This window comes from Pleurodeles waltl, chromosome 3_1, assembly GCF_031143425.1.
Source record: "Pleurodeles waltl isolate 20211129_DDA chromosome 3_1, aPleWal1.hap1.20221129, whole genome shotgun sequence".
NCBI lineage: Eukaryota > Metazoa > Chordata > Amphibia > Caudata > Salamandridae > Pleurodeles > Pleurodeles waltl.
The window spans coordinates 861,975,004-862,047,092 of NC_090440.1; the positions used below are offsets into that span (position 1 = coordinate 861,975,004).

General features: G+C 43.9%; 1 protein-coding gene across 1 annotated transcript; it reads left to right on the plus strand.

Annotated features, from left to right (window-relative positions):
• Positions 1-37,106: 37,106 nt before the first annotated feature.
• Positions 37,107-56,576, plus strand: LOC138284705 (gap junction alpha-4 protein-like). Its single transcript, XM_069223786.1, has 2 exons — positions 37,107-37,268; positions 52,149-56,576. The coding sequence occupies exon 2, from the start codon at positions 52,167-52,169 to the stop codon at positions 53,199-53,201; it is 1,035 nt and encodes a 344-aa protein (XP_069079887.1). The 5' UTR covers positions 37,107-37,268; positions 52,149-52,166; the 3' UTR covers positions 53,202-56,576.
• The last annotated feature ends 15,513 nt before the right edge of the window (positions 56,577-72,089 follow it).

Genomic DNA, 72,089 nt, shown 5'->3' on the forward strand with positions numbered 1-72,089 from the left:
GACCTTCGCAGGAACCTGCGTCTGACTAAGAAGGGCTCTTTCTAGACCTTGGCCGTTTATCAGTCTCACACTTTCACACTTCACATATCTTGCTTAGTTCATTCATGGATAATTTACTGCGCATGTGCACAGTTGCTTAGCTGGGATCAATGGCACATTTTGCGATGCCTCAGACAGGAATACCTAGAAATGGAGGCTTCCAGGTAGAAGGAATTCTTTATTGTGGAGAATCAGAGAAATGCTAACATGATAACTTCTTTGTCGGGTAGGTATAGTATTTAGCTGCCACAAGTGGACATTTATACTTGCACCGTTTCTTTTTAGCCTTCAGTTCTTCTGTGGCATTGCTTTTAATTCAGCTGTGAACCAAGATGTTTAATAAGAATGGGTAAAAGATTTGTCTGTGACGCTTGCTGACACATAAGTGCTTTTATAATAGAAGCATAGAGCGTAAAGGCTATTTTGCAATCTAGATTCTAGATTGCGCAGCCTGTAGTTTAAAATACTGCCTTATGCAAGGCCATGTTATGCTAAACTACGTTATGCTGTTTTGATATGCTTTTTTAAATGTTTTGTTTTAGTATTCTATATAATGCTGTACTAATAGCCACTGACATTATGTCGCTGTGCAAGACAAACGTTTGCAGCAGCGTTGCCTTTGAAATATGCAACAATCTTGGTAAATTATGGGATGTTGTGTGGCACATTCTGTGGCAGAACTGTCTATGTTGTCTTTTCAACAAAGGTTGCCAATGTTATGTAAAATGTAAAGGTTTCTTGAGAGAGAAAGTATGTACATGCACCAGAACCTATTCAAAATTATATTCATCAACAAATGACGATTTTATCTTACAATGAACCTCAGCAACAGCATTTCGTTAATATTGCTCCTTTAATTTCCAGACTGAAATATTTCCGGTCACACATGCAATGGAGACCTTGGTTAAAAACGAGACATGTGTGCTTTATGTAATACACGTTGGGTGTCTTGTATTCTGTTTATCTTAGTTATGCTTTAGAACTGTTTTCAGATGTGATTGTACTCTGTCTGTGAGCGCCTATTTCCATTAAGTCTTTCAAAACAGTTTTTACATGCAATAAGTATAATGGAAGCGTCTCAATATAAGTCACTGTAAAATTGAAGACACCATACCTTAACAAGAGAAATTAGATACGTTTTTGTAGTCTTAGTGTCTCTCGAGGTAACTGCTGTTTTGAGAACAGTGTCTGTGGTAGAACTTAGGTTTGCATGAATAATGGAGCAAAATATTTTGAGACAAAGAATTAATTAATATTTCCACCCTGGTTGAGTGACTATTGTTAGAAATGAGGTCTCTGGTTGGCAGTTAGTTTGCACTCTGTCCAAGCAGGGACCTCACTCTAGTCGGCGCAATGGAGATACACACTTAGATAACCCATGCTCACCCCCTTGGTAGTTTGGCACAAGCAGTCAGGCTTATCTCAAAGGCAATGTGTAAAGTATTTGTACCAACACACACAGTAATACAAAATGGACACCACACCAGTTTAGAAAATAGGTAATATTTAACTAAATCAAACAAGACCAAAACGACAAAAAGCCAGCATACACAAGTCAAGATATGAACTTTCAAAGTAAAAAGAGTCTTACTCCATAGAAAACAATGGAAACTTTGATTTTACATGAAATACCTGGTTTGCATCAAAAATAAAGCTGCACTGGTGAGCGTGCATCGAAAAGGTCCGTGATGCATCAATTCCTTGCTTACAAGTGAGGCTGTGCGTCGTTCCTTCTTCAGTTGGGTAGGCGATGCTTTGTTTTTCTTCTCCTGCAAGAGAGTGCTGCATCGATTTCCAGGCAGGGCACCTCGGATCCACGCAGGGTCACGATGACTTTGATGTCCAGTGATGATGCATGAGCAACACGGTCACACGGTGTTGGAAAACTGCGCTGAATGGGGTTTGCGCTGTTATCAGCACCCGCAAGCAGGTGTTGCGTTGTTTCTCCAGCAGCGATGCATCGATTTCAGCAGCAAGTGGGTGGTGCATTGCTTTTCAGCCACGTTGCAAGTGGTGTGTCAAAATGTTCCCCGAACGGCTTCCTGTGCGTGGATTTCCGTTCTTTTTCTACCAACTTCACCTTTCAAGCGCCCAGGGACTGGATAGGGCACCACTTGCAGGGTAGGAGTCTCAGCAGAGAGTCCAGGTGCTGGCAGAGGAAGTCTTTGATAGCCCTGAGACTTCAAGACAGGAAGCAAGCTCAATCCAAGCCCTTGCAGACTTTTCTCAAACAGGACTATACCACAACGTCCAGTCTTTGTCCCCTTTCACAGGCAGAAGAAGCAACTGCAGGACAGCCCAACTAAGCACAGTCGCAGGCAGGGGCAGCACTTCTCCTCAGCTCTTCAGCTATTCTCCTTGGCAAAGGTTCCTCTTGGTTCCAGAAGTGATCTAAAGTCTGGGGTTTTGGGTCCACTACTTATTCCCCTTTCTGCCTTTGAAGTAGGCAAACTTCAAAGAAAAGTCTCTGTGTTGACAAGATCCTGCTTTGCCCAGACCTGGCCCCAGACACACCCCAGCTCCCTTTGTGTCACTGTCTAAAGGGGATTCAAGGACAGCAAAACTGTCAGTCTGACCCAAACAGGGAATACACAAGCAGACAGAGTCACAGAATGGCTTAAGCAAGAAAATGCCCACTTTGTAAAAGTGGCATTTTCAAACTGACAATTCAAAAACAACTTTACAAAGAGATGTATTTTTAAATTGTGAATTCAGAGACACCAAGCTCCACATTTCTATCTGCTCTCAAAGGGAAACTACACTTTAATGATATTTAAAGGCAGCCCCATATTAACATATAAGAGAGGTAGGCCTTGCAACAGTGAAAACCTAATTTGCAGTATTTCACTGTTAGGACATGTAAAACACATCAGTACATGTCCCACCTTTAGCACACACTGCACCCTGCCCAAGGAGCTACCTACTGCCTACCATAGGGGTGCCTCACATGTATAAAAGGGAGAGTTTGGGCCTGGCAAGTGAGTACACTTGCCAGGTGGAATTGGCAGGTTAAAACTGCACACACAGACACTGCAGTGGCAGGTCTGGGCCATGTTTACAACGCTACTCATGTGAGTGGCACAACCAGTGCTGCAGGCCTACTAGTAGCATTTGATTTACAGGCCCTAGGTACCTCAAGCACACTTTACTAGGGACTTACTACTCAATCAAATATGCCAATCATGGAAAAGCCAATTCCACATACAATTTACACAGGGAGTACTTGTGCTTTAGCGCTGGTCAGCAGTGGAAAAGTGCCCAGAGTACCAAAAACAGTAAAAACAGATTTCAGCACACAGTCAAAACATGGGAAGCAGAGGCAAAAAAGACAGGGAAGACCATGCCAAGGATGCTAGGTCTAACAACTATTGTGGGGGCAAATGTTTTACTTCAGTAGAACTAGTTGTATACACAGTACGGCAATTGTCCAGTTAACTTTTGCAAAGTGTCTATTGATTTGCAAAATCACAGGTGAGACTTTTTTTTAATAACATTTTATCTTTTTGAGCTATCTACACAATATGCATCAGGGGCACAATATTTGTCAGCTAAGGTAAATCCCTAATCATGCAGAAAATGCATCAGGCTCAGCCACACAGTTTTGCTGTTGGAATGTCCCTGGTTATGTTGTATTACACTATGCGATGTTATGCCAAGCTTTGCTAACCTAGATTGCTATATATAATTTTACATTATTGGGTCAAACTCACAAAGCCAATTATGCACTTAAGTTAAACTTAGATTAATAAATTGCATGATTTAGGAGTGTAAATTCCTATTGTCTATTACAAAACAAGAATGTAATCAAGTAAAGGGGCTGACTCAACATGTGATAATACATATATATTCTAACAACACGTTTGTGAATCCCACAGCAGCAGGCAGTGGGCATTTCTGAGTGGATATACCTTCTATTGTAGGTGAGCAACCACAACATATTGCCTCTGCAGACTCCATGACTTCCCGTTTGACGCATTGGCCCCACTTTGTGCAAAAGAGAGTCAGCACTCCTGTGGAGGTGGGATCGTTGGTCACTCTTAGCTCGCTGCCTTGTAGAGAGGCCAGTGCTACACCTGCAAAGACATACAAGAGCTGCAAAATCATCATCTTTCCTTGGACGTTATGTGTACCGTCTGGTTCAGCATGGCGCATAAATACGGGCTTGCTTCGCTCAACCATGACAGTATGCTGTGATCACATTGCCACATGTGAAGAAGATTGATGGTTGCATGTGCACATGACTGTTTGTGAGCTGGTGGACCAGGCTCAACCTCAGCTAAATTTTAACATTGTATCACATTCTTTCCATGAGAGTCTAAAAGGGGAGAAGAGAAAAGTATGGAACTGTTTTTACGTTGATTAGAGCCTGAGAGATTTTAGCACACATTACTCTCAATGGATGGGCTAGAGAGGTGTGTATTTCATCCGGTGCTTAGGGGCATATTTATAAGCCTCTAACGCCACCTTGTGCCACATTAACGTAATTATTATTTACGTTAATGTAGCCCAACAAGGTCGAAATCCCCACGCCGTATTTACAGAGTGGTGCAATGCATGCATTGCACACCTCTCTAATCCTTTCTGCTACATTATGCCTGTGCCAGGCATAATTTTTGCAAAGGAGGCGTTCCCCCATCAGAAGAGCAGGAAAAATGGCGTGAGGAAATCTATGAGATTTCCTTCTTTCCTTGTGCCATTTTTTACGGCATTTTTAATACCTGCTCAAGAGCAGGGTTTAAAATGGGGCTTCCATTCTCTAGAATGGGGCCCTATGTACTCTGCATGAGTAGCACCAATATTTTGACACTACTTCTGCAGAGTACATCAATAGTGTCATGAGAAATTACGCTATTGCCCCCTACCCTGCGTCAAGGTGCACCATATTTTAAATACGGACACACATGGTGGTGGTAGGGAGGTGCTTAGGGGCGCAGGGAAAGTGGTGCTGCACTTGGTGCAGCGCCACATTCCATAAATCTGCCCCTTAATTTGTACATAAAAATGTGCCAGTGCCCAAAGCTCTCCTCTGAAACACAAGGCTGCTGCAATTAAATGTGCGAGCATGGAATACTGAGGGAGCGTAAACATGAAGCCATCTCAGGCCTCTTTAATCCATTTACAGCCACTCCCTGCTCCTTCAGCTCACTCTCATAGCTTTTTGCTATCTCCCTTTGTGACGTCTACTCATTTTTCTCTTCCTCCATCTTTCCCATATGTGTCTTTTGCTCACTGTAAATGCTTGAGGCAAAAAAATAAGTGGCATATTTATACTCCGTCTGCGCCAACTGTGCGTCAAAAATGTTGACGCACAATCAGCGCAAACGTTGCCCCGTATTTAAACTTTGACGCCCGCGGACGACAAAATTCCGCCATGTGCGTAATTTTTTGATGCGCCAACCCGCCTTGCGTTAATTATATGCAAGGTAGGCGTTCCCGTCCAAAAAATGGCTTAAACGGCTGTGCGTCATATTTATACTTTCGTGCAAAAATGACGCACGGCCGAGAGGCGGAGCCAGAAAATGACGCACAGCCCGATTTGCGTCAAAAATTAACGCCTCGGTCAGGGCAGACGTTAAAATGGGGCAAACCCACCTGTATTTAATCAGAACACACAGAACAAACAACAGAGCAGCAGAGCAGCAACAGGGAGCCATGGAGGTGATTCTAATCCAGCGTGCACACAGACGCAGAGCCCAGCAGCAACAACACCAGCTACAACAACACCAGTAGGGACCCCAAAGGCAGCGCAGAAGGCAGGAGAGGATATTCCGCCCCAGAACCACCCTTCAGGGCCTCAGGGAACACAACATCATCCAGAGGTACCGGTTGAACTGGCAGGCCATTCAGCAGCTGCTGCGCAACATTGAACTGCAGTTGGCCCCCACTTTGGTGACACCCCACACCATCCCAACAGAAACCAAGCTGCTTGCCATACTTCATATGCTGGCAAGTGGCTCTTTTCAAACAACTGGTGCCCTGGTTGGCGGAATATCACAACCATCATTCTCCGCCTTTTTGCCCAAAGTACTGGATGCCATCATTCGACTGACACCCCGCCACATCTGCTTTCCTAACACACTGCAGAAGAAGCATGAAACAAAACAGGGGTTCTACCTCATCAGTGGCTTCCCACACATCCTTGGTGCAATCGACTGCACACATGTACGCCTTGTGCCACCTGCTGCAACTGAACACCTCTACCGCAACAGGAAGCACACACATTCCATCAACGTGCAGGCCATAGTCGATCACCAGGGATTGATCACCAACATCGTGGCTAAATATACTGGGAGTGTACATGACTCATTCATCTTCCGTCACTGCACCATCAATGAACACTTCCAGGATGGACGGTATGGCAATGGACTACTTGTTGGTAAGTACAAAAACCTACTTATTTACACACTGCACAGCAACCCTCTAGGACACACAACACATACACCACAACAGCAACATGTGAACAGGAACATACTGAGGTTGTGACATCGCTAGCCATGTTTCTTAGCTCACCATTGAACCTGTCACACATCTGAAATTACTGTACAGCCTAATGTTAAGACATCAAAGATCACAACATGTGGAATGGGTGCACAAATGTCACCTTGCAAAATGTAAGTGTCCCAATGACCTTTACACTAATCCATTGCCTAAGTCTAAAGGTATGGGATGTCCAGGGTACATTGATATTAACGTGTTAACAACACTGTCAATTTTAACTGTGCATGGAACTATCATCTCACCCCCAGTGAAGACACACGGACACCTGTATCACAAGTCACAATGCTAGGGAGGGCACACTGTACTGCAAATCCCAAAACATACTGCTGACAAACGGTTAGCAGACAAACACTCGTTCAACCAAGGAAACAACACAATGCAGATGGTACATCCTACAAGCATAGGATGCCACATTATTACACAAAAGAGTCACAGACAACACAAGACAACTACTGCCATGAAAGGTCATTTCAATAGTGCCAGCTACATCAACATGATCCCAATCATTTTCTCTTGCAGCTGATCAAGGGTATGGCATCCAGCCATGGATTATGGATTTGGCAACCCAAGTACTGCTGCAGAGCGTGCCTACAACGACGCCCATAGGAGGACACGCAGCATTGTCGAGAGGACCTTCGGCATCCTCAAGTCAAGATTCCGGTGCCTCAACATCACTGGTGGTAGCCTCCTATATTTCCCGGAGATGGTCTGTAGGATCATCCTAACATGTGCAATATTGCACAACATTTGCATCAAAAGAAACATTCCCCTCCTGGAACCAGAGCCACACATGCCTGAAGAGGAGGAAGAGGATGCTGGCCTGCAACAGGAGGGGTAACTACAGAACACGGCCGCTGGTATACGCAGGCGGCAACAAATCGTCAACAATTTCTTTTGAATATGATCACCTTCACCACTTTAGTTAACAAATTTAAATAAACACCTATTCTAATCACCACATCATGGTCTGGCTATTCCTTTTTGCACACCTTCATCTCTACTTATCAGAATAAGAGTGTTGCCTCATGGAGCATTGCTGAGATACTGAGTAGGACACAGAACATCCCAGAGCTAATGTGATGCCTAACATACAAAGGTCACATACACACACACAGTAAATGACATATATCCTGTACATTTCACCTTTAAAGGTCAATAGCAGAGGACCACAACTATTTCACACATACATGTTGAAATCAAGGTCCAACGCAGCATATGGCACACAACTAAGACACCATCACTCAATAAGGGGAAAACAAGCCTCATACATGAGGCAGTCAATGTGCTTTGGCATCAGTAACAGGAATGCCTGACCAGACCCTTGACAGCAGTAAGTCCAACTGCATCCAATATTTGCAAGGAATATCTGTGACCAGAGTCCCATAGAAGCAAAACAGAGACAGCACAAGTGCCACACATATGAGCAGCATTGCACACATGACATTCCATGTACATGTCAGCCCATTTCCTAACTCCTGACACACCCATGCACCTGGTCACAACCCACCTGTCGGAAGAGGTCCCTGGAATACTAAGATGTGTACCCTGATATTCCCTCCTCTACACACTCAGACCAACATTAGCAAACCAGTGTGCTACACCCTTTCCTATGGTATGCCATTGTCATAGAACATCTGACTGCAAGGACGTCAGGTCAATTTATACACTGTCTTATAGTTTCAAAGCCCTGTTAGCACATGTAGATTGCTTCCCCTGTGAAAATGTCTGTTGGCCCTTAGAATGCAAGTCTCACCTACAGGACTGGTGAGAAACAGATGCAGCCCACACCTGTGATCACCTCCATGCACACCACCCATTTCAAAAAGCACTGCCCCTGCTGATGCCTGGAACAGCATAGGAGTTGCCATTATGTAAAATACACCGTTAAGCATTGATACTAATTAAGCCGTGTAACACAGCCACTGGGTTCATTTGTCACCTTCAAAAACACAGAACATACACAGTTTTACATGTCAACTGTCTAGTTTGTCCTCCAAACAGTCTTAGTCAGACCACTGATTATGTAACTTGTCAAGTAGCTGGATCCTGAATCACCTTGCATTCTGTCAGCCTGACTGGCAACTGTCTGTGCGTCACACTAAAGTATCCCTGTGTCTACATATGTACCACACTTGCGTTAGCAAACCTCTCATTCATCAGGGGGTATTGGGCATGGTCTTCTTCAATGCATACACAAATACATTGTATAGCATCATCTGCCTTTTAACTGTACCATTTAAGTTACATCCTTTTTGAAAAGCAAAATTCATGGCCCAGCCCTTGTATGGGTTGCATTTATGCATGAATGACAAAGTGTGACAATGTTCCAGGGCTGTAGGCAGGGATTGGGTACAGGGCTTTCAGCACAACCAGCAACCTCTGATAATGTCCATGAATAATACACAAATGTCAGGACCATGACAGTTCACACACACAATCACAGTGCGCACAACATAGTGATGGGCCGGGTGTGGTGAATAGCTGCGAGAATAATCAGCACAGAGGCTATGATGTTCCCAAATGCAGTGGGAAGTGCAAAGGCCAACCTGTGTTCAAATGTTGTAATGACACCTGCCGGAACATGACACCTGAGACATTATCTCACTCAGCACACCAAGGTTGCCCTGTTGACTGTCTCATTACACGTCTTTACTGACAGGGTGGGACCATCCACATGTTGGTTCACATGTCCACATTCACTTTACTCACATTGATCAACCAAGGATACTCAGTAGATACAGGAATAGCTGCCACTGACTCATGATGAGTCCTGGACCAAACTGTGACAAATTACACCCCCAAAAATATACAGGATCATCATTGGACCACACACATGAGCAAGACACCTATGTGCAATAGATCACTGGAAATAAGTGGACATGTGCTGTCTTGTATGCTGGTCCACCACAGCCACTTGATAGTTGGGGCTCACTTCTATGGCCTCAACTGTGGTGTTATCATACATTTGAGATTCTGTCTGTGCAAACAACATGGTACCCACTTCCTCAATGCATGTGCATGCCTCACTGTGGGATTCACCAAGTAGTGCCTAGGAAGCACTTACCAATACTGTAGGACATAGGATGTAGAAAATGTGGACCATTGACATGAACAAGCGTCTGCCATCCATCTGGTGCATGCTATGTCACATGTGCTGTCTACGTGACCCTAAAACTTGGAAGTCCACTTTACGGGTGTTGTTACATGTGTGACTAACACATGCCCTCGCTCATTTCCAATATGACTTGCATCTAAGGATTGGACACATGGACGTCACATTCATACAAGCATATGTACAAATATGCTTCATGTGATACACACACACTTGGTGAACAAATACATTATTTGCCAAAGCACACAATTTGAGCCAAAGGCATTTAGGTATTGTACATATGTGCGTCACATTGCTATCCTCTCCTTATGCCAAACATGCACAATTTGTGCAACACATATATGTAGGCCACACTTATGACCAACTATTGCGTCAGCCAACCGTAAAAAAATTGAGAAGGGAGTAGCCGATCATGGTCCACTGCAGTATGATGTTACACATGTGAACATACACCATCAACACCATACTGTCTTCAATCAGCCTATCTCTGATGTGTCCCAAATGTAACATAACCAAAAAACAAGTACAAATGGCCAAAACCAGTTAATGCACTGTAATTTTGACGTCCCTAGCGTTATGCGTCATTTTTTGACTACCAAAACTGTATTTGCGTCATTTTTTTGACATTTAGCCCGCATCCAGATATTTGTGCAGTCCATGTACTATTATGTGGATGCGGGTTAATTTTCACTTCTGTGCGTCAAAAAAAATGACGCAAATACAGTTTTGGTTAAACAAAAATTACGCATAACGCAAAAAGGCGGGACTTTTCATACAGGAAGTGATGTAATAGGATATCCTGTTTACAGATCATGTACAGTGGTTGTACTTTCACTTTCACTTTGCAGTCTATGATCCTTCTACACTGTGTGGCTGTGTAGAGAGTGTTGTCCTGAGATTGTGTGCTGTTTTTGTCCTGTGTGCTATCTGTATTGTCAATTTTTAAAATAAATATTGTTGCTGTATACTGTACTACTGTGTTTTGTCTACATTTGTCCATTTATCTTGAGTTTTTGTTGTTTGTGGGAGTTTGTTGTGGGGAGTGTTAGTTTGGGGATAGTTGGGTTCTTTTATTGTTTATGTTGACTTTTTATCTGTCTTTGTACCCCTACTTTCCCCCTTTTCCCCTTTCTATTTCTTTTACCCCTATTCCCTTTCACTTCCAAGTATGTCTGGTAGGCCACGTCTTGGCAGGATGGGGGAAGAGGAGTTGGGGAGGTTCATCTGGCTTGTGACGCATTTCTTGCCACTCATGATCCAGGCAGGGTGATACAGGGGTATCCAACAGAGGCGCGCAGAATCCGGTGGGGAAAGGTGCTGCATCACCTGCAGCGTGTGTATGCCAGCCAGAGGAGTGACCACCAGCTGAAGCACCGGTGGGCTGACCTCATCACCAGGAAGCAGGATCTCTTGGACCACCTGGGAATCATGATTGGTGGCACTGTTGGTGAGTACGAATCATGTTAATGTGCACGATTAAATGCTCTGTAGTGACATAAGGGGATTAGTACAATGTCTGCCAGCTAACTTGCTGACTGTGTGTAATGCTGGGGAAATTTAAAGGGATCATTGATGCACTATGGCAAGGATCACAATTGCTAGCTGTCAGGTAGCACGTGCTCAGCAAACTTACAGGTTACTTTTCCATTAAGGAAATTGGTGCGGCCTTTTTGTCAGAAAAGAAAACAAAATAGGAGCCAATCATGTCTATATAGGGTACTATTGACAGAGAAGTACAGATGTACCAACATTTAGGCCAACTTTGTTGACGCAATTGCTAGACTGACTTTAGAATCACTACATGATGCAGAAAATGAGTGCTGCTTTCACGTCAATTGATAATAGCAAAGTGGCTCAGACATATGTCTCATGTGAGTCTGGTGAGTGTGGAATAAAGCTTTCACGGAAGTACTATGAATGTGTGGGATTATTGTGTTCCTTGATCTTTTTGGATACATGTCAGTTTTGGATTTGAAAACATCGTGAAAAGGGGTAAGGTGCCCTCAGCTAACATCTTAGAGTGTTTGTTGGAGTTAGTTGTGCCACAATCCAAATATGTATGGCAGTCCAAGTGTATGCACATGGCTTCACATCTCCATGGTTGGTGCAAATCACCATAGCTGGGCCAGATCAATTGAATAAACTGTAACAACAGGATGGCTTACAAAAGTCCCTGCCCCTCCCTCTGTACATTGGACCTATGTGTAATAAATGTGTCATGGCCACAAGGCATGTTTGACTGGTAATGCAGTCTTCAAGTAACCAGGCTTTGGATGTCTCTCTTGGATGCACATGATGAGACGATTACACTCCATATTTTTGACTGCTGATAAATTACGGGGCATATTTGCAACCACATGATAGTTAGGGCCAATGTATGTGTGCAGATATGTGTGTAACTGTCACAGGAGACCCATGCTATGTACAAGTTGGCCGTGATTATCAGATGCAGTACCATCATGTCTGAATGGCTGCCATTTCATTATTCAGCCTACACATTGTATATGTTTATGAATTTGTTGCGCTGTGCACTGATTTTGAGCACATTTCTTCCTTCCATACCTTACAGGTGGACCGGCACCCTACACTGTGGGAGAGGTGGCGACATTTGAGGACCCCGACCACTCCAGTAAGTGTTGATATGTCTGTTATGTATTGTGTTTGCTGGTTCTGGACTCGTGTGAGTTGGACGAATAGCAAGGTATGATGCGTTGGGCAAGCTTTTCTCTTGTTCCATGAGTGGGAATTCAGTTTCTCACATGTTTTGAGTTGGCCAATGCATATCCAATGGTATCATGTAGGGATTGAAGGCCATTCCTGTAGGCCCCACTGTGAGTACAGGGGTTAGTCATGTGTATGACACTTGTATCACCAAGAGTCGCACTAGAAGTCAGCCCCGATTTAGTCAGCCTGTCAGACCCACATTCTCTAAGACTGGTACAGCAAATTGCTTTCCAATAGACATCTGCTTCCATATTTACCTACGTAATTTTGAAACAGTAGGTAGAACCTCCTAGCAGCATGTACGTCCACATGTAGTGCTACAAGTATGTGGAACTTGAGTGCAATGGCCTAGGTGTGCATGCAATTCATGATCATGGGTGTTCTAGCAACTTTGTGTCTGATGAAAGTCAGGCCACACTGGAAGTATATGTTGTGTACGAAGTTCTGCATTTCCTGACATGTCTGACCCTATGAATGCTCTAGGGTTTGCTGACTCCTAATTGTAGATAGACCTTACCTGTGGTGTGTCTGTAGAGACAAACATGTGTGGAGTTTTCTATACACTCCTTGGTGTACATGCTGTTGGCAAATTATAGTTGTTTATCCACCCCCCGCCCCCAAACACGGGCATGGGTTTGTGAATGGGGTACCTAGTATTGATGCTACCAGTATGTTACACATACATGTGAATAAGTGACGGTTTGGTTGCAAACTTGTATACACACTTTTGTTTGGCACTTGGTACTATACTGTCAAGTCCAGTTACAACTTGCAGACCATGTGGCTTTAGTTTTGCTTTCTGTACACTGACATTTTGTAGCCCAGGTCTTGGCGGAGGATATGCAGCATGATTCTTAGCTGATAACTGCCAGAACTCATATTGCAAGTCAAAGCCAGTTGTTACCCATCTTGTATGTTATGGATGTGCTATGTGTGATGTGACCTTTGTAGTCTGGCCTGCCATGTACTTCCTCAGGGACATTCAATGATCTGTATTGTGATATGAGCTGTTACAAGTACAGTAGATGTAATGTCTGATAAACTTGCTGTGCCATTTCACACAATGCAGTTACTAATGTAGAATATCTGCATTTGTCTTCACAGCTGCTAACATGACTCCAGACCAGGTTTGTGAATTTCAGCGCCGGGCCATGCGATATCAGCACATCCTGCTGGTGGAGTCGGGGTTCCGGAGGATGGCCCGGCGATATTGCCATGAACGGGCCTCCGGGGCATGGAGAGCCTTCCCACAGGGTGGGCCTACTTTGCCCACCACAGCCACCACCAGCACAACCACCAATCCGAGCCAGGTGGCCCCACCCACAGCTGCCACTGTTGGTCCAACATCTGCTGGACTTCCAGGCCCCAGCATTGCCACTGGTGCAGGACAGCCCACTAGGCCTGGCACCACACCCACACAGACTTCCTCCACCGGTACCCAGACTGCCACTGCTCCATCTGTTGACCCTGCAGCCTTCAACCAAATGGATCGTAAGATGGACAAAGTGCTGCACAAGTTGAGCCACCTGAGCCGGGATGTGCGGCACATTAACCGGCGTGTTAAGTCCATTAAGAGGACCCTCCGGAGGGCCAACCTCTAGACTTTTTGCTATGGAGATGATTCCCTCCCCTCCCTCCTCTTTCCTTGTTCTTATAGTTAGTGGGCTTAGGGGGCTTAGTGTTAGGTTAGTATAGGCTGTTAGTTTAGTTAGTGTTAGTGGGTGGGGGTTAGGGGTCCTGCTTGTTTCTATTTTTACTTATTACATGTGTGGGTGGGTGGGTGGGCGTCTATGTAAAAAAAACAAAATCCCCAAAAACTAAAAAAAAAATCAAAAAAAATCCCCAAAAATATATATTTGTATAGGGTAGTATAATATGTGTTTAGGTTAGTATGTGTTGTCCTCCATGTGTCCCGTCTCATAAGGGGGGTGGGAGGTAGATGTTTAGAACGTTTCGTTACATGTGATAAGTAAGTGTAGCTTAGGTTAGTTAGGGACAGTTGTGGGTAATGAGTAGTCAGGGTAGATTAGGGTAGGTAAGATTTTTCCCTCAGTTTCCTCATCTGTGATTAGCATTTAATAAATATTTGGTTAACCCTTAATTGTATGTGTTGAATGGTACTTGATCGTGGGTTTGGATTCAGTGTACATCAATTTTGTACTATAATATCTGTGTCCTATGCTACAAACAAATCCCAACGATTGGCAGCTAGCCCAGAGCTACCTTGCAAAGTGTCGACCCTTCGTTGCAACCACCAATCACAGTTAATATGGATCCCAAAGTGTTTCTGTTGATAAGTGTGTTTTAAAAGTCACAAACAGTGCTTCCAGACTTGGTATTGGGGAAACAGTTTTAGGTCTGACTGCAGTGTGATGATCATGCAAACCCTTATAAGATGGGTTCTCATTGGCAATCTTGTATTCTTGTCTTCATGACCCTCATACATCATTTGTGACACAGTTCGGCATGATTACCTATTTGTATGTTAACTCAGACACCTTCATTTATGCAGTTTTTTTTGTGTTTACTTCGATTAGTGTGGCATGTTTATTGTGTTATTTTTGCATGTTGACAACATTTTGCGGCCACTATTTGATGACTTAGTTATCCCCTGAGGAAGCATTCTTCTGTCCAACACAGCATGGTGGTGTATGGTTTCTCACTTCATCAGAGTTGTCCCTCAGGATAGGCAGAGTATGATGCAATCATGGGCACTGTGCAGAATTCTCTGACTACATATTATCAGGACGGTTGTATTGACAAGCTATGTAATTTGACAGTAGGCACATTTCAGTTATCTACTTCACAGTTGATATGTCACATTACCCAGAGACAGATTTGTTGTGTAAGTGCTATTTATTGGAACATGCTGTAGTGCTATCTGTACATTGTCCTTGATTGTGAGTCCATTATAGTGACATTTTAAATTGGGATCGAACACAAGGGGTTGCGGAAATGCTTTTGACATGCTGGGGTTGATGTTTCAGACAGTGCAGAGGGACATGATTTGGCAATGAGTAGGAGAGAGACAATCACTGGGCTGGGTGACAAGATATACAGTGGTTTGCAGAACAGTGCTCGAGTAAAGTTTTTGCAAGACTGGCAAGTTACAAAGCACAGGACCTTGGTAAATGTGGGCCATGTGAAAGGGACTACTGCTTCTGGGTCATTTTCCTTGTGAATGTGATCTGTTCCATGTCTTCTTCTTCTGATGTGTGTGTTGCCTGCTCTGTCCTTGTTGTTGTTGGTTGTGAAGGGGCAACACACACCTCATTGTTAGAAGACGTGGAGTCAGACATCCCGGTCGCTGCTTCCTGTGAAGGTCTTAAGGGCAGTACGGCAGCAAGGAGGGTCTGCTGGTTCTGGAGAATAGCAACCACATCACGATGGTAGGCAGCCAGGTCGGCCCTGAGGGAGTCATGATTGCATTTGTGCATGCAGTGGAAGGTTTGGGGTGCGAGGTGTTGGGGCAACTTCCTTACTGCAGTGGTGAATTCCTTGACAGTTTCTTGTAGTCCTTGCAGTATGGATGTTAGGGCTTGCATAGCTGCTGCCTGATCTGCAGATGACATCATGCATGAACGCATCCCCTCAAGGCTGGCTGCCAAAGTTTGCATCCCCACCCGCACCTCCTTGGCCAGCTCCCGCTGTACTCCAACTACAGTTCTCTCAAAGCTGGTGCCAGTGTCGTCTGAGTCCTCAGCTGTATTGGAGCTGGCAGGTCTTACAATTGGGGTGGTGGGTGGATCCTCTGAGATGGCTGCTTGTTCTGTGCTCCTCCTTGTGACTGAAGGTGGGGTCTGGAGGGTGTCAAGGACCTTTTGGATAGTCTCCTGGGGAATGTTTATCGGCTCGTCATCCATGTCATCAGGGAAATCTGGGACAGGCATATCGGCAATAGATCCATCTTCCTCTGCAATGAAACAGGGTACAATTAATGTGTCTGTGTTGTGGCAATTTTGATGTGACATGCCTGCCTTTTGATGAATTCACTTTGTGATCTTGTTTTGTGTTAATTTCTCCAGTCCTTCAGATGGGCCTTCTTCCAGGCCTATGGCCCACCTGTGTGTCACATGTATGTTCTTGAGTTATCAGACTTGTCAGCCTCATTGCCTCTAGGTGTTGGTTTATGCCAAATAGAGAATTACCACCTTCTTTTCCTACTCAAGCCTCCGTCTACATCCATTCTCATGGTGAGACCTTTTACTGGCTGTGGGTGTACTTATGGCCCTGGCAGCACACTTAACAATCTGGACCTGCCCCAATCTCTGATCTTTCACATCCACTTAAATGTAATTGACATGTGGCATATCCTATGCATGGCAATGTTATGATCCGATATGGATGTTGACATTGGTAATGTGTCCTGCTGATGTTGGGGAATGTGTGTTACATTGGATTGCCCTGATAATCGTATCAGTGTCCTATTTCCTCCTCTGACTGTGCAGGTGTATTTCAGTGACCAGTTACATGTGTCCCCCCCTCAATGCTGTTGTCTGAGCAGTATGACATTTGGGATGTTGCATTGTTACCCAGGCACAGGATGGACCCAGACATATGCAGCATGGGTGTGTCCTTAGTGCTGTGTAGCTTCTATTGTTGTTTACATTGGCTGATGTTTGTGACAACTATGGGCATTGACATTTGACAGTACTGGGGCCTTTGTCTTGTTTCTGGGGATTGTTGAAGTTGTCATCCTCACCCCCTAATTTAGGTGTGTATGATCCATGGGGAGCTTACTGCCATTGGCTACTTGAGCTGCACACAGAGCAGAGGTGGTAGTGGCAACTGTTGTCGCAGTTACATTCCAGTTGTCGGTATGGCTAGAGGTTGTTAATAGGGCCCTAGTTAATGTAGGGGGTATGGTGGCTGACGTGTGCCGGGATGTCAGTTTGACGTTGTGGCCTTCCCTCCTGGCGTGGCTTTCCCTTTGCTCCATTGTTGGCATGACAGCATGCCCCCATGGGACGGTTGTTGGTGTTGTGTAAAGGTGTGCCCCAGGTCTTCTCAGAATGGGCCATGCCCCCATGCCGGGCCCCTTTACGCATGCCACTCCATGTCTTAGATGACTTCCATGCATTTAGTGGTCGGTATCTCCCCCCTGCTCACAGTTGACATTAGTGCATTTTAGTTTCCCATGCGACTTACCCTGCATGTGCGTTGTCTCCTGGTAGTCTGTGCTGTCCTGTCCTTGAATCCCTGTGACGATCTCCTCAGGGATGACGGCTGCGACCATCTCCTCCATGTGGTCCAGGGCTTCCTGGTGTGCTGGACTCCCCCCTCCAGCCTGCAGTGCTGCCTTCCTGTTCCTGGCCATCTTTTCCTTGGTCCTGCGCTTGCAGCCATGCCAGCGTTTCTTGCTCTCGATGACTGTTCTGCGTACTTCAGCCACACTGTTAATCTTGTCGACAATTTGTTGCCATATAGCCTCTCTCCTACTGATTGGCAACTTTGATAAGTCAAACAGTTAGTGCTAGTGTTCCGTCACCTCTTTCACCAGAATTTCCTGCTCCTCTGCACTAAAGCGACACTTTCTTTTCTTCTTAAAAGTGTCCTGGTTCTTGTGTGGGTCCTCCTGGCTGGTTCCTGGTCTGCTGTCATCTTCCAGGGGTCTGTAGTGGCATCTGGGATCCATTTTGGCTCTCCTCTGGTGTAATGGCGGTGTTCGTGTTTTTTTTTTACGCTATTGCGTAAAAAAACGGTGCATATCCGGTTTGCGGGGTCGTAAATTGACCCACAGTCGTTTTGCTTTACGACTTGACGCTGCGGTGTGCGTAAAAAATAATGACTCCCACCTGTGGTTTGCGCCGACGTGCGTTAAAGTATAAATATGACGCCCGCACGGTGCACCAAAATGGCGTTAGCCGGCGGTAAAATTTTTGACGCAAAACTGCACCAGCGCAATTTTGCGTCAAATATTATAAATATGGGCCTAAGTGCCAGCCCTCAAACATTAGTGCTGGTGCCCCGCTCCAGAAACCACTGGCTCAAATTAAGCACTGATTTTACTGCATCTGTGTTTTACACTTAGGTCTGTGTGCGCTAATGTCAGCAGTTAATGAGCATAAAAAAGCATGGGAACTGTGACCCTCCGTGCAACAATAGCGGGGTCAGTGAGTATAGGGGCCTGGGTCAGAGACATTAAAAAAACAAAATATTCTGTAGCTAATCTGTTGTACTTTAACCTACAATGAAGTGCATATGCAATATAATGCACACCCCCAAATGAAAAATAAATGTTCTTGGGAAAATTTATTGATCTCGTAGGAAAGCTCAGTTGGTTACTCCAATTACTTTGGATGGCTATGTTTGTAACTGGAAGATTAGTGATTACAGTCTTCTGGGTTACTGCATTGGGGGATAGTGATTTGTTTTTTTATAGAGCTATGATGTCTCAGCCCAAGGCAGAAAGCAAAGTGAATATCTACCTCAATAGTTTTAAAACATATTACACACAGCTTAAGAAAAGTTAGAAATAATAAAAACTAGGCTTTACAGAGTACAAGACATCCTACTGCAAAATATAAAAAATTGATTCAGTGTGTAAGTGCATTCAGTGCTTTTAAAATGTACGATTGTATTAATACACAATCAAATTGTATCTAATGCACACTTTTTGCATAGGACACATTCCAGTTTTATATTCTGTTTTCTTTCATAAGGGGGAAGACTAATATTAAAAAATTTATAAAAAAGGACACATTCCAGAACTGGCAGCCCCCTTCCCTCTACCCTTCTCTAAAAGAATAACTGTCATCATGAAGCTTTAAATGATTATGTTAATTAGAGCCTACGCATAGATCTCAAGCAGTCTTTAGATTTTCTGATTAATCAGTTGCACACATTTACATTTCTTTCATGTAACAGGCTCTCTGCAAAAAATAACTGTTTCTTCTTCTGTCCTTTTTTTACTTCCTAGCACAGGAGAGCCCTTCCTTCCCTTTCAGCACCAGGCAACTCAAGATTGGCATTAACTGTTCAGTGACAGTTGCTTTTAAACAAAAAGTATGGGAACTGTTTTGGTAAAATTAAAAAAGCAGGGGAAAATAATTCCCAGTGGATTTCACCAACTTCCGCCTCCGATTCGCGTAAACTACAAACATAATGGGGAACATTTTTATATGATATTACTGTGTCTTCTGAGTTTACAGTACGCACCTCCTTCCAGTGTAAGTCTTGGATGGCTCTACCAAACTAATCTGGGATTTAAGTGCTAACGGTAGGGTGACCAGATTTTGAAAATCAAGCAAAGGGGCATTCCACAAACTCAGGAATAGGACAACTATTTCGCTTCGACCGAAATGCACAGAATTACTTAACTAACAGTGCTCACCAGCAAAGCAAACACAGACAATAAGGAACCAAGGGAAACTAAATGCAGCATTTACACATGGTATGATCTGTGTTAATTTGCTTTCTGCTGGAGCTAATAATCGTCCAGCAGAAAACATGAAAACGTGCCTTTCTCTGTGCTTAGTCAACCTTTTCTAAAAGTGTTACCTATGCTAAATTTGCTTAAATTAGCCGGGAAAGATAGTGAAAAACCGGGACTGTCTCGGTAAATCTGTGACACCCAGTGGCGTAGCGTGGGTTGTCAGCACCCGGGGCAAGGCAAGTAATTTGCGCCCCCTAACCCGTGGATTTTAGCACTCGAGTCTCTTCAAGATGTTGCGCCCGGCCCCCCTGCACCCCCCACGCTACGCCACTGGTGACACCTGGTCACCCTAGGCAAAGAGACTTCATAAAACATTAGTAAAGCATTCCTAAATATTACAGTTGGGACCTAGTCACCCTCAATTGTCCTGCACAGCTCACCCCCTTGAACAAGACGGCACACCTGTGATGTAGATGGGTGTTATAGTAGCCACACACTCCCCCTCTCCCTTCCCTCAACAATTGTATTTTTTCAGCCATTGGTGTAAAGAGACTTGAGGGCCCCCACCCCTGCAAGGTACATGGAGGGGGCCCTCTCCCTTCACACACTTAGGGCCTCATTACGAGTCTGGCATTCTACTGACTTCCAGACTCGCGGTGGCAGTTAGACCGCCATCAATTGGGCAGTCTGAGCGACACATTATGACCACAGCGGTCATGTCGCGGTTGGACCACCAGCACCGCCAGGATTAGTTGTCCCGGTGGTCTGGCGGTTGTGGCAGTCCTAATCTGCCAGGGCAGTGCTGCAAGCAGTGCTACCCTCAGGATTCTGACTTTGTTCTCCGCCAGCGATTTCATGGTGGTGTTACCGCCTTGAAAAACTTGGTGGAGAATGGGTGCAGGGGACCCTAGGTGGCCCCCTACACTGCCATGCATTTGGCATGGGCAGTGAAGGGGCCCCACAGGCCTGCTGGTGCACCTGGTAGCCTACAGCATTGTCCCCGGCTCGATTATGAGCAGGAGACAATGCTGTAGGGTGTTTCCCACTAGGCTGGTGGCCGGAAACTCAGGTGTCCTCCTGCCGACCTAGCGGTAAACCCAGAATGGGCCCTGTGGGGAGGCGGCGACCTCCCCGTCGGAAGTTCAGCGGATGGGTAAAACCATCCGCTGAACTAATAATCCTTAGTCTGGAGCTCTAAAACCAGGGACCACTTCATCCTGTGCTCAGTAGCAGCCAGTTCATAGGTGCATGATTGTGAACTGCTGAAGGGACCCCCTCAAGCACCGGGGCCCCTTGCACCTCAGGAGCTGTGAGGGCTATTGTTATGCCACTGCTTTCAGTGCTGCAGACTTGAAACAGAAAGTAGGAGTAATTCATTGTGGGAAGGTGTAGTTTCTCGTGGTCAGCATGAGAACAATGCCTCACGGACAGCGCAAGGATTATGTCATTAATCGGCAAAGGTACAGTGAGCCGGTCCCAGCGTTTTAGGGATGATAGTTGGTCGGTGGTGAGAAGAACACCAGGGAGTGAGAGTGTGAGCTGTCTTTGGGTTATTGCTTGTGATCTTGAAGTAATTAATCTTTGTGAGAACCGTTCCTGTCTTTGTGGATGTTATTCTCAACAGAGAAATTGTGGCGATGAGCCTACAAACCCACACAGAACCTACACATTCAACAAAGTTTGACATGCCAGTTTCTCTCAGGAGCAGCTCCTAGATGTTGCATGGGACCTGCAGTAGAGCTACTATCGTCACTGACGTATTTCCGTTCCAAGTGGGAAAAAAATTTGACAGGTTTGATCTGAAGGCATATTTAGCAAAGTGATGAGTGTCACTCTTCAGTCACTCTGTGAAACACCCAGACGGAATACAAGTCAGTGTATGAAGGTCATTCATGTTTCTAGATGGTTGGTGAAACACAGTCAGTCAACATGAACAAAACTCATACACAGCAACAGTAAGTGCATTACTGATTTGCATGACATACTACTATAATTCTTCTCCAAAACCAACTGCAAGCAGTGAAGTAAACAACCTTTCTGTTTGCAACACAAAGCCACCTTCAAAAACTCTATGGAAAAAACAATTTAGCGCCAATGTGCAGTAAAAAAATAATAATACAATTATGCAGAATGTGGGCAGTCATTTGAGGATTATTCTACACACTAATGTGCACAGCCAAGAACACATATCTTTCACACGCTGATGCTCACAGCTATTCAACAGTATTTAACACGCTGATGCACACAGCCAAGAAGTCCACAATAATTTTATTCAGCAACTGTCAAGGAAATTGGCTCTTCATTACTCTTTGTCAATCAGAACCCTGTTGGAACCCTATACTATAAGACACAGGACTAACAGTAATTGTGTACAGAAGTGGGGGCCAATTTTGGTAATACAGTTGCATTGAATATATCAGTTAATGAAACTAATTAGCTACTCCTAGTTTGTGTTCGATTAGCGCAGCATAAAATATTTTATACCACTAACTTATTGGGTCTATTGCACTTTTAGTCTTGGCTGTGGTTCTACAGGAAATACTGTTTTAAGTAACTAATAAATAAACATGCAAGCAGTTAACCCACCACCACTTTTTTAGACACACCAGGGGACCCACCAATCCCATGGAGGCAGTGGTTCGATGCGTTTGAAACCTATTTAGGGGCCATAGGTGCACATAAATTCAGAACTGAAAGGAAATAATTTATATTACTACACTCCCTAGGTTTTGAAGGCAGATCCACATTCAAACATCTTCCTGGTGTAGAAGTAGAACCAGAAGAAGAACTGGATGAATTTCAAGAAATTATTTAAAAATTTGCACACAGGTTTGACGTCCAACCAAGCTTAGTGGTTTTGCATCATAAATTCTTCAAAAGAGTTCAATGGTCTGGAGAAGATGTTGACACATACATAACAGCATTGAGAAAACTAGTATCTGAGTGTGATTTTCAGAATTACAGTGACCAATTAGTTAGGGATCAATTTATAAGTCATTGTTCTGACAGGAGTATCTAACAGAAATGATTATCCCTCAGAAATCCTACATTAGAAGAAAGCATCAGAATAGCTAAGAGTATAGAAACATCACAAAAATCCTTCAAAGAGTTAGGTGGTAAGAATGCTGAATCAGTCACTCCTGTATAATTGCCAGCGCAAAACAATAAGAAAAATAAAAAATTTCCCCAGAAAAGTTTTTTTAAGCATATTGATAGGTGTGGCTATCCTAGTCACGAAAAAAGGGGAAAACTGTTTTGTGCTAAAAACGTTGCATGCAGGTCTTGCGGAAAACTAGGGCATTTCGCTAAGGTATGTAAAGGGATCAAAAGATCTGAATCAAAAGTTAACGTAGTTTCTGACAACAACAGTAGTGACAATGAAGACCTGTTGACTGACATGCAAGACATGGTGTTGGTAGTTAGTGTAGGCAACATAAAGTCTGGTGGCCCATCCAATTGTGTGGATCCTGTGGTTGACATAATGGTAGGGTAGAAGAATTTGCAGCTTTTGATAGATTCTGGAGCATGCATAACCATGAATGCAGAAGAAATATTCACAAGTAACTGGAAGAATAGGCAGTCATTACCACCCGATCTCTTTAGAAAGACGTAAAATAGATGTGGTTGGGTACCTCAAAGACACACTGGAATTTAAAAGTAGACGCATGCACAGGAAAGTGTATGTTGCTGGGAAGGGAGTAAACATCCTAGGGTGGTTCCATCAAGAGTTGTTTGACATGATACTTTGTCCAGGTACAAAAGACCAGGTACTGGCTATTATAGATTCCAATTTCATAAAAGAAATTTTGAACTAATCCTCGAAAGTGTTTTCAAGAGAATTAGGTAAAATAAAGGGTTTTAGACATAAGATTAAAATTAAAGAAGGACACCTCTCACACATGAGTTGATGGATGTCCCTTTCAGTGTTAGAGAAGATCTGGACATAGAACTCATATGATTCTGTCAACTGAGGGTGATTTAACCCATTGAATCATCCATTTGGCTTTCACCCTTGGTGGTAGCCAGAAAGAAAAATGGTGAACTAAGAGTTTATATTGATCTCCACAGCCTGAATGGAGAGCTTTGGGTTGACTCCTATCGCCTTCCCAACAACACTGAAATATTAGCCACTGTAGCAGGAGCAGAATACTTCACGAAACTTGACCTAGCTGCTGCGTATCATCAAGTTGAATTAGACCCTGAATCCAGGCACCTTACTGCATTTGTTGCGCCATCAGGGACGTTTTTATACTGTTGTATGCCGTTTAGCCTAGCCTCTGTGGTGTCAGTATTTCAACGTCTTATGGTAAATATTTCTAAAGGTGCAAGAAATGTGACAGCATTCCAGGACTATGTGTTAATATATGCTGATGACAGAAAATCCCATGATGATACATAAAAAAAAAGTCTTGAACATTTTCCAAATTCATGGTATAGTACTGAAATGTGAAAAATGTGAATTTCTCACATAATCCGTAGAATATTTAGGGCATATAATTTACAGTGCAAGTGTTCAACCCAGACCAGGACTAGTGAATGCATTATTACAGGCACCCTCGCCTGAGGACAAGGTAGGCGAAAAAACCTTTCTCAGGTTGAGTGAATTTTATTCACACTTTATACCTGACTATGTGTATAGAATCAGGCCTATACTGAATTTATTAAAAAAAGATGTAGAAATAATTTGGGACAACAGTAGCAGGTGTGCTTTCGAATGGATAATAAAACAACTAGTTGAAGTTATAAGACCCATATAATCTTACTGTAGATTCAAGCAAGCATGGCTCGGTGCAATACTGACGCAGAAAAAGTGATGACCGTAAGCGAACCATTGGATTTTCATCTAGGGTTCATAGAAATGTGGAACTACAGTATTCCATTATAGTTAAAATAACTTTTGACATGCTGGTGGGCCAATGAAAAGTTCAGGTGCTACTTGTGGGGAAAAGAAATTACACTTCAAACAGACCATAAACCACTCATATACATATATATATATATATATATATATATATATATATATATATATATATATATATATATATATATATATATATATATATATATATATGTATATATATATATATATATATATATATGTGTATATATATATATATATATATATATATATATATATATATATATTCCAAACTTTCTCCAACAATTATTATTTTGAAGAATGCTCAAACACAAAATGAAGTCCAAAAAGATTATATATTTAAATACAAAATGTCTCCTCACATACAACGCGTTTCAGCCGTAGCCTTGTTCACGTACAGACTGGTGCTTCACTACACATATTGAATGACCTTACCAAACGATTGACATAAACAAAGGACTACACAACACAATACCTGGCAATCCACAGATACCATGGGCACCATATTTGAACGTCCAAGTATATATCTTGTAGTATGTGTCGCTCGTATGTAAACAATATCTAAACAATATCATAATACTATTTCTCTTAGTATTTGACAATGCAATTAGTTGAATTTATAACACTCTACCCATGATATAAAACAGGGTAAAATGATTTCAAGCAAATCTTCACACTATAACTACTGACTTAATCGCCAAATAACAACACCTACATTTATGAATCTTTGATGCCTATACAAATATTACTAAACAGACACAACCTTATACTGTGCTACCCATATTCCATGTTAACATGTGTGCTGCCCCAGACCCCCAAATAAACATAAATAAATACCCAATGTATAAAATCTTGAACAAATACTAAGTACAAAATACAAAATATTACCAGCGCCTCATTTTTATCCCAAATGTACATTCATTTCCTCACTGGAATTGAGGCCCACAGGGCTCAGGGTGTTGAGCCTGATTATCATCCTGGATTCCAAGATCCTCATTTTTCTTTCTCTAGCTCCACCCCGTGCAGTAAGCTTAATCTGGTCAATGACCGCGAAACTTAGCAGCCGCTCATCCCCATTGTGTTTCTCATGGAAATGTCTTGCTACCAGTTAATTGCGATCGTGATTCAGAATGGCTCTAATGTGCTCCAGAACCCTTTTCCTTGCTCTATGTATTGTACTACCCACATACAATTTCTTGCACGGGCATCTCAAACAATATATGCAAAAGTCTGTATTGCAATTGTAATGACCTCTAATTTGATACGTCAAATGTCCATTGTCACCAATTACTTGAAAACAATTATCACTGTATCTGCAAGCTTTGCATTGTTTACAACAAAAGAACCCTACAGGATTTTTTGTTGTCGGTGCACTCTCAAGACCACTTGTGACCATATTTTGACTTATATCAGCCCGTAATGATCTATTCTTCCGAAAGGTAACCAAAGGCATGTCAGTTATGGTATTACTTAAAATGGAATCTGTATGTAATATATGCCAACTCTTACTCAAAATGTGTCTGATAGTCTGCGATTGATTAGAAAATGTTGTGATAAATCTAACATTTTGCTTGACACTATCTGGTTTTGACTTGGGGTACAGCAAGACATTCCTCTCTATATTATCTGCCTTTCGTTTAGCTTGTAGGATGACCTTACTGTTATATCCTCTCTCATAAAATCTCCTGCACATCCTTTCGCTTTCTTCCTGGTAATCTACCCATGTACTGCAATCCTACGGGCTCTCAAAAATTCGCCAAAAGGAATACTAGCAATGAGCTTTGGTGGATGTGCACTATATGCATTTAACAAGCTGTTCCCAGCTGTAGTTTTTCTGTGTAATTTGGTCCTCACCGATTCCCCATGGACCAACACTTCTACATCCAAGAATTGAATTTGTTTCTCACTATGCTGTTCACTCAAGTGCAAATTATCCTATTCAAAGTAGCCACAAAGTTCATTGCTGACTTCTCATCTCCTTTCCATAGCACAAAAATGTCGTCAATGTATCGACATCATAAAACAACATTTTCATCATACTCTGGTATATTGGTGGATATCTGTTCTTCCCACCACCCCATAACCAAGTTCACATAGCTGGGTGCGAAACATGTCCCCATCGCTGTACCCTGGATCTGTCTGTACAGCTTGTCATCAAATAGAAAAAAGTTGTTATTGAGACAATAACTAATCATATCACAGATCATCTCTGTATGCATCAAATAAGAAAGTGATCTTGCTCTTAAAAAATGTCTAATGGACATCAATCCTAGATCCTGTTGGATGCACGTATATAAACTAGTGACATCCATAGTCAAGAGAAGATAATCATCTTCCCATTAGATGCCATTAATCATGTTCAAAAACTGGGTTGTATCCTTTATATATGATGAGAGGCTCTCTACAAACGGTCTAAAAAAGTAATCTATATATCTGGAAGTGTTTCCTAACAGTGAACCTATGGCAGATACGATAGGTCTGCCTGGAGGATTAACACTGTTCTTATGTAACTTTGGTAGGAGATATAGTATGGGTATCACAGGAGAGTCACATTTAAAAAAATTGGAATTCCTCCCAATTTAACAGGCCTCTATCCCACCAGTCATTCAACATATCAGAATACCTGCTGTTGGATGCTTTCACATCAGTTAATTTCACTGGTGTATAGCATGTACAATCATTCACTTGCCTCCATCCTTCTCCTAAATAAGCCTCTTTATCTAAGACAACAACGTTGCCTCCTTTATCTGATTGTCTGATTACAATACTCTGATCATCCTTTAACCCTTGTAATGTTTTCCTCTGCAAATCCGTCAAATTATATTGTTTACTATTGTTAAATTGGTATCTGATCTTCTTCAGTTGTTTAATGACATCCCTTTCAAATACATCAATAGCTTCACACTGAATAGCAGGTAAAAAGACTAGTTTGGGTTTGAAAGTGGTAGGGCAGGGACTATCCAATTCAGTACCTACATCTACCAAATTCAATATTGGATCATCATGAGCTGTAACTCTATCATGCAGCAAGGATAGTGTATGCAATACTTCTACATCAGAGATGTTCAATGTACTGACAGGTTGTTCACCTACCTCATGTACTTCTTGCGTAACCCTCGTATGATACAATTTTCTTAACTTAAATTTCCTTCCAAATGAAAAAGATAAATTCTGGTCTTTACATAGTCAAAATCATTCCTAGGGCAGAATGACAAACCCAACGCTAAAAGGCTCAATTCTTGTTCAGTTAATATTCTTGAAGACAAATTGACCACCATCTTCATGTCCCTTTGCGAGCTCTTGTTGTAACCCCTGTTTGTCTGAACTCTTCTTTTCCTTGCTCGTATCTTGGCTGCCCGGTTCCTCTTCCTCTGCCTCTTGTTCCCCGACCCCTGCCTCTTTGGGGAAATATTTCTTTTCTTTGGTCTGTCCTCCCTTGATTTAGAAGGCGAAATTACTTCAAAAAATTAGACCTGTTTAAACTCTTATCCAGTCCAGATCCTTTGTCTAAAAGGGAATCCGATACATCTGACTGATTGCCATCCGACACGTCACTCTCTTCCACCTCTGACGTGAGTTCACCACGATTCTTCTCAACCGCTAATTCTTTGTCATTCTCCACATACATATAGTCATATTTGCGATGGAACGTAAGGATCCTGCCTGATTGATAATCCTTAAAATCACGGATGAATTTACGTTGTTTTTTAGACATACGCCCTCATTACAACTTTGACGGGCGGCGGCGGCCGCCCGCCAAAGTTGCGCCGCAGGAATACCGCACCGCGGTCTGAAGACCGCGGCCGGCATTCTGAGTTTCCCGCTGGGCGGGCGGGCGGCCGCCTTAAGGCCGCCCGCCAGCCCAGCGGGAAACAACCTTCCCACGAGGACGCCGGCTCGGAATCGAGCCGGCGGAGTGGGAAGGTGCGACGGTTGCAGTGGCACCCGTCGCGTATTTCACTGTCTGCAATGCAGACAGTGAAATACAAAGTGGGGCCCTCTTACGGGGGCCCCTGCAGTGCCCATGCCATTGGCATGGGCACTGCAGGGGCCCCCAGGGGCCCCACGACAAGCCATACCGACATCCTGTTCCTGGCGGCCGAACCGCCAGGAACAGGATGGCGGTATGGCTTGTCAGAATCCCCTCGGCGGCGCAGCAAGCTGCGCCGCCTTGGAGGATTCAAACGGGCCACGGGAAACTGGCGGGAGACCGCCAGTTTTCCTGTTCTGACCGCGGCGTTACCGCCGCGGTCAGAATGCCCTGCGGGGCACCGCCAGCCTGTCGGCGGTGCTCCCGCGTGCCGCGGCCCTGGCGGTTCTATACCGCCAGGGTCGTAATGAGGGCCATAATGTCTTCTTCAAATCTACTCAATTTTTTCTCCAATTTGTTTTTGAATTCTTCCAAAGTCTCTTCCGATGTCAGAGATGAGATCTCCATAGACACTTTCTCAATTTCATCCATAACCTTTTTCCTATCTTTGGATGCATATTTAATCAGGAGTTTCCTCGTGTTAATTGACCTGACTTTGGAATTCTCAGCCCATTCCTCTAGCATATCTGGATCCGGATCTTCAGAAGTAGGTATAGTATAAATTCTCAGACCCTTGAGCACTCTTTCCACATCGATGTACCTTTGTAGAGATTCAATCTCCCACCATTTCGAGAGCTCTTTTCTGGATAATTTCTCCAACTTCTCATACAATAGTTGCAACTTGAGTTCTGAACCAACATTCGTATGTCCTTCAATTCCTCCCTTAGTGTCTACCATATGGGTGAAAAAGAGTTTGCTGGATTTCTCTTTATGACAAACTTCCAAAGATGAGGACATTTTGATATTATATTACTAATATTGATGGACCACCAAATGTGGGCACTGTAAATCTAAGGCCCACTCCACCTCCACATGTTTTCCCTCAATCATTTTTCATAAGGACTATCATTTGCACGGGTACTTTAACACAGGCTGTGGAGTTAGTATATTGCCCCCTAATGGACAATATCACTCCAATCTTTATATACTTAGTTCATACACTTAGTGCAGGGTGTTGCTCTCCAAAATATCTAAGCCACATATCCGTCTATCATACTATAGAGAAACTGTCGATGACAATATTCTTCCACACATTTAAATGCTGATTCCACACATTGACAAAATTCCACTTAAAGGGTATAATCACTAATGGTCCCATTTCAATGGGTGACAATCCTGGAAGATTAAATAACTTGCAGTGCAGTGATTGCTGTCCTTCCATCCAGGTGTGGTACAGATATTTGCAGCTTTGCTCAATTGAGTTCATTCACAACAATCGCTTATCACTCAAAATGCAGTACTTACACATTGATGTTTCCACTTGCCTATAATCGCAAACACCTTGCTTTAAAGTCGAAGTTCATAAAATATAAACAAGTCGTCTTCCGAACGCTTCAGCACTCCAATCCTGATTCGCATTCAGCACGGGAAAGACGGAAAGCTGATAAACCCGTTTAATCCTGCTGCATGCAAATCAAAAAGTGCCGGCCGTAGTCGTAAATCAATTTAACTTGGTTTAATGTGACTTCATGAACGGCAAACGGCACTGATCCGAGATTCCATAATCCAACCCATAAAGCTGCGTGCTATTAATGTTTCACACTCAGCACGGGTAAAAAGAATATTATGCTGAGCTCATTCAGTCCTTCCTTCGGCAAAGGCAAGAATGCCGACCACGATCATAAATCAATCTTGTGTAAGTTCATAAACGGAGAACAACACTCCTGCATTTAAACTCCACAGTCCGACCCCAAAATCCTCATGATGTTACATCTCGAACGAGGGAAAATAAACATGCAGAAGCCTCAGAAAAAATAGTCAATAGCTAATGAATACCAGACACCCGAGGCTGCAGTAACGGTGGCGGTCCAAGCGTGGATCTGGCACACCACAAACATTCCAAACTTTCTCCAACAATTATTTCGAAGAATGCTCGAACACAAAATGAAGTCCAAAAAGATTATATATTTAAATACAAAATGTCTCCTCACATACAACGCGTTTCAGCCGTAGCCTTGTTCACGTACAGACTGGTGCTTCACTACACATATTAAATGCCCTTACCAAACGATTGACACAAACAAAGGACTACACAACACAATACCTGGCAATCCACAGATACCATGGGCGCCATATTTGAACGTCCAAGTATATATCTTGTAGTATGTGTCGCTTGTATGTAAACAATATCTAAACAATATTATAATACTATTTCTCTTAGTATTTGACAATGCAATTAGTTGAATTTATAACACTCTACCCATGATGTAAAATATGGTAAAATGATTTCAAGCAAATCTTCACACTATAACTACTGACTTAATCACCAAATAACAACACCTAATTTTATGAATCTGTGATGCCTAGACAAATATTACTAAACAGACACAACCTTATACTGTGCTACCCATATTCCATGTTAACATGTGTGCTGCCCCAGACCCACAAATAAACATATATAAATATCCAATGTATAAAATCTTGAACAAATACTAAGTACAAAATACAAAATATTACCAACACCTCATTTTTATCCCAAATGTACATTCATTTCCTCACTGGAATTGAGGCCCACGGGGCTGAGGGTGTTGAGCCTGATTATCATCCTGGATTCCAAGATCCTCATTTTTCTTTCTCTATCTCCACCCCGTGCAGTAGGCTTAATCTGGTAAATGACCGCGAAATTTAGCAGCCGCTCATCCCCATTGTGTTTCTCATGGAAATGTCTTGCTACCGGGTAATTGCGATCATGATTACGAATGGCTCTAATGTGCTCCAGAACCCTTTTCCTTGCTCTGTGTATTGTACTACCCACATACAATTTCTAGCACGGGCATATCAAACAATATATGCAAAAGTCTGTATTGCAATTGTAATGACCCCTAATTTGATACGTCAAATGTCCATTGTCACCAATTACTTGAAAACAATTATCACTGTATCTTCAAGCTTTGCATTGTTTACAACAAAAGAACCCTACAGGATTTTTTGTTGTCGGTGCACTCTCAAGACCACTTGTGACCATATTGTGACTTAAATCAGCCCGTAATGATCTATTCTTCCGAAAGGTAACCAAAGGCATGTCAGTTATGGTATTACTTAAAATGGAATCTGTATGTAATATATGCCAACTCTTATTCAAAACTTGTCTGACAGTCTGCGATTGATTAGAAAATGTTGTGATAAATCTAACATTTTGCTCTACACTATCTGGTTTTGACTTGGGGTACAGAAAGACATTCCTCTCTATATTATCTGCCTTTCTTTTAGCTTGTAGGATGACCTTACTGTTATATCCTCTCTCATAAAATCTCCTGCACATCCTTTCGCTTTCTTCCTGGTAATCTTCCCATGTACTGCAAATCCTACGGGCTCTCAAAAATTCACCAAAAGGAATACTAGCAATGAGCTTTGGTGGATGTGCCCTATATGCATTTAACAAGCTGTTTCCAGCTGTGGTTTTTCTGTGTAATTTGGTCCTCACCGATTCCCCATGGACCAACACTTCTACATCCAAGAATTGAATTTGTTTCTCACTATGCTGTTCACTCAAGTGCAAATTATAGTTGTTCCTATTCAAAGTAGCCACAAAGTTCATTGCTGACTTCTCATCTCCCTTCCATATCACAAAAATGTTGTCAATGTGTCGACGCCATAAAACAACATTTTCATCATACTCTGGTATATTGGTGAATATCTGTTCTTTCCACCACCCCATAACCAAGTTCGCAAAACTGGGTGTGAAACATGTCCCCATCACTGTACCCTGGATCTGTCTGTACAGCGTGTCATCAAATAGGAAAAAGTTGTTATTGAGACAATAACTAATCATATCACAGATCATCTCTGTATGCATCAAATAAGAAAGTGATTTTGCTCTTAACAAATGTCTAATGGACATCAATCCTAGATCATGTTGGATGCACTTATATAAACTAGTGACATCCATAGTCATGAGAAGATAATCATCTTCCCAATGGCTGCCATCAATCATTTTCAAAAACTGGGTTGTATCCTTTATATATGATGGGAGGCTCTCTACAAACGTCTCAAAAAGTAATCTATATATCTGGAAGTGTTTTCTAACAGTGAACCTATGGCAGATACTATAGGTCTGCCTGGAGGATTAACACTGTTCTTATGTAACTTTCCTGAATAAATGGTTTCGGACAAAGGTGTACAGTTTGTTTCTAAAGAAGTGGAAACATTTCTTCAGGAAAGTGTGATTACGTATTTGAAAGGATCACTCTATCACCCTCAGACCAATGGTCTGGTTGAATGTTTTAACAGAGTACTGGGGGAATGCATGAGTTGGGATATCAAACATAAATGTGGTATGCCAGCAGCCATTAAACCAATGCTGTGGTTTTACCGGTCAACACCCTACTCAACGGCACGTTTATAACCATTTAAATTGATGTGAGCAAGGAAAACATCTTCTGAGTTTAGGTCAGCTTGGATGTCAAAGTGGCTTAGATTCAGTCCATCGTTAAAGGATTTGGACCATAGAGTCAAGATCAATGTTGAAAATGCACAAGTGAAACAAAATGACTCGTATGACCTAAAAAAAAGGAAAATTGAGAAACAGTTTAGAGTTGGTGATGTTGTACGTATAAAACAAATGTCATATGTAAAAAAAGGAGATCCAAAATATTCTGATCCTGTAAAAATTGATGAAGTTTGTGGGAGTGTTGTCAGGGTTAATGGGTGCCACTGGTGAAATATGGATAAAATAGTCAATACTGAATGTTTTCTTCAGATTGTCACGTTACGAAATGTGTTACTGAAGAATTGAGTACGTCAGAGCAAAGTTTTAATATGCAACAGGATTTCATAGAAGATGCACCAGAATAACTCTGAGATACAGAGTAGACATATGAGTTATTCATATAACATAGAAGCATAGATCATTTTTATTCCCTGTTCTGTTTAAATTGTTTTCTTTTATCCAGTAACTTTAGTTTAATTCAGTTTCTGTTAATCTGTTATAGCAACATATAGTATTAGCCCTGTTAAGTATTAATTAGGTGGAACCATATCACACATTGTAAACAAATGTGCACAATTTATTTCCTACAGGCAGCACATTTGCACTATTTATGCTTTGTAAAGGGAAGGAGATATATGTAGTGTCTCGCTGTCAGTGCAAGAACAATGCCTTGCACACAGAGCGAGTATAATGTATTTAATACAGCAAAGGTTGAGGTCAGTGAGACGGCCCCAGAGTTCTAGGGATAACAATTGGCAAGTGGTGAGGAGAACACTGGGGAGCGAGAGTGTGAGTTGTCTGTGGGTTTGGCTTATGATCATGAAGTAATGAAATCTTTGTGAGAACCGTTCCTGTCTTCATGGATGCTATTCGCAACTGAAGGATTGCTCAATCTTGTCCAGTTGTGCTTCTATGTGAGACCCACCACTATATGCCATTGTCATGTTTTAATCTTCCTTCTGAGGGATAGAGGACCAAATTGCAGAGGTGTTTTTTGTTTAAGGTCGTACATCCACACTCGATAGCAGTGAGGCAGAAGTTCTGGTGATGGCTGTTTAGTGAGTAGGTACTGTTTGTAGTGTCATTGGCCAAAACAATGTACAATGATGCTAAAGTCATAACAGAAGTATCCCAAGCACGGAAGAAAGAATTGAGTTTGTTGGCACTTTCAGTGGAATTTTGAGTTATCCAAACTGATTTCAGTTTCCAGAACATACAGGAGCCAACTGAGTGCTGTGGTACCAGGCCTATGGATGTGCAGGGCACTGCATTATGAACCACGGAAGTAGGACAGGTAGGCAATGTCTGCTTAAGGATTTATGGGGCCCCAGGCAATGCACATTTTGAGGCTCCCTGTTTAGACAATTTTACAGTTATTACTCATTTTCAGATAAATAAATCCCTCATGAGTGGTGAGGTGAGAGAGAGAGAGAGAGAGAGAGAGAGAGAGAGAGAGAGAGAGAGAGAGAGAGAGAGAGAAAGAGAGAGAGAAAAATATGGGGATTTACTGATTTGTGAGATATGGAAAGATAAGAACTAACAATATAGAGGTAGGGAGAGATAAAGTAGAGACATGTGAGGTGTCAAGAGAAGGGAGGGGTAAATAAAGAGGCACAGAAGACAGCAAGAGTAAGAGTATGTTACAAGGAGGTTGCTAGAGAAATTGAGAGAGTTAAAGAAGTTGAGCATTTTAGGGAGAGAGTGTTGATAGAGCAATTGATAAATGAGGTATAGAAAGGTAGAAAATTGTGACACAGGTGAAGGTAGGTAGAGAGATGTCGAAACAGAGAAAGAGACAAAGGAGAGAGAGATAAAGAGAAGGAGGAAGAAAGCAAGAGAGGGAGTAAGGCAGAGAAAGAGACAGAGACAGAGAGGCAGAGTCTTTTACAATCCCGAGCCATTAAACTGGGGGAACTCTGGAAAGAGGGAGCCTGGACAATTACCTACTTTGATCGTGCCTTAAAATGTCTCTTTAGGTAGGAGCATCTACACTTGTAGAAGGCACTGGGTTGCAGCTCCTGCTCTGCAGTAGATACCAAAGGTGGAATATGACAGCTCACCCATGCTCAGTAGCTTTGCTAAGAACTGGGAAGACCATGGCGTTCTCTAAGGGTCAGCCAAGGTCACTTTTTAATAGCTTGGCCATGTTTGAGTGCATTAGGAAAGGCCCTTTAGTACGAAGTTGTTTACTATCGCTTGCTAAGTTATGTAATATTGTGTTAAGTAGTGCAATGTTCTCTATTTGATTCGCTGTGCAACGTGTGCTATGTTAATGCAATGCATGATATGTGTAGTGTGATTCAATATTGAATTATGCCCTATTAATGCACGGTGTGCCTTTCGCACTGTTGTACTTTGCTCTCGCTATTATGCTATGTTAGACAATATTGTGTTATAACACTTGGGAGCCTACCATTGTATAAAATATGGTTTCTAGTTTTCTTATAATATGCGACTTATGACACCCATGAAATGGATAATTGCTGAACTGTAATGAATCATTATAGTTGAGCTGTGATTTTACAATATTTGCTGCTAGAGGCAGTGGCCATGGGAAATGGCAGGTCATGGAGCATTATTACAGCTGCAGTTTAACAAAGCTGTGCAAATGACAACTGACTTTTTATTCTTCTGACCTTTTTTCCTCAGACAGCAAGGAGCAGAAAGGAGATATGTACACAAACATGTTTATTTTTCGCAGACTAATTGTCATTACAGGGAAAAAAAATATTTCAGCATTTATCTACACCTAAGCCTTATCATGTTTTTTAATCTGATTTTGATTAAACTCATTCTAAATTTTTTGTGCAACACATTTCTTATTGTATTTGATGTCTTTAATTTCACATTGCAGTTTCTGCTTTAATTTATCATATCTGCAACTAGACTAACTATATCATATGAATGAGCAGGTCTCCAAGGATTTAAGTGGTTTGAGAAAATGGTTATGGTGATTTTGTGACAATGCATTGTAAGCACTGAAATACCCTCTGCCCCCCTCACAATTCTAGGATTTCCTAACGACTTGTGTTGCCCTTGAATCACGTAAGGCAACCAAAGCCCTTACCTAGGATTTACTGAGCCACGTAAGGCCACCTTGTGTGGTTAAGTAAATTTAAGGTGACACAAAGCAGAACATTAACTGCCTTGCATTATATTTTGGGCGTTCTCTCACATCTACCTATGGATTTTGGCCGTTTCCAAATTTACAAAGAGTTGTAAACCTGGGAATGTGTCAAAAACACACCTCCCAGTCCAAGACATAACAGAAGTGTATTTATTTCTCTACCTTATTTGCTTTTTCTATGTGATACATTTTTCATCACATATCGAAAAAGAAAAATGCCTTTTAGGTTTGTTTTTGTTCCGGAATGTGCCTCTTCCTCCACAAATACAATCCTAGCTGTAACACAGGCACCCATTCCCCATGGGTGCCTGTGTTGGCACTAGGAAGCACTCAGAGCACCGGCACAAGAAGTCGAAGCAGAAATGTGACATGTATTTGTAAATATGGCACATTTCTGATATCTCCCTTTCACACAACACATCATTGACTTGCTGTGCTTTGTTCCGTGAAATGTTAGTAAATCGGGCCCTGAGCCTTTGGCCTTCTTCCTCTCTATGGTCAAAGAACTGCTCCATGAATTGCAACCTTTTAATGTAAAACAGGGGGTACTTTATCTCATATAGGCTCTTGTTTGCGGCCATTATGATCATGCGTTCGCCCCACGAGGTTAGTTCCTTGTCCTTTAGCTCTCATTGTAAACAATTAGAGTATTAAGGGGTTCCGCTGCTCTTGCTCCCTGCACGTAGCAGGTCTCGCAACGTATCCTCTTTGTCCGCGATGGTGCACTTAAATAGGGCCAGAAATCAGCACCCAACGGGCTGCCCACCCCCGGTTTCCTGCTTCTCCGCCCCGGTTTCCTGCGCCTCGGCTTTCTTTTCTGGTCGTCCTCTGATAAGTCTGGTCAGAACTGCTGGCGACACCAGACCCTGCTCCCGTACTCGCTTGTCCGATCCCTGTCCGCGCGTGCTCCGATGGGAAGGCCTGGGTACGCCACACGGGAGTCCTGAGAGAGGGCCACTGCGTGCTACGAGAAGAAATCCTTCCGTGATCCAAGAGTAGGTGCCTAAAGACATTTTTTTTTTACCTAACTATACCTAATACATCAGTTGTAAGGAAGTAGATGAACAGGATGGTTACTTGATTTGCCCAGGATCACACAATTTAATCAGCTGAGACCGCCGGGATTAGACTCGAGGTTTCCTATATTGCAGAAACATAAACACTAGTTGACAGTTCCCTTCCTGCTTCAGCACCACGCTTGCGTTTTGCAAGCGAGACTGCCTTCTGGAAGCTGGAAATCCCTGCATGCTATCAGAGCGAGTCCCTGTGCTCCAGCGAATGTTCTTTGTTGAGGGCTAAGACCCATAGGTTCGGAGATATCTGCACATAGGTGAGCTCGTCGAGGCCGGATGGCGCAGGCGCGTTTTGGTTCGCACATTTAATATTGCTTCGAAAACAAGCGAGGGGTTGTATTCTTGAGAATATATTATAATTTGCACCGTTAAAATAATAACAGCTTACAATAATAGCATCACTTTCAATGGCGCCTCAGTTGTCTCTTAGCGCTGTAAAGAACTGATTGTACTGTTACCCAACTAAAAATATGCATTCAGTCCGCTGACCAGGAGTTGTTGTCATTGTGACCTGCCACTCTCTCAAATGCTTTAATGACAAGTGCTATATGCACACGAACTATGTCAATGGTATGTGTAAACTCTTTGTTTTATATATTCAGTAGGGATCTGCATTTCAGACTAAAAAAATATATATATATATAGTTGACTTAGCATGTTTCTAATGTTGCCTCTTATGCAAATGGCTTTTTAGCAGCATAAACATTCCGGCAGACAATGTGTAATCACTTAGGTTTTTTTAATCTGCGTTTTTTAGTGTAGAAATAGTATTACATCACTGGAATAAAATGCACAGCGTTTAGAAATGATGCAATTTTATGTCTCAAAGGAAAGTGAATGAAACCTTTTAGGGTTTTTTGTTAAAACACGAGAAGCCTCTTTAAGTTAACGGACTTCCAGCAGGGATCAGTGTAACTTCCGAGTCACAGGTTCTAATCCTTGTTGGGGTGATATAGCCTTCCATCCACCTGAGGTCGATGAAAGAGTTACCATCGCCTACCAATAATACGCGTTATGCAAAGGACTATTCAGTTGTGGCGTGAGCATTATAAATTTAATTTTTTATTCAACATGACAAACACTTGGTCTACTTGTACATATTTGGTGTTTTTCTAGCGATTTGTTGACAGCCTTTATGCAATGAATTGTTGAACAAAATGATTCCAGACCTTTTGAAACTATGCGTCAGGGGACGATCAAATTATGCGGCAGGGTTCACTAAATTATGCAGCAAGGAAAGGCAAATTATGCGGATTAACGTACCACATTTTGTGATAGTATTACCTAAGTGTCATTTTTACTCATATAAACATTTTCTGGACAAAGGATTCACCTCATTAGTGCTAGTCTGACACCCAGATACAGCAATAAGAAACAGAAAGGTGACCAGTTAACCTTTGTGAACGGCCTTCTGTAGTGCAGTAACACGTTTTTTTTATCCTTTTGAACTAGAAACATTTTTTGATAAACTGCAGAATATGCAGCAGATAATGGTTATGTGACAAATGTATAAATCTCTAACTCTGTGTCTAACGCCACAGACACAAAGTTGCATAATTCCAGCGGCCCTGGTTTTAGCACAGTTTGCAGCAGCAGATATCCTTTAAGCACTAAGGCATCTATCTCCATGTCAGGTTCTTTGTTCGTAATCTCAGCAAAGAGGTCAGGGACTGAATGGGCAGGTGTCCCCTTATCGAGCTGGAGTCTTGTACTTCTGAGACAGGGTTTTGCACTCTCAGTCCTCCTTCCTTAAATGACATCATGAACAAAACATCACTTACATTTACCTACACACCTAAAAGCAATTCAATTCGCTGAGTGTTCTACATAAAAATATTCTGCAGATGTGCCCTGAGAAGAGCGCAGAAGGGATTTTGTACTAGAGGAAGTGCCTATAGTTGTTGATCAACACATGGGTTTGGTTCATAACAGACCCATTAGAATTAATGTAACTCATTTGCAATTGCATTTCTACAAAGCTACGTGTGGCAGTAGAGAACAAAATTATGCATCAGGGTTGACTTTTCAAGCAAGAAATGACAAACTAACACTGTCCCTTCTAAAACTCAGATTAAAGGAGTTTTTGTCAAACATATAGGGGTAGATTTAAGAGCCACTAGCGCCTCCTTGCGCCATATTAGCATAATTTTTTTGTATGCTAATGTGGCCCAATGAGGCCAAAATCACCGCACCAGATTTATAAAGTGGTGCTATGCATGCATTGCACCACTTTGTAACCCTTTGAGCTACATTATACCTGTGCCAGCATAATGTATGCAAAGGGAGAGCTCCTCTATTAGGGGTGGGGGGGGGGCAAAAAAACGGCGCAAAGAAATCTAGGAGATTTGTTTGGGTCATTTCTTTCAGCACTTTTAACGCCTTCTCAGAACAGGCTTTAAAAAGAAGGCACACAATAGTTTATAATGGGCCTTAATGGGCTTTGCAGGATTAGCGTCAACATTTTTAACGCTAATCCTGCAAAGCTATGAACTAGCGTACAAAATTCAGACACTAGTTCCCCAACTATTGCCATGGTGCACCGTATCTTAGATATGACGCACATATGGTGGCGTTAGAGGGGGGAGCTAAGGGGCGCAAGAAAAGTGGCGCTGTACTGGGTGCAGTGCTACTTTTCTTAAATCTGTCCCACAGCACTGCACTTGGAAGGAAACAATCCTACATGTTCTCAGTGCATATAATTATAGGTTTGCATATTCTAATCGGCCTATCCCCATGTTGTTTTCTGATCTCCAGTTTTGGTTCAACTCTGTGTCCACATTAGGGACCTCTGGAAGTACTAATGTTTTTTTTTTTAATAAGAAACAATCATTCAGAACTAAATTTTACATTGCACTTGTATAAAGTAAATGTCTTGATAGGTGGCAATGTTAGATTCAAAACATCAGACCTTAAAATGAGAAGTACAAAATTCGGGACTTTCTGCAGTCCGAGTGTCCTCCTGAAATGACTGCGGGTTTCGGAACAGTCATTAACAGAGATGAAAGATGAATTTACACTTTTTCGTGGCAAAGAAAGGCTCATTATTGCAGCCCTTCTTGTGTTACGTTCAGAAATGTCAGGATGTTTTTAATGCTGCAGACATAGGAGAATTTCCATTCTATCAAATGAGGACATTGTTAATGTCCAAGCAATGCTTCATGTTTTCAGTACAATTTTAATAACTAAATACAGCAATCAACAATTGAAAGGTGGCTAGTTACCCACTAAAAAGTGTCTTCTTCTGCGCTGCAGTAGATCAAACGTGTATTTATAAGCAATTTTTACTTCATTTGAACTAGAAACAGATGTACTTTTGTTGACGTCTAGAAAATATGGAGCAGAGGATGGAAAGTGTGATAAACCCACAATTACCAGATACAAAACTATGGCCCTCATTCTGACCTTGGCGGTCGGCGGAGAGGCGGCGGTCGGACCGCGAACAGACCGGCGGTCCGAAAAATGGCATTCTGACCGCGGCGGTCACCGCCGCGATTGACCGCCACTTTCCCACTCCGACCGCCACGGCGGTCATGACCGACGGGCTGGAGTTTGCGCACTCCGGCCCGGCGGTCGACCCAAGACCGCCAACCGTATCATGACCCTGCTTACCGCCGCGGTTTTTGGCGGTCGGGAACCGCCATGCGAACCATGGCGGTAGGCACTATCGGGGCCAGGGAATTCCTTCCCTGGCACTGATAGGGGTCTCCCCCACCCCCCACTACCCCCCACGAGTCCTCCCCCCACCCCCTCCACCCCCCCAGAGGTGGTACGAACCCCCTGCCCCCCCCACCCCGACATGCACATACACGCACCCCGACATGCACGCACCCCCAACATGCACATATGCACACCCCCTACACACACACATACACAACGGGGGCACATACCCGCACACATACATGCCAACATGCGCACCCGCCGAACTACACACATTGCCCATAGGCACAGCAGCACCCCCCGCCCGCATGCACACACTCACACACCCCCTCTACATACCCCCATGCACGCACACATCACACAACACCCCCCCACCCCCTCCCCTCACAGACGATCAACTTACCTTGTGCGTTGGTCCTCCGGGAGGCGACGGGAGCCATAGGGACGTGACCGCCAACAGAAGACCGCCAACAGAAGACCGCCACACAGAAATGTGGGTCGTAATTCTGGGGGCGGTGTTCTGCTGGCGTGGCGGTGGAGGTTGACCAGTCTCCACTTTCCCGCCGACCGCCAGTGTGGCTGCTGGCGGTTTTCCGGCAGAACGCTCCCAGCGGTCGGAATACGCGCAGCGGCATACCGCCGCGGTCGGCGGTCTTTACCGCGGCGGTAACTCGGCGGTCTTGCGAAAAGACCGCCAAGGTCAGAATGAGGGCCTATGTTTTCAAAGCGCTCCTGCCAATACTTGGGATTCAGCAAACCAACCTCAGTACCTTTTTTGTCTTTTGGACAACATGGTTGTGACCTCACAACTCAGAGACAAAGGGTCAGATTTACAAGAAAGTGGTGCATCAGCTGTGAAGCGCCACTTTTCTTGGCCCCCCCCTTATGACACCATGGCCCTCATTCCGACCCTGGCGGTTTCAAACCGCCAGGGTGGAGGACCGCGGGAGCACCGCCGACAGGCCGGCGGTGCTCCAATGGGCATTCCGACCGCGGCGGTAAAGCCGCGGTCGGACCGGCAACACTGGCGGTCTCCCGCCAGTGTACCGCCGCCCATAGGAATCCTCCAAGGCGGCGCAGCTAGCTGCGCCGCCGAGGGGATTCCGACCCCCCCTACCCCCATCCAGTTCCCGGCGGTTCTCCCGCCGGGAACCGGATGGCGGTAGGGGGGGTCGCGGGGCCCCTGGGGGCCCCTGCAGTGCCCATGCCACTGGCATGGGCACTGCAGGGGCCCCCGTAAGAGGGCCCCTAAATGTATTTCACTGTCTGCTTCGCAGACAGTGAAATACGCGACGGGTGCAACTGCACCCGTCGCACAGCTTCCACTCCGCCGGCTCGATTCCGAGCCGGCTTCATCGTGGAAGCCTCTTTCCCGCTGGGCTGGCGGGCGGCCTGAAGGCGGCCGCCCGCCAGCCCAGGGGGAAAGTCAGAATCACCGCCGCGGTCTTTCGACCGCGGAACGGTATTCTGGCGGCCCCCGACAGGCCGGCGGCGACCGCCGCCGGCCAATGTCGGAATGAGGGCCCATGTGTGTGCCGTATTTACAATAAGGTGCATTATGGCGCCGTTAGGACAATAGCATGAAAATGTCTGACGCTATTGTGGTAGTTTGCAGGATTAGCACCATAAATTGTGGCAATCATCTTGCAAAGTAAGGGAGGCCCATTGAAAGTAATGGGCATGTCATTTTAACCCCTGCTCTAAGCAGGTGTTAAAAATTATGCTAAAAATGGCGCAGTAAAATGTTGCAAATTTCACTGAGCCATTTTACGGGCCTCCCTGCGGGGGAATGCCTCCCTTGCATACATTACACCTGGCGCAGGTATATTGTGGCGCAAGGGTTTCTAAATTGGCGTAATGTCCCATTGTGCCAGTTAGTAAATATGTCATGGAGGGGGAGACTGTTCTGCGCCCTGTAGCGTTAAACAAAGTTCTACGCTGCACAAGGGGCTTGTAAATAAGCCCCATAGTATTTTAGGAAAACTCACATTTCTGTTTTCCCAAAAAGTAGTCCTAGACGCTCGAAACATTAGCCACAACACAATTAGATCATCATAATCAAATTATCACTTTTCTTTTAGCTGTAATAAGGACTATTATTGCTAAAAAAATGTAGTGCTTTGACTAACTGTAGAGATCAGGTTTCAAATACCCTACTTTAAGACAGTGACCCAATACCGTCCTCCATCTGCTCCAAATTCTGGCAGTGAGGAAAAAAGATTAAGATTAAGGCACTGATTCTAACCCCGGCGGTCGAGGGTCGGCGGGAGCACCGCCGACAGACCGGCGGTGCCCCGCAGGGCATTCTGACCGCAGCGCTTTGGCCGCGGTCAGAAAGGGTAAACCGGCGGTCTCCCGCCGGTTTACCGCTGCCCTCAGAATCCCCCATGGCGGCGCAGCTTGCTGCGCCGCCATGGGGGATTCTGACCCCCCCTACCGCCATCCTGTTCATGGCGGGAAAGCCGCCATGAACAGGATGGCGGTAGGGGGGGTCACGAGGCCCCTGGGGGCCCCTGCCGTGCCCATGCCAATGGCATGGGCACGGCAGGGGCCCCCGTAAGAGGGCCCCGCAAGGTATTTCAGTGTCTGCCTTGCAGACACTGAAATACGCGACGGGTGCTACTGCACCCGTCGCACCTTCCCACTCCGCCGGCTCGATTACGAGCCGGCATCCTCGTGGGAAGGGAGTTTTTCCCTGGGCTGGCGGGCGGTCTTTTGGAGACCGCCCGCCAGCCCAGGGAAAAACTCATAATACCCTCCGCGGTCTTCTGACCGCGGAGCGGTATTATGGGGGCGGAATTCTGGCGGGCGGCCTCCGCCGCCCGCCAGAATTAGAATCACCCCCTAAGTGTGTTATTTACTAAAGTTAAGCACGGGGGTGTGCAAAATGCAAAACACACCACCAATTTACTAGCCATTTTAAATTATGTTAATTTGCACAAAGCCAATCTTCAGTAAATACTGGTCTAAGTGACTTGCCCAGGGTAACACAGTTTGCTCACTTGAGGTAGCAAGGATTAGAATGCAGGACTCGTGGGTCCAAATACAGCAGTTAACATTCTAGCCCACATTTACTCCTCCTGTGCTTGGGTTCCATCCTTAGCAGTCAAGTAAAGACAGATTGTTGGTTGTTTAATGTCAGGCAATGCATCAGATTTCCTGTGCTGCACATATGGTATTAACTCTAACATAGGTAAACAGTTTCTTCAATTATTACTGATATAGTTACTCTCTTATTTTAATTATTGTTTTAGCAAAGCACTTGCTACTGACTATCTGCTCTGCATACTAAACAAGCACTGGGAAAGCCAGTAATTCTCGGAAAAAGTTGTGCTCTGAGTTTTTGGCATTGTCAATGTGAATGTTTTTCAGCCGTACGTTGTTGGGTTGCGGATGTGTCATGTGTGGTTGTGCTCAAATGTGTGTGTTATTACATTTGAGGGGGTGCCCGTGACTGTGTGTTATGTGTGCATGTTTGAGTGTGTTTAAATTCAGACGTGGTTGTGTGATATAGCAGTGCTAGTGCCTGATTGGGTGTCATTGGGCTGCCTGCGCATGTTTGCTTTGTGTGCGTTTACACATGCTTGTGTGATGTGCCCATGAGTGTGTATTTATTCCGGGGATGGTGAACTAAATGTGCAAGCCCAGAAAGGAAGTCATCAAGAGTCCTGCACGAACCCTGCAAGGACTCAGACAAAACTGGGACAGAGCACAGCCCTCATTTCTCTGCAGCACTGTGCAACGTAATTCACATGCATTATTTTACAGTTCAGAGACAACACACAGCAGCTGGCAGTACTGAGCTCTCTGGTTATTGCAGATGTGATTATGTGGAGAAATTGCATACAAATACCCCATACTTAGATTTGCCCAAGATCACACACAACAAAAAGTTGGGATGCAAACCCAAAGCTAGTGCTAGAAATGTCAACTATTACATCATCATTCAGCCTGCATTGATTATCAAACTGAATGAAGTTCTTGTATATATTACAGATGCACTTGTGCCTCTCTACTTAATGCTGCAATGGGGTTTCTTTAGGAAAGGACTTACTGAGGTCTCTTGCAATCCTCCGCTAATATGGGTCCAAGTTTCCAAAAAAGAAAAAAAGTGCAGTACACTCACTTTCATTTTCACTGAATTATGGCTGAACAGTCAAGCTGATGGTCAGAATCGTGGATAGGTGGGTGAGAGAGCACCTTGTACTGATTTGTGTGTGTGGCCACATGGGGCAAAAGTGCAGATATCTATGCAACATAAGACTGGTTATTGACCTAGACCCATTTTACTGGTCGTGAACATCTAAGGGACCATAAGTCCTGCATACCTCAGAGGCTATGCGGCTGGCAAGTAATCGCAAAGCCTTATGTTTCACTGAAAATCCGTAGGTAAGGTTCAGTTAAGGCTGAGGGGAGTGATCGGAAAACATGGTTTAAACGACATGGTGAGCACAGTATAAAATTTGAAAAATAACTTGAAATGCTCCATTTAGGGTACTACGGGAGCCTGCGGGAGCAGGAGGAGGAGCACGCACAGCTGGAGAGGCCAGGGGGAGGAGACCAGAGCAGCAGCTAGACACATGAGTCCTGAGGCAGCCGAGGGTAGGAGGAGTGGACAAGGAGCAGCACCAGCTGGGCCCCCGGTCTGAGGCTACAGGAGGCAGATGGGGGGAGGCGGAGGCAGCCGTACTGCAGAAGCGGCTTGAAGGGGAAACAGAGCAGCTGAAGCGGGAACCTGAGGGGAGGCAGCCTCAGAAATCTGAAATGCAGAGGGAGGGGCCACATGAGATATGAAGATAATACGGTGCTCAGAGTTAATGAGAACTCCAGCACTCCTGTGGAGGGCTCCTAAACTAAGAAAAAAGAAGTTCCGACATTTATCATATAATGAGGGATAGTGGAGGGATAGTGTACTTGGTCACTGCTCTCAGGGAGGGGAAAACTGCAAAGAAGCATGACAAATGCATGCCATGGACAAATGGAGATAAAGACTGGGAGAGCAACAATGGAGTCAGCAAATGGGAAGCCTGTGAGTGGGCCAAAGCCCACAAAGTAGATACAGTGTGTCTCTTCTCGAGACAATGCATGTGTGCCGTCCTAAAAATATACTTATTATTATTTCGGCTCCTGATTTTTAATTTGTAGTCATATCTATTTTTTATTGTTTCATTTGTATGTGTCTAGAATTATTTTATGGTCAAATAAAAAAGGTTGTATAAGGTTCATTAGGAAATCTTATTTATTCCTTTTTAGTTGAATCCTACCAGACTGCAAAGAAATCTTGGTGACATTTCGAAATCTTCCCTCGGAATGCATTCTCCCCATTGCTTATCATTGGCTTTGTGTTTTGTAACTCTCAGTTGCTTGCTTTCTATTTGCTGGCCTTCTTTGTTTTAGGCTGTCAGGTATGTCTTTGTCCCTCCAGTGGAGCATAGCCTGTTTGCTGTATTCTTCCACAAGGGCTCTCTTTCTGTAAGTAGGCCTTTAAATGTAGTTCTCAGCTTATCAAATTTGTTGTGCATTCTTACACAGAGGCCAAATGTTGGGCTCCGTCTCCTGAGGGAGCTTGGTCTTTACTTTTCTTTTATGCCTTCAAAGTGAGAGGATTTATATGACAATCATGCTAGGTACTTGGGGTGTGCTAGGGGGAGGTTGTATGATGTTATTTTATTCTAGCACACAACAAATTTTAAATATCTGGAAAGGAACTGTGCAAATATTTCAGAATACAGCAGAATTCAGAAAGCACTAATGAGTCATTTTTTTAATCTTAAGTGTGCTGGAAACAAATATTTTGACACAATCAAAATAAATCAGTAAACCAGGTGATGCCATTTCCACATATTATCGTTTGTGCGCTGTATAGGTTTATCAGTAAAATTGTATGACTGTTCAAATGTAATGATAATTTCCACAAAAAATGTGTGGTCTGTAATGGCGGTGCGCTACCATATCATCTACCATATGGCACTCGTACTCTACTCCCCTCAGCGCTATGCCATTCCACACCACTCTATGCCACTCTATGCCATTCCACAACACTTTACTCCACTACACCACAACCTACTGTACTATACGGCACTCTAATCTATTCCACTCTGAGCCACTCTCCTCCACACCATGCCACTATACTCTACTCCACTCTACACCACTCTACACTACTCCACTCAAGCCTATGCTGCACTACTCCACTCAATGCACTCCACTCTGTGCCACTCCACTCCACTCTACAGCATTCTACTCTACTCTAATCTACATCACTCTAATCCTCTCTATGCCACTCCACTCCATGCAACTCTATGACACGTCACTGTAGGCCACTCTACAACACTCCACTCTACTCCATTCCATTCTACTCCACTTTGCAACACTGTACTCCAATTTACATCACTCCACTCTGTAACACTCTGCTCCATTCTATGCCACTTCACTCTAGGGCACTCTACCCCACGCTATGCTACATTTAATAACACTTCCCTCTGCAACATTCCATGCCACTTTATGCCACTCTACTCTATGACACTCCACTCTACACTTCCCTACAACACTCTGTGACACTTTTTGCCACTCCATTCTACTCCACTCTACACTATGCCACTCCACTCTATGGCATTGCACTCCACTCTATGACACTCCACTCTACCCCACTATACAACACTTTTCTGCACTCTACGGCATTTTACTCCACTCTATGCAATACCACACTACACCACTACACTCTATGACACTCTACTCCACTGTATGCCACTCCACATCACTGTACTCCACTCTACAGCACTCCATTACGTGACTCTTCACTCCACGACACTCCACTCAGTGACACTTTCCTCCACTCCATGCCACTCTACTCCATTCTATGATACTCTATGCCACTCAACTGCACTCCACTCTACTACACTCCACTCCACAACATCCACTCTACTCCACTCCACTTTACTTCACAACACTCTACACCTCTCCACTCTACTCCACTCTACACCACTCTATGACATCCAATGCCACTCCACTCTACTACACCTTACTGCACTCCACTCCACTCTACTCCACTCCACTCTTGCTGTTCTACTCCACTCTACTCTACTACACTCTATGACATCCATAACACTCCATTCTATGACACTTCACTCCATGCCGCCCAACTCTACAACTCCCAATGACACTCTATGACACTCCATTCCACCCTACTCTACAACACTTTACTCCATGACACTCCACCCAAAGCCATACCACACTATGCCACTCCACTCTATGACACTGTACTCCGCTCTATGACATTCTGCACCACTTCACTCTAAGCTACTATACTCTACTCTACTCTATGCCACTCTACTCCACTCTACAACACTCCACAGCACTCTACAACACTCCACCCTATTACATATTACACTATGCCCCTCCACTCCACTCTCTGACACTTTTTTTACACCACTCCACTCTATGCCATACCTTTCTACACCACTCTCCTCTACTCTACTCCAATCCACTCCACTCAGTGCCACTCTATGCCACTCCACTCTACTGTACTCTACAACACTCTACTCCACTCTATGCCACTCTACTCCACATTTATTGACACTCTACTCCACTCTTCACTCTATGCCCATCCGCTCTATGCCCCTCCACTCAATGACACTATACAACACTCTACGCCACTCTTCACAACTCTACATCACTCCACTTTACACCACCCCACTCTGTGCCACTCCACAACACTCCACTCTATGTCACTCTACGACACTCTACAACACTCTGTGACATTACACTCTACAACACTCCATGACACTCTATGCCACTGTATCACAATCCACTTACCTCTGTTCCACTACACAACCCTCTGTACTACTCCACTCTATGCCACTCTACACCACTCCACTCTATGCTACTCCCCTTTATGCTAGTAACTTTTAACCATGCTGAACAGCAACCACGCTGGTTTACATAATGGTGACAACACATTGATAAAGCCAATAGCTCTTGCATAGGTGAAACCACTTGGTTTTGCCAGTGCTTGTTTAACTCCCTGTGTTGTCAACATGCACAGCTTTAGGACTAGCGATCTTGACTGAAAACAAAATTGTTTTCAAGAAACTACAGACATGGAAACGGATTAATTTATGTCCCCATTTAGGTGTATATAAGGCGAAACGAGTCCCCAGCTGTTTTCAACCTAGCTCAGTGGTTCTCCTTCGAGCCCTCTTCGAGCCAGTTGAGAAAGTAAACTCCTGCTGGCTGTAAATTGCGCATAAGTATCGTTTGAAGTGTATTTTAGCATCTGTATATCTCAGAAGAAGCCCCAAACCACTCCTAAATTGCTGAATCTAAAGATCAATATTTTTTCAAGATGGTGAAAGAAAACTTTTATCATTCCCATTTGTATCTGATGTTGCGCTGTCTTTTTTTTAAAAAAAATACACAAGTTATCTAGACTATTTTTTCCCAGTAATTTCCCATCTACAAGTGCTGCAAATACCCGGTTTCAATTTGGTTTTTTTCAAACATTTTACCAACTGGCCTTTATGCGGGTGGAAGTAAAGCAAAACTGACCAGTCGTAGGTATACATTTCTTTTCTAATGGAGAAACTAGAACATCCTAAACGGGCACAGCTACCATGTCGCATCATGCCATGGATGACACTTTCAGGCACTTGTGTCTTTTCAGGAAACAGCGCAGTGCATTTTAAGTCTTTTTAGTTTTGTAATTAACGTTATTAGCAAGGCCACTCGAATTATATGAAGCCGCAGCGTTTTCTGAATAACTACGGATTTGCCGCATTTGTCATGTAATCCATCATTTTTTTCATAATTCGCAGACTTTAGAAAAACAATATTGTTTCTTGCTGGCAGGGATCAGAAGTCACTAAACCCACTGCCAGACGTGCTGCTGAACAGTGACAGGTCCTTTGCTGAGCAATTGCAGGTCAGCTCTAAGTGGCTGATTGCTACATTCAAGTGTTAATCTGATAATAATTGGGTAAAACATTTGTCCAAAGAGTGCTAATATATGTAAAGAAATGCCAAAATAGTGTCATAATTCTCAAACAAAATGTGCTGAAGTAGGCTACATAATTTGCCTTTTTTTTCAAATATAATTAATTTAGTCCACCCTGCCACATAATTTGATCCTCCACTGCCACTTAATTTTAGTGGGTCTGATTATAACAGAGGTCTCCAAACTTTTTAATGCCGCGCCCCCCCAGTTGAAAAATAAAAATCATTGGGCCCCCTCGGAATTTTTCACAATTATTTTATAAACATGGCAATGTTTAAATATGTCTAAACCTATTTAAACATTGCAGTTAAGTACTATTACCCTTTTAAAACTGCAATAACATGCTTCTGCCTAAAACAAAGGCGTTTTATCTGTATAATATTTATTTTGGCCAGAGTCTGGGGCCCCCCCTGGGATCACTTCAGGCCCCCCTAGGGGGGCCCGCCCCCCAGTTTGAAGACCTCTGGATTATAAGCAAGTGCCATAAAATCCAAGCATGCAAGGTGCAGTTGCCTGAACTGACCGATAGTGTGTCACATGGCATCACACCACTTGATATTTCCGAAATTTGGCCAATTCAAGAGTCCATTTCCTTCAGGAACCAAGATACTTAAAGCTGACTTTTCACTTTCTTCCAAGGCAATTAAAAGCGAAAACATTTTTTACAAAGGATTATAGCGAGAACAATTTGGAATTCTGAAAAAATTGAGAAACTGGGCCTTCTAAAACATGGTAAATACTGGAGCCGCAAATCTTCAGGGGCCAGTTAAATGAATATAATTAGTGAGTGTATAAAGCTGCACATCTTGCATCTTCCGATTAATTGCCTCACAACCGAAGAAACTATTTGTTTAATGGCGACTGCAATGGCATTGGACGAGGGTAAACCACAGATGTTGTTGGCGGCACAATAATTGGTCTTAGACATTGAGGCCCATATTTATACTTTTTTAGCACTACATTTGCGTCATGTTTTGACGCAAAAGCGGCGCAAAGTTACAAAACACAATTGTATTTTGTAAGTTTGCACCGCTTTTGCCTCAAAATGCGACGCAAATGCTGCGCTAAAAAAGTATAAATGTGGGCCTGAATGTCAGCATTTTACCTTTAAGTAGAAGTTTGGATTGCTGACATGCTTAATGCATCCTTGATAAAGGGTGCAGTGTAAAATCAAAATATTCTAGTCGATATATTTGATTCAATATGATGGGTGTCCCTTATCCATGCGTATAACAGGATTATTTGTAACAAGTATTAGTGACACCCGAATGAATTAGCAAACACATGCATCGCAATACACAAGGGGTAGAAGAGCATGAAAAAGTAAATTATGTTGGTCATAAATCCCAGTTTTGATGTCTGCTGCATTAGGTAGTCAAGACTCTTTCCGTCTTTCTTATTTTTAACTTTCACCAAGTGGTCCTCCAGTGTATGAACTGTATTCAAACCTCGGAAATAGGAAGGGACGTCAATTGAGGACAGGCAGCGCAGTCTGTCGGTCCATCGTTGCAGCTCAGGGTGGTACAGGAGGCAGCAATTTCTTATAAGTGAAAAGTCAAATAAAATATAGCCTGTAGCAAAAAACATGTCCTGGGATGATCAATCGGAATAAGATACTCCCTGGCCTCTGCTGATGTAGCTTTGGTTTCAAGGTGAGAAGACGGTTGACAAAATAGAAGACGTCCAGATCAGGATAATTGCTTACAAAAAACACATTTCTATTTTATTAGGTGTTTTTGTAAAGCGCTGCTGCTGCTCATATGACTCTTCAAAGCACTTGTTCAAGAGAGGTTAGCAGGGGCTGTAGGGGGTGCTTTGTGGAATCCATTGAATTAGGTGTTTATCCATTTTGGCTGTCAGTTAAACGTAGGCAAAAGTCTTGATAGACAGCATGTTTCACTGGGAAATCAAGCTGAAGTTAAACCATTATTAATAACAAATAATACATTTTTGTGGAAATCCCTTAAATGCACTTTATTGTTGGACGGTTTCTACCACTGATGCTCAACTTGATGCTCAAGTAAAATCATTCCATGCTCTGCTAATGTTTGCGAGACACAAAAATCTGACCAAATAAAGATAACATGTATGTACCCTGCTGATATGTGTTTAGCTGTCTAGGCTCTGTCCTAATATTTGTATTGTTTTACTTACAGATAGCATAGCTCGAGAAGATGGGTGACTGGGGCTTCCTGGAAAAGTTGTTGGACCAGGTTCAGGAGCACTCCACTGCCGTGGGAAAAATTTGGCTGATGGTCCTCTTCATCTTCCGGCTTCTTATTCTAGGCCTGGCAGGGGAGTCTGTCTGGGGGGATGAGCAGTCAGACTTTGACTGCAACACCGAGCAGCCTGGGTGCACCAACGTCTGCTATGACAAAGCCTTCCCTATCTCACACATACGCTACTGGGTGCTGCAGTTCTTGTTTGTCAGTACGCCCACTTTAGTCTACCTAGGTCATGTCATGTACTTATCTAGCCGGGAAGAGAAGCTGAAGCAGAAGGAGGGTGAGCTGCGTGCCCTGCAGACCAAGGATGGGCAGATGGACCTGGCCATTGCAGCTATTGAGAAGAAGCGTGCCAAGATCTGCGTCAAAGATGATGGCCGACTGAAGATTCAAGGGGCTTTGATGTTCACCTACACCCTTAGTGTTATCTTCAAGAGCATATTTGAGGCCGGCTTCCTGGTGGGTCAGTGGTACTTGTATGGCTTTATTATGCATCCAGTGTACGTCTGCCAACGCCTACCATGCCCCCACAAAGTGGACTGCTTTGTCTCCCGCCCAACAGAGAAGACTATCTTTATCATCTTCATGATGGCCGTATCTCTGGTCTCGCTCATCCTTAACGTCATGGAGCTGCTGCATGTGCTCTGCCGAGGCATATTCCACCGTAGGAAGAAGCGACGGTCACCTCTGCCCCTAGGCAATGACATGCAGGAACCAGCTGAGGCAGCGTCGGCACCATTCGCCAACAGGCCTTTCATTTACCTGCCGATAGATGAAGGCTACCCACCGTATCCTGGCTTCAACAAGCTCTCAGCCGAGGAGAACCGGGCCAACTTCCACACGGAAAAGCACTTGGCCCTAAGCCAGGGGAGCAAGGTCTCATTGGAGCCATCCCCTCAGAGCGCCTTTTCCCGCACCTCGATAGCCAATGGCAAACCTGCTAGCAGGGCTAGTAGTTCTGCTTCCAAGCAGCAGTACGTTTGACTCTATGCTAGCAAACAATTGGTTGTGGACACCACACACTGAACTCTTCTAGGGACCTTTGAGAACTCTTGGTATGGATTGGGCACTGCAATGAGAGGCACTTAAGGACACTGGTGCCTGATGCCTGACAGAGTTCAGAATGGGGCTATAGAAACATGATACCAGGATGATGCTTTATTTATTTATTGTTTTGCACATGTTGATGTGCACCACTGAACATGGGATTGCTTTGTGAGTGTTACAACAGGTGTATGATGTGTGCGTTTGAGGAAAAAAGTGAAAAGAATTGAAACTGCTTGAAAAGAAATCATTTTTATAATAATGTCATCCTTTCAGAGTCAGGTAGGGAGTGTCTCTAAACAAATGTTGGGAATTCTCCAATTTTCCTGCAGGCCACCTAAGGTGGGTCAAAATGAAATGTTGCTATAAATCACACAGAAGTCCCTACGGTATTTGCACTGTACCCCGAAGGGCCATTTAATTATCTTACGCATAGTAAGATGGCCTCATTTCAGAAACAATATTGACTCTTACCTTGTAGCCTATAAGCACTGGTCCATGCAGGTTCTTGAAGAGAGGGGTTCAAATAAGCCATGCCTGAAGTTTCTCAGCCATCCTAGTGTTTCCCTTTGCCACTATAAGGCCCCTGAGCCTTTGCCATCATGTATTAATGTGCACTTCTTTGGCAGCAAGGGATAGGATCTGCCTATAAATGCCCTCTAGTGGAAGATGGGCCTAGGCACCATGGGAAGAGGAATGGCAAGTGAAGATAAGATGACCTTCAAATCTCACCATTTAATGTTCTCGATCCGCAAGTACACCGAGATGATAATTGAGGTAACCACAGAAAACTGCTATGGTGGGGGATGAAGTGCTTGATGTAAGAGCTCGGATATATTTAGGGGTATCAACCCCTGGCTAGTCCCTTGGTACAGCTGATCCTTAGTGGGGATGACTTGTAATGGTTAAAATATCAACCTAAAAAAGTGTTGTCTTATACTCAGGGCAACTAAAATTATGTCACAGGGGAACACCAAATTATGCAGCAGGGTTGACTAAATTATGTTACAAGATAAGCCAAACTGTGATGCATACATGGTGACACATGTTTTTATAGTATTACTTTGTTATTTCGTAATTTGTACACATGGTAATACTGTCTGGGCAAAGATTTCACCCCAGGCTGTAGGAATGGCGGAGCAGAGATCTTACCTTTCGTGATACTGAGTTGCACAAAACGGGATCAGTACATAAATAAACACCTTCAAGATGACCAGTTAACCTTTACAATGGATCTTCCAACACGCGCAAATATATATTGCCACATTTTTAGCAACTTTTGATCCGTTGGAGCCAGAAACCCATTTTTTGTTAAAACCTGCAGATTATGCGGCAGATGCGGGTTTATGTGGCAAGTGTGGCAAATCCTTAATTATGCACACAAAAAAAGTTGCTGCCGCAGAATTGCAGATTTCCAGTGGTCCTGATTCTACTGCAGTATTAGTATAGAGATTTTGCAGACGGCCTGTGTGGACAAGCTATTCAGTGCCCCACATAGGGGTACTATGCACCATATAAGTATTGCATCACAATGATGACTTTCACTATATCATCAAAATTAGTTGTTGAGTTAATAGGAAATCTATAATTACCTTTATGTTCATATCTTATGAAGTAGATGAAATGGTAGTCGACATTGTGGACGAGATATTTTTATAGGCGTATATTTGACCTCCTTTTGCTTCCTCTGTCTCAGCCAAGTGACCCTGATGAAAGAAGCTTCGTGAGAAAGTAAACAGGCACTGTTTACTTGCTGTTTCCATTCTTTGCCCTTTCATTAACCTTTCTGCAGCAAAAACGAGTTAATGGGGAATGAGTGATACCAGTACGGGTCAAAGTGTGTGTGATGTCACCTTCCTTACTCTTGGTAGTTTGGTGAATGGCCTGTGGATCTGAGGCTGTGCTCCTGGGGGCTCAAGGGTTATAATGGTGCTCCTGTAAGTTTAATGGTATGACTTAGTGAAGGGGTGGAGTTTATTGAGATCAGTGAGTGTGGTGCAATGAAATCAAAGACATGGTGTGGATTTGTGTTTCTTTCAATAATATATGGGGGAGTGTTTACATTTGGGTAGGTGGTGAAGCCATTAGGTAGGGGTCTAATAATTTGCAGGGAGGTTGGGTTGGGTTGGCCTAGTGTGAAAAAGTGTGTGAACTGAATGAGGTTTCCAGAGAAGGTAAGGAGTTGTTGGCTAATGGGGTATTATTCTGGGTTTGAAAGAGAGAGGGTCAGTGAATTATAATTTAATAGTAGTCAAGAAGGAGAAGTGGTAGGGCTTATTGTCTAGTGTGGTGGAACACGTTGGTTAAAGGTCATATGCTGTAACTTACTTAGGAGTGACGTGGCAATTGTGCACTCGGTCCTAATGCAAGGAAGGAAATCGGGCGTGGATTGGAATTAGGTGCCGGATAAACATGGCGTCTCACTTTACTTAGCGAGGACCTCTGAGCACTGTGGGGCTTTGCATATAGCACGGGGGAAGAAGTGAAGGAAAAAGTGGCGATGGATGTCTGCAAAAGGGCCCTCATCATTCCCACCATCTGAGTGAGGGGCAAGGGCAGGATGGTGGACACGATGCGTCAGCATAACTTTTAGTAGAAGGGCCACATTTATTTTTAATTTGCACAGGCCGCTCAAGTAATATGTGTTTGGGACTTTAATTGGCAGGTGAATAAACGCTAAAATTTCGTCAATCGAGCTCTGCACAAAACTGAAGTAAATGTGGAGTAAATTGTATTAATTGCCTTCTGCACTTCCATTTCAGAATAACCTTTGTTAGATTATTATGAGACGTGATGTACTGACAGGACTGGGGACCCATGCACTCTATTCTGCACTGTGTTTTGCACTGCATTATATGTTCAAATAACAATGTTTGATTAAACCACTGGCTTGGTGTCCGGACCTAGACGGGCAACGCCCTATGCAACATAATGGGACTAAATGGCTACCAATGTAAATAAAAAAAAATATGTAAATGAGACGGCACACTCCTGTGGAGATTGCCAAGCCAATCTTTTTTTTTATCAACGTTAAAAAAACAATGGTTTTAGTGAACTTGGGGAGCGTGATAAATGTAAATAAAAGCAGAACTGAACTAGTGAACACTGAGACTGTCGTCGGGCAGTGGTCTGGAGACCGGACATCTGTCTGCCATTGTTGCAAGGTTTTGAAGGATAAGAATAGAAATGTATAAATAAATGCTCTGTGTGAATACATGGAAGAAACGTGTTTGTGTCTGTTGCGGAGAAGGACTTCAATACAAAATAATATTAAAAGTTAATTACAGTTAAAATTCAATAAATATGTTTGTGCTGCATGAAGCCCCTTATTCCTTGGCCTGTAGGATTGTTTAGCAGTGGAGGGTCAAATTACGAGAGCAGTCACTGAAATATACAGCAAAGGAAATTAGAATGCAATGGAAGGTCGGTTGCATAGTATGTGATTAATGGCAAATTATGCTGCTCATTTTGTGGCATTAATGTCTAGCTATTTGACATTTTAACACACACTGATACAAAAGGTAGCACAAAACATTAAACTTTCGACAGACGCTCTTCAGAATGCGGTTCACCAACTGTTAATACTTTTGTTTTGCCTGGAAGGAAGGGAACACCATTTTATGACCCGCCCTTTCTGCCTCATAAATTAAAATAGTTAGTAGAACACATGTACAATCATTCAGCAGAACACCAGCCGACGCGTGGGAATTTATTGTAATAAAAGGTGTGCCTCTTTTATTCTATGCATCAGAGTTATGTTTTAAAATTTGTCTTCAGTGTCAGGCTTACACTTTTTCATAATGAAGCGCAGCCAAAAGCACAGGTTTTCCTTAAGAAAACCGCTTTAAGGGTTTACTTCGGAAAAAAATGCCAAACGGACTGCCATGCCATAGCAGCCCATGCCGCATACCTTTTACCCGGAAGTGCTTCTTCTATGTCAACGGGAGTCATTTCAGTGAAAACTTTCTGCCACAACTAGGGAGAACTTAGAATGTGGTGTAAGGTTCACCCTGGAATCAGGCATGTTCTAAATGAGGCCCTAACAAGTGACTGACACTGATGGATGGGGCTTTCAGAGGCCTTGGCTAGGTGGAAACCTTTTGATTCTCCTCAAGGAGAGTGGGTCTCAGCGTGTGCTAGTGGAAATTTCAGTTAATTAATTATAAATGGTGTCTACTAGCTTCAATTTCAGAACAAACATTTGAAAGTGTCCTGGTTAATATAAAAATACCACTGAAACCGAGAGTCACCAGTAGTCAGCTCCAAGATGCAGCCGGAATAAACCAGAGGTTTTTCTTCAGAAAGTGTCTGCCCAAATACTCATATACCTTCACGTGGATCCGACAGCAAGTAGGCAACTGTATAATTTAGTAACACAAAACGATGATGGACAGAGTGCTGACAATGCAAACACTCACTCCCAGTCACAGATCTGGGTTTAATCCATTGTTCTTTTGCTCACCATGCCACCCCAGTTCGGACCCAGCCATATGCAAATCAGTCTTGACCCATTTCCTCATCTTTTGCATTTGTCGCCCTAAGTGGGAAGGGTATGCCCAGACGTGGGTCCTGTGCTTCCCATGCCACTGGATTCAAGCTAGCCTGGCTGATGAGGGGTGAAACCCCGAAACCGGTCCCAGGATGCTTGTTTTCAGTCCAGGGAGGACCTGGCCTGGCAGTTCGGGCTGGACTGTTCCCATGGGGAGCAGGGTCAAGACTGGTTTGCATATGGCTGGGTCCAAACTGGAATGGCATGGGCAGCAAAAAAACAATGGATTTAGGCCCAGATCTCTGTACTGGGGGTGAATGTTTGACATTGTTCAGCATTCCGTCCATCACTTATTCTTTTTGCAACTGTATAATTTACCAGGATACCATTCACAGTCAATGTCTGTGTCTGTCGATGAGGATGTGAGGAACCAGGCACTAAAACTCTCGAATAGATTTGTTTTTATCCGGGAATAGCCAAGACACTTCTACAAATAGTGCTGATGTTCCAGGAGACTACCTAGAGGAAAGATATATGATGTCTCACTCTATTGGAAATCAAAATTTACAATAGCTTCACGCTGATGACAATTACAGATTTGAAATATCTATACTGAATCCACGATTGACTTCATAATAAACCCCACCTATCTCTAGAATTCCTCTAAAAATATTTGCTGGCTTCTGTGCCATAAGGGAAGATAATGACGACGATAATGATGATAATGACGACACAGGCAAGCCTGCTGCTTTTGTGTGCATGTTTTCTACCTTACGTTTGTATGTTTTTGTATATTTGTAAAGAACGATCCTCATAAGCGATGACTTGTATTTTTATAAAATATTATCCATGCAGTAAGAATGACAGAGCAAAGGTTTTACATTTCATGGTAAGTACGGAGTTGCGCACAGCTGGCTCAGTACACCGTGCTCACACCAATGTGCGATGTTGCACAATGCACAATGAAGGACATGCGGCGCTTGCCTCGGGTCTTGCTCTTGTTAGACACATGGCACAGTTGGTATCTAGCGGCGCTAACCGTACAGCTATAACAAAAAGAGACACTTAGGTCGTGTTTTTTGCAGTGACCAAGGGCTGAGTGCCTCATAAAACTAGCCACTTACTGTCCCTATCGTTCGAATACCCTAGCCCTACTAACATACTTTCTTACTATTGCCCTGTCTTCTCTAGTACACGTGCAGCTACCCTCCGGGTTCCCTAAGCTGATGTTTGACCCTCGAGATGCTGCCTCTAGGTCAACAGCTTTGGGACAGTCTCTAAGTCAAACTGAAAACCGGGTTCTCCCTACATCCCAGATGCCACGTGAACTCGAACCAGCTATCTGCCTAGGATCGTTGGACATAGGTGTACAGAGAACCTGGGCAGTGTAAAGGTGACTGGAGAGCTTAGAAAGCCTGAACTTTGGATCCTTCGCAAAAAAGGATTACTGGTCCTAAACTCCAGCATTCTGTTTAAAGCTTTACCTTTAATTCCCAAGCGTTTCTCACTGATCCCAGAATCTGCAGACCTCGGGATGAGGTTATGCCGGTGACCCCACTCGATCCAACTCCATTGCCAGGTGAGTGAACTGCACAGAACATAACAGCTTTAAGAAAGAGAGTGAGGTAGAGGAGAAGAGGAAGAAAGGGGTTGAGAGAGAGAGAGATAGAGAGAGAGAGAGAGGGTGAGAGAGGAGTAAAAAGGGCGAGAGAGAGGAGTAAAAAGTGCGAGACAGAGAGAGGGAGCGGGAGAGAGAGAGCAAAATGTAGAGGGGAAGTGAGAGAAAGAAAGTGAGAGCGAGCAGTAGAGAAAGAGAGATAAAAAGCAAGAGAGACTAAGCAGTAGAGATCAAGTGTGAGTGAAAAAGTGCAAAGGGGGAGATAGAGAGAACAGTAAGAAAGAGAGTGCAGAGAAAGCAAGAAAGAAAGGGAAAAGTGAAAGAGAGAGAAGTGGGACGAAGAGACACAAAGAGGGAGAGAAATAGAAGGAGGGTTGAGAGGGAGAGAGGGACTGAGAGAGAGAGAGAGAGAGAGAGAGCATGCTAAAGAGAGGAAGAGCAAGAGCATCTATCGTGTGGACTGTGCACCTAAGAAGGAGGAGGCCTTTCTGTCATATGTAAGTCCTGGTCCCTCACCTTAGACAAGCAAGAAACGTTCAGTCTCATGGAGCTACTGACATGCCATTTCCAAGTCTCTGCAGCTCAGACTGCCACATTCCTTCTTGTCTACAGGCCTGCAGGGCAGAACATGGACTTCATTGATGAATTCTTAGACCTCCTCTCCACCTTTTTCAGGTATCCAATGCCACAATTTCTGACTGCACATCATTGTTACCTGGATGTCCAGCACCTACCTGAAGCTCAACCCAACTAAGCCATCATTCCTGTTATTTGCCAAAAACAATAAATAAGAAACTGTACAAACCTGCTCAATGACATGAGCTTTGCCGGCTTCAAATCCCAACTTTCACTAAATGCCAAGTGACTTGGATTCACATTAGACACAAGCCTCACTGTTAAAGAACACACTGCCAAACAGAAAGAAGATCTTGTACCAACTCTCTCTTCCAAAGAAAATTAAACCATTTCTTACAGAATGTGACTATTGAATTGGTGTTCCACTCCTCTTAATTTTGTACCTGGATGGTGCTCCATGGCCTACCAGACTCCACACTGTTTCATGCAGGGCCTGAACAAATATGATAACATTGCCACCCTTAGCCATCCCTAACCATCTTCAAAACCAGCTGCAACATTTACAATGTCATTGTGACGAGCACCCTCACTTGTCTTTGCTGATAAATTCACCATCTCTAGTAGTGCTTGGCACACCTGCAGCTGGGACACCATCACACTGCAGACTAAGAATTGCAAAAAAACAAAAAAGAAGGCAGCATGCATTTTCCATCTTTGCACCCTGGAACTGCAACAACAGGCGTGTATCCATCAGGACCACCCCAGTGTTGTGCCAATTTAGAAATGGGTAGAAGACGCACCTCTTTAAAGAACGCTACACCACAATGCATTAACAGCCCACAAACTAGCCACCTCTCCTATCTCTTGTTGGTCTGTGCTTGTCTTTGACACTGTACAGTGCTGCACTTCCTCTGGCTAGGTTTGTGCTATTGAAATACCACATGCATAGAGGTAAAGAGTGGGAGAGAGAAGCAGCTGCGGTCCGTCCTTTAAGGCGGAGGGGCCACGCCTCGCCACCTTTTGCCCCTCATGAAGAGTGAATGTTAGGCTGAGCGAAGGTCAGCCTGGCAGACACTCTTCATGTTGAGCTCAGGCAGCCAGAAGCGAGACATGCTCGATTTGCACAGGCTCCCGGCTGCCTGAGCTGAACTTTGCTGGGCTGAAGAGGTCACATCTCCCATGGAAGTGACCTCCACAGCTTAGCAAAGGTGCCTCGAGGCCCTCCCCCTCGGTGACGAGCGGAATAGTCACCCATTGACTCTGACCTGGGTGCTTCAGGTTTAAGCCCTGAAGCGCCCAGGGTGAGTGTCAATCAGTGACACCTTGCCACAGAGTGGGGTGGGGTCAGATGTTTGGTGCGTGCGTGTATGTTTGAATGTTGATGAGTGTTGTGAATGGATGTGTGTACGTGTGTGAATGATTGAGTGTGAGTGTGCTTTCCACCCCCCCCCTAAAATTACCAGTCGCCACTGGAGAGAAGGAAAGGGAGAGAGATTGTTGTGGGAGGGATAAGGAGAGAGAGTGAGAGATTGAGAGGGAGAAGCACATGCTGGAGAGAAAAAGAGATTGAGATGGCACGAGAGAGGGGGGTGTATGTATTAAAATCTGTATGGAGAGAGCAGCAGAGAGAGAGATATAGGTCTACTAATACGGAGCCTGAGGTGTACTTTGGGTCCAGAGGACGGGCCTCCCAAGGCAAAGGACACCTGCGGGGGCGTTGACTTCAGCCCTATTAATACGCAGTGAAGTAGCAGAGTTTGGATGGCGCCTGTCGAGCCATCGACAGAAACAATGGTTGTTTGTGTTTGTGTACAATGGGAGTTAAAGATAGGACCTGAGGTTTGCGAGGCCTTTGTCCCTGTCCCTGTGCTGAAAGGCGAGTTCTCTCCAGATGTTGACTGGTGACTACGGATACGTTCCGTTCCAGCTCTCATTCCCTTGCCAGGTCATATGCCTGGGATTAAAGAGTGTGCGGTCTATTGAGAGAAACAGAACAAATCCGAAAAAATAGTAACTCACCCCCATTTAAGACCGGCTAACGGCACATGTACCGGGGCATGACAAATATAACTGGTCCACAACTGGCCACTATGCTCAGCATTCCCAAGTTTGCCACTTACTTCCATGTATCTAGGACTGGAATGTTCTATTTACAAACTGTGCTAACAGGTAGGTTAGTCACATTGGCTTCAAGAAAGTGAACAACGACTACAACTCCCAGCGTGCACCAGGTTGTAAAATGAACGCTCCGAACTGAATTAATGTGGCGGAGTGACATGGAGCTATGACAGCGCTATGCACTGCACGTGGGATGTCACCATCCTTCCTACTCTCAGCACAACTGGCAAATTAGCACTGTGCTTGCACACCGAACACCATCGTGCACGCCACTAGTTTCCAAAGTGCACAGAGACATAAAGGCTGCTTGGTTTCCAGCTACTATCATGTTATCAGAACCAGTTTCAGCCAGTTCTCAGTTTTTTTAATAGCACATCGCATACTCACACCAGACGCGCAGACACGTATATTGTGAAAAACGTTAATTACAAGTTGCGGGGTCCCAGACGCAGCGCCTGTTGACTGAAAGACATGACTTGCATAAGGTGCCCCGATTGACAAGGGCCACGTTGTCTGCCCTGACCTTTAACACTTGGAGAAATCTCGTGAAATGCCTTGAAAACGTCTCAAAATTAAGCTTTTTGAGATGTTTTCTCTGAGAACCAATCACCAGCAGATATCGCCTGAGACTTTTTTACGCAAGGTGCAGTAACGCGAAATTTTGCAAGTTTCACTGGCAGGGGGAGGGTAATCACTGCCAAAACGAATAGTTGTGGCTTGTAACTGAAAGTGTCTGAATGCAGACATCCATGAAATCACTCGTCCATCAGTCTATGTAATTCGTTACTCATCATCCATGCACTGGTCACTTATTATTGTAACCCTACATCTATTCGTCCACCCATTGATTCATTACTCATTCTTATTTTTACGTACTCACCAATCCACTACACAAACATATCACCAACCAGTGAAGAGGGGCTTTCAGTCTTCAGCCAGTCCCCTTGACTTGCAGCTAGGTCTCATGGATGTGCGAGTGCTTACAGTACTTTGTGACTGCTAGTCTGTGAGGGGGCGACAGTGGTTTTAGTGGTGTTACCGTAATTCTATGAGCGGTGCCCTAGTGTTGTTGATAGCTGTTCAAGACTACAAGAATTTGTGTTTGAAAAACTGCAAAAAGTGTGCGTGAGAGATAAGAATGTCAGTAGGGTCCGGCTGCTGCTCTGTGATCAGTGTGAGCGCTGTCAGAGGGTGCGACTACTATTCTGTGAGGAATGCGGGAGTGCTTCTGATAGCCTGTGACGTTTAGTCTGATCAGCTGTTGACTGTGAGATTTCTATAATGCAATGGATGTGAACATTCTTCCAGTAGCATGTAACTCATAGAGCCATATTTATGACCTGGTTTGAGTCACTCTTACACCAGGTAACATGGTGTAAGAGGGACACAAACCTTAAGTGAGATTTATGAAGTCACACAAGGCCATCTGGCATGGGCCTGCAATGTAACACAGCTGAAATTGCTGTGTTAAATTACTCTGTGCCAGGGAGGTGTTGCATGGGTGTTCCCATGCAACATCCATGGATTTTGACGCATTTCAAGATTTACAAGAAGTTGTAAAAATGGGAATGCACCAAAAAGAGGCTTCTCCCCAGGTGAGGTGTACCAAGTTGAAATATGTTTATTTCACCATGTTTTTTCCTCTTTCTAGTGTGTGCTGTATTCTGCAGCACACTTTGAAGGAGGAAAAAGCCTCTCAGAAGTGTTTTTGTGCAGGAAGGTGCCCCTTTCTGCACAAAAACAATCCTGCATTCAACGTAGGCACCCTTGCACTATGGTGCACCATGGCGCAAGGTTGCCTTTGTTGGTACTAGGTTGCCTAAAGGGTGCCAGTGCAGTTGAAAGGACAGGAATGTGTGGTATTTTTTTAAATACAGTGCATTCCTGCCCTTTCACTGTGATGCAGGGCAGCGCAGCAGGATTACTTGCTGTGCTGCCCTGTGACACAAAGCCTATAAATCTGGGCAATAGTCTGTAGAGGTGTCAGTATTTAAGGTGCATTACTTTTTCATCATTAGCACTTTAATAGTCCCCCTCATGTTTTTGCTAAAGCCAGGACTGAAGCTGCACAGTGTACTTGTTTAATGATGGGCACATCTAGCTCTTGAAACAGTGCTGCAACAATTTCTCATATGCACAGTCCCCTTCTTCCATTTCTAATCCTTGAGGCAGTCCAAACATTTGGGGGATTAATAATGCAGGCAATTCATTTCCATTCAAGTTTCCTTACCTGGGGCCTGTTGGCTGGCAGGCTGCTCTGCCCGCCAACCACCCTACATGGATCACTGACCCCAACATTATGCACATAATTGGTTGTATTTACTGGTATTATCAATCACTAATTAAACTGGTGAACAAAGTCTCACCCCTCTATCCCAGGCTGCTTAGTAATAGCAGACTATCAGCTACTGCTTGAGGACTGCCTCAGCACTCACAGGAACAGGTCAGCTGTATTTTCTAGCAGCTGCTTCCTCTTTTTGAAGGTGGTCCTAATGCATCCACCATGAAGCCACTCCACCTACCCTGCATGAGCTCACAAATGATGCACATGAGCAGCAAAATACTCTTGACATGCCGGATGCACGTGCTTAATAACGAGAGTGATGGGGAGTACTGTTTCATCTCTAGGCATGATCACCATTATGCATATGTACCAGTGCTTAATTTGTAAATAAAAAAGTGCCAGTGCCCAAAGCCCTTCTCTTAAATGCGCTGCTGCTGCAATTAAATGTGCGGACACGGAATACTGAGGCAGCGTAATCCTGAACCCATCTCGGGCCTCTTCAATCCATTTAAAGCCACTCCTTCCCCTTCAGCACACGCTTGCAGCTTTCTGCTTTCTCCCATTGAGACACTTTTTCGTTTTTCTCTTCCTCCGTCTTTCCCGTATGCGTCTTTTGCTCGCAGTAAATGCTTGAGGCAGAAAAATAAGTGCCGGTCCTGAAAAATAAGTGCCGGTGCTCAGCATCAGAAACAACAGGCACAAATCAAGCACTGAATTATGTACTGACAAGCATGGACTCAGACATGCACCAAAGAGTGCCAGACCCATGCATGAGAAAAACACGCATAGCGAAACTTGGATTCCACCCATTACTTTCATCGCCCAGTGGTGTGGAGGGGAAGTGGCTTTGGGAAAAGCCTAGCAGAGTTTGAACCGATGCAAAATGTGTTCATCTATGGGGATAAGGAGGGAGCACATCACAGCATCTTAGCTGTTCCTGTGTTTACCGTACCTAGCATGCCCATCAGCCCTTTCCCTGCGCCACCTCTTAATTCTGTTTGGACACCACAACCAGCTTAGGAAAAAGGAATTCCCAGTTCATCATGCTGCCATACAGCGTGAAGCACTATTACACCCCTTTAACACTAACTTCTGGCCGTAATTCCAAGGCTTACTTAGGGAGGTGATGTGGGGTGTAAATTCAGACCTTCGCAAATCACACAGTAACACTTAACAGGTTAATGCCCAGTGACTGTTCTAGTTTAAAAAAGAGAAAGTACTTCAGTTCACACACACATCAACCATAAACTCCCAAATGTAGACAATGAAAACCAACCTCTGTAGCCTTCCCAAAACTAGAGATCTCTGTAAGAATATCTTTGGTTGTTGCACAATGTAAAGTCCCTTCCTATGATGTTTGTCTTGCAGTTTAGAATTTCAAGCCACCCCCTATTGTTTCTGTCACATAGTTAACAAAGGAAAATGCCCTCCCTATTGTACAGTCGGAGAATTCACGCTCCCTTTTGCATTAGTCGTAGTCTTCACAATTTGAAATCCCTTTCTGATGCATTTGTCAGAGACCTTACATTGTAAAACATCTTCTTACTGCATTTGCCTCAGAGACCCTGCTTACTGTATGTGACAAAGGTCTGCATTAGAATCGCCTCTATCAGTTATGAACAATGCAACTACTTCCAAGATGGAGTAGCGAAACTGCTGCCCAATAAAATGCGTGCAAAGAATAAGATTAACAAAGGGGCAAAGCCAAGGCTTGGGGGTCACCTTTTTATTTTACTCAAACTGAGTACCAGTTGCTCCCCTCTAGCACTTCACACTTAGGCCCATATTTATACTTTTTTAGCGCTGCATTTGTGTCATTTTTTGATGCAAAAGCGGCGCAAAGTTACAAAATATAGGGGCATATTTATACTGTGTTTGCACCAAATGTGCATATAAATTTTTGACACACATTCGACGCAAACCGTGCACCATATTTATACTATGACGCCCGACCCCTTGAACGTCAAAGTTCCTCCATGTGCGTCATTTTCTGGATGCAGGAAACCGCCTTGCTTTAATGACATGCAAGGTAGGTGTTCCCGCCCAAAAAATGACTTTAAGACCTGTGTGCTTTATTTATACTCCTGCGTCATTTTGACGCACAGGAGGGGGCGGGCCTTAAAAAACGGTGCACAGCCTGATGTGCGCCGTTTTTTAACGCCTGGGTGAGGGCAGGCGTTAAGGGGCCTGTGGGCTCACTTCCATGGTATATGGCCATGGAAGCAGTCCAGAGGTGCCCTTCCCTGCCCCCAGGGACACCCCCTGCCACCCTCTCCCACCCCTGGAGGACAGCCATGAATGGGGGGACCCATCCCAGGTAAGTAGAGCTAAGTTGAGGTAAGTATACTTTAAAAAAAAAAATTAAGTGGCATGGGGGGGGGCCTACCTTGGGCCCCCCTACATGCCACTATGCCCAATGGCCATGCCCAGGGGACCGGTGTCCCCTGGGCATGGCCATTGGGCAAGGGAGCATGACTCCTGTCTTTGCTAAGACAGGAGTCATTTCAATGGGGTTTGTGCGTCAAAAAATGGCGCAAGTCCGGTCAGAGCCATGATTTTTAACTCTATCAGGACTTGCACCATTTTTTGACGCACAACCCCCATTTTTCCCTACGCTGCCGCTGCCTGGTTAGAGTCATTTTTTTTTACTCTGACCAGCCCGCAGCGCCGGCTAACATCAATCCTTAAATAAGGCGCCCACCTGGCGCGTAGGAATGGCGTTAGCCGGCAGTACGTTTTTGGACACAAACCAGCACCGGCGTTGGTTTGCGTCAAAAAGTATAAATATGGGCCACAATTGTATTTTGTAAGTTTGCACCGCTTTTGCGTCAAAAAGCGGCGCAAATGCAACACTAAAAAAGTTTAAATACGAGCCACAATTGCATTTTGTAAGTTTGTGCCGTTTTTGTGTCAAAAAGTGGCACAAATGCTGCGCTAAAAAAGTATAAATATGGGCGTTGGCATAGTGAGAAGGAGGAGCCCAAGGCATCTCAAAATCGTGGACGGTTAGATACTCACAATTACACAAAGTACACAATAATAGATAACTAATCACTGTCAGGTCATTGCTTCAACTTTTGAAAAGTAAAATAATTTTAATGTCACTTACATTTGCCTTTGATACAGCGCCTGCTTTAATAATGTCTCTAATAGTTATGAGAACTACTTCATATGAGGGCTGTCATAACCGCTACTTTTAAGAAAAAACAAAACAGCGAAAGGGCAGAGCCAAGCCCCTGCTTGGTATACTTCTTTTTAACCCTTTTCTTTTCTGGTGACGTGAAATCGGGAAAACAGCTAAAGCTGGCAGTAGCCAGGCATGAAAAAACGCCCCCGTTATCAAATACTTTATTCTTTTAATTTTATATCTTGTTTATTCTCCAAATTGTTTGTTGTCCTGGCTATTAGTGGGGGATAAATATGGAAGATTTTGGAAAGTACAATTGACAAATAAATTGTTACGAAAGTGAGTGGGTAAATAAGGCATATCTACTGTTAATAATACTGCTAATAATACTGCTTCGGGATAGTAGGGGAACTCTATGCGATACCCAAGGTCCTACCTCGCCACTACAGCTGTGAAGAGTAAACTATGTACTTTATTCTGATCTAGGCCACAACTAGGTACTTTGAGGAATATAGGGTGGCCAGGTTGGTTGAGGACAATGGGGAGGAGGTATTGTGAAACAGGATGATATGGCAGCTGGCCATCATCACAAGACCGAGGGTGTATCTCAATCTTGTGTGCTACTGAAAGCAGCTCCGTCCTATGGGCTTCTAACTATGGGAGATCCACTGGAGTCAACGCACGAGTCTTGTCAGACAGTAGGGATTGCAGGGTTCTTTTAAGCCACCTGTCTACACCTGTCTTCGAAGCTTAGCTTTCTCTACCCAGTTTTGAAATGCGTGAGGTGCACTTTCACCAACCCACCGATGAGTAACTCTGCTTCCACCCCACTTATCTGTAACTTGCTTAGTGCCTGCATTTTGAAGTCTGATGGCTTGAAAGTAGAGTAAGGGCAGTGGGGCAGTGGGGCTGCCATCAGGCCCTCTAAATACAGTCCTCAGTGCTAACGTTTTGCAGCAATTAAGAGAGCCTAGATGCCCAAAATACGTATTGGTCTAAAATGTCATACTGTCATAAGCAGTGACCGCAGAGAAGCTAGCCTTGCCGTCATGTATTCTTGAGGTCAAAGGCTGTGACATTCTGGGGTCTGGTGACTTCCTAGCAACCCATATGCAAATTAAAAATATAGAGAGTGTCCTGAGGTCTAGATAAAATTAGTACAGAATCAACACATGCCCAATTTAGTGACGACAAGCTTCCCCAATTTTACCTGGCTATGAAGAGACTGGTTTGTGACAGTTTTTTAAGAGGACCTACAGACCCTTTACTGTAACCATGGAGGAAACTATGTGACCCTCCATCGCCCTATGAAAAATCAATGCTCTCCTTATCACTGGACATGCCTTCCCTCTCCTTTATGTGGAGCATTGGAGCTAACCCTTTCTGCAGGGCCATCCAAGATGTTGCCTTCCCTAGATAAACACATTTTTGTTGGCTTTCAGAGCTCGGTGCTTATTACTCCCTCTAAATAATGGTAAAGTTTCTGTGCTTTCACTTCTAAACGTGTTAAATTGATATACACCTGAGTGGCACATGTAGTTTACTTGCGAGTCCCTAGTAAATGCTACTACATGCACTCAGAGCCTGTGTAATGTAATGCTACAAGTGGGCTGCAGCACTCATTGAGCCGGCCACTAAAGCAACACTGTAAAACATGTCTTGGGCCTGCTACTGTAACCTGTAGTGCAATGTTAAACTGCTATTTCTATCTTGCAAAATAATCATTTTGTCAGGCCTAAACCTTCCTTTTTAATAGTTATAAGTCAACCCTATGGTTGGCCCTATTGGCTCATAGGGTAGGGTGTACAACATTTAAAAATAATTAAATGCGCACATGTCCATGTTACATGTCCTAGCAATGAAAAAGAAGTTTTTCACTGTAGCAAGGCTCACTCTCCCTTAGATTAAAAAGACTAACAGTAAACGATAACTTTAGTTTGGGAGCAGGTAGATAAATACTTCTTTTTACTCATTTTAATTGTAATTTAAGAGCATCTTTAATGTTAAAGGCCGAATTTAAGTTACTATTCTGACAATGATACTTTTAGAACGTTGGCATTGTTCTGCTTAAACAACACTAAATATGCCTTTCTTCCAGGTCCAGATTCACATGACTGTGACTGGCTATCCTGTAATGTGATGTGTATTCCTGTTAGATGGGGAAGAAAGTGACTTAGGCATGAGGCAGAGTGCTCCTCTCCTGAGCACGATCGACTGGGGGATTTTGCTCATTACTTCCTTAGTTTTAAAGATTAGCCTAAGGGCTGTGCCCATCACCTTAATGACTTCTAAGACTGGCTGACCTGTCACTGCAGCTCACACCTAGGCTTGCCTACCCTTTGTCCCCCTAGATAGATTGGAGCCAAACTCAAGGAAGGGCAAGGTTAGACAATGAGGGTATGGCACTGGGCATAAAAGAACCTCTCATCAGAATACTCTTGGACCTGTAGAAGATTCAGAAGAAGGACTGCCCTGCTGTCCAAAGAAGGAAGACTGAATCTGCTTGCCTTGAACCCAGGATCCCAGAAGTGATTCCATGGGTCAGTCACCTGACTTCCTGTTTGTGCTATGGGGATAGAGCAAGCTTCTAGAAACCTTCCCTGTGACTGCTCAGCTGGCAATCACAAACTGAACCTGCCTGAACACTGCTGCTGACCTTTGCTGGAGTGAGTCCCGATCCCCAGGAGGTGCCCTACCAGGTCCTGAACCCTTGGCTGGCATCCGAGTGCCCTCCCACCCCATTAAGACTGCAAAGAATGAACTACAAGTGCAAATCAAGATATGTTGGGCTTTTTGACACCAAGAGAGGACTCTTTGCATCAGCAGACTGTTAGCATCTCCCGCCAATGCGAAGCTCTGATGGTGATGGTGACCTGATCTTTACTTCAACAGTGACCGCTAGCATCTCCCACCAACACAAAGCTTTAGTGTCGACCTGTTCTTTGCACTGACAAAAATCTACTCGCGGCTCCCACCAATGTGAAACTCCAGATGAGGCTCCTTACGTACATGTGGTCTGTGTGAGAAGGTGTTAGAAGGTAAATGTTTCACCAGAAGAAACCGGGACCCTGCAGCAATCCCTGCTCCATTGCGGCCGGCCTGAACTTGTGACTTTGACCCAGTCCAGTACGACCAGATGAAAGCGAGTAATGCTGTGTGCTCTTTTTGTGCTATTTTTACTTGAAACTATTGTATTTTTGTCAATCTTGTGTCATTTTCTTAATTAAAATGTACTCTGTTTTTCAAAACTGGTTTGGCATTTTTCTTGTGTTGTGTTTTCACTGTATTACTGTTTGAGTGCTGCATAAATACTTTACACATAGCCTCTATACCTCGCTGCTTTTTTTCCAAGCTATCAGAGGGGTAAGCACAGATTTATTTGGTGAATTTTGTGGTTCACCCTGACAATGATTGTGTTTATTATTTGAGTGACGGGTTCAACCTTCTCCACTAATAACCCAATGTTGGAGGCTGTTCAGTCCAGGTGGCTAAAACGTATGCTCAGCCAGCCAGAACATGTCACTCCTGTCTGGGGTAGCCAAGTACACCTGTTAGATAATCTCCGCTCACCCTCGGGTAGCTTGCCACACAGCAGTCAGGCTTATCTTGGAGGCAATGTGTAAAGAAACAGCACTGCACATTCCCAAAATACCCCGGCTGAACAACCCCAAAAAGGGACTTCACATTGGTTGTATGCATAGCAAAATTGTATTCAACACACACACATGGTTGAAGCGGTTTGATTAGAATGTGATGTCAGCGTAAATGTCAATGAGCACACAACACACAACAATATGCAATGTAAGCTTGGGTGTGAATCTCAATGAACAACGCAACACACGATAAAAGGCCCAAGCATGTTAAACGTTCATCACTGTATATATATTTGCGGAAACCATAAATTCAATCCCTGCATCCGCATTAGGCCCAGTGCAATCCAGGGTGCACCCCGGGGCTGACAGTAATAGTACACCATATATTACAATATAACCACATTCCCACCTAGACCCACGGCCTCAGCCACACTACTAAAATGTGATACCAACCTTATGAACTCCCTGGCACAACCTGAGTACCCAGAAACACCACAGTGCTACTCTAGCACTCACTCGTTCACACTCAGACTCACTCCCTCACATCCACCCCACACCTAGGCATGGGGCCTGGGTATTAGCTCGTACTGGTACACATGGACACACTCTCATATGCACTTGCTTCCAGCACCATAGTGCGATACCCTGATAACTGGCAAGTGGATTCCCATATTCTTGAAATCCCTCTGGGTCCCAGCCCACCCTCTACCTGCCAACCAGCCTCTAGCTATCCTCGCCCCACCGCAACCCCAAAGATTATACTAACTTTTCCCTGGGCACCGATCTGCTCATGTCTGAGTCACAACTCCCCAAGTGTCAGGGTCAAGGCGGGGGAATGAAAAGACAACAACCAGTAAACAATTAAGGAGGAGACGGTCAGGCTCACATTAGGAGGTTCAGTTAGAGGTCCGCAAAACATAGGGGGATGGCACCGGGGCCAACCGTTAGACTCGGAGGTGCCCATCCCTGCCAGACAATCCAGTGTTACCAAATAGTAATCAAATTCTGCACCTCCGGAATGGA

Bases quoted from the DNA above. Each gene is read 5' to 3' on its own strand.
- LOC138284705 (XM_069223786.1), top strand. From the start codon at position 52,167: ATGGGTGACTGGGGCTTCCTGGAAAAGTTGTTGGACCAGGTTCAGGAG.